Below are 72089 nucleotides of genomic sequence, written 5' to 3'. Positions count from 1 at the left end.
TGGTTTATCTTCTTCTCATAAATCAATGCAAAATTTTTGAATATTTCATTAACGAAACACATGACTTGATTTTTCTCATTTCCGAGAAGCTTATAAATATTTGAATATTCAAATTTGTATGCGAAGAAGAAGAAAAACACAAACATGTTAAGGCTACATTCGAACTGCATCGGAAAATGTATTTTGTGGATAACTAACTACATACGGAAGGAGGGAAAGAAAAATATGAGGAACAGAATTTATAATACTCTCCATTACATTGGATATGTGCAGTAGTTATTCCTAGAATTTCTATTAGATCTAAATTTTACACACACCATTCTAGGAACAAGATTTTGTGGCGGTGGCAACTACCATTGTTGAAGAAATCTTGGTGAGTATATGTATACCCCAGATGGACAAATTAGCCATTGGTCAAAGTTTGGAGACAGAGTATGATCATTTTTTTTTTATACCCTTCACCACACTATGGTACAGGGTATTATGTCTTTGTGTATATGTTTGTAACAGGCAAAAGGAAACGTGATAGACACATGGTTCCTTTTTAGAATATGCATAGAATCACTTTTTAAGGGGACCCCCCCCCCATTGTCGGGGTCAAAAAGTCTATAGCTATCGTATGAACGATAAAGTCAATCGGTGAAGATCTTCCTTATTTTTTAACTTGGTTTTTGGCCAAAAATCGGCGATTTTCCAAAAATATTTTTTCAATGGTCCGCCATTTTGTTAATTTTAGAGCGAAGTCAATAATCCTAGTTCATACAAGAGCCAGACATGTACTCTTTCTAACACCGTTGGAATTTTCGGATTCCGATGTTCCAGTGAGGAGTTATCATGCCCGCCATCAAAAATAATGACTTTCTTTAATAACAAAAAACAACAACAAGACAACAACAATTTTTTTTTGTAAATTATTTTTCTTCTTTTTTAAATCTTCAAATATATATGTGCAAAGTTACAAACCTTAACAATCATTGGTATTGATTAGCCAGCCCATTGAAAATCGTGAAAAATTAAAATAGAGAATGGGGGTTCCCTTAAGTCGATTTATACATGTCCGTCCGTGCGTCCGTCCGTCTTTCTGTCTGTCCATGTTAAATTGTAAACAAAATACAGGTCGCATTTATGATTGGATGAAATTTGGCATAGGTGGTCCAGATTTAGATATAGCTCCCATATATATTTTCGTCCGATTTAAGGTAAATGGTGTACCAATGTCCCTATATATCGTTCGATTTGCACGAAATTTGGCATAGCAAAATGAATTATGTTTAAAATGATATGTGTTAAATTTCCTGGAAATCGGTTCAGATTTAGATATAGCTCCCATATATATTTTCATCCGATTTAAGGTAATTGGTGCACCAAAGACCCTATATATCTTTAGATTTGCACGAAATTTGGCATAGCGTAATGAATTATGCCTAGAATTATGTGTATTAAGTTTCCTGAAAATCGGTTCAGATTTAGATATAGCTCCCATATATATTTTTGTCCGATTTTATGTAAATGGTGCACCAAAGTCTCTATATATCCTTCGATTTGCACGAAATTTGACATAGCGTACTCAATTAATACTAGAATGATCTGTGCAAAGTTTCGTGACATTCGGTTCAGATTTAGACATAGCTCCCATATATATTTTCATCCGATTTAAGGTAATTGGTGTACCAATGACCCTATCCATCTATTTGCACGAAATTTGGCATAGCGTACTGAATTACGTCTATAATAATGTGTGCAAAGTTTCGTGAAAATCGGTTCAGATTTAGATATAGCTCCCATATATATTTTCATCCGATTTTATGTAATTGGTGCACCAAAATCTCTGAAAATAATTCGATTTGCACGAAATTTGTCATAGCGTACTGAATAAAGGCTAGAATGACGTGTGCTAAGTTTCGTGAAAATTGGTTCAGATTTAGATATAGCTCCCATATATCACTTTCTGAGTCGATTTATGCATGTCCGCCCGTCCGCCTGTCTGTTTGTCCATGTTGAATTGTAAATAAAGTACAGGTCACATTTATAATCCGAATTGGATGAAACTTGGCACGGCTCATTTATTTGGCCCAAGGACGAACCCTATTGAAATTGGTAAAAATCGGTTCAGATTTAGATATAGCTCCCATATATAGTTTCGTCCGATTTTCAGTAAATGGTAGACTAAAGCTCTAAATTATGGCCGTGTTACACAAAATTTTGCACAACATACTGAAGTTGGGATAGACTAAAGTGTGCCAAGTTTTACTGAAATCGGTTCAGATTTAGATATAGCTTCCCCAATTAGAGTCGTCTGATTTTAAGTAAATGGTGCACCAAAGCTCCAAATTGTGGCCGATTTTCCCAACATTTTGCACAGCGTAATGAAATTGGTATAATCTGCTATGTGGAAAGTTTCGCTGTAATCGGTTCAAATTTAGATATAGCTCCCATATATAGTTTCGTCCGATTTTCAGTAAATGGTGCACCAATGCTCCAAAATATTTCCGATTGGCACAACATTTTTCGTACTGAAGTTAGTATGACGTACTGAAGTTAGTATAAACTACGGTGTAGAAAGTTTTGCTGAAATCCGTTCAGATTTTGATATAAGTCCCAGGTATAGTTTCGTCAGATTTTATGTAAATGGTACACCAAAGACCCTATGTTAGTCCGATTGTGTGTCTATTTTTTTTGAAATCGGCTTAGATTTAGATTAGCTATCATATCGTCCGATTGACACAATTTGACGTAATTGTATTTTTTAGCTAAGCGGATATAGCCCACATATACTTTAGATATCCAATTGAAATTTCCTATAAATCGATTTATATAATTTTTCCCCATTGTATACAAATGACCTTGTATCTGTCCAAATAAAAAATTTAATCTAGGTTGCAGAATGACATGTTTATGGATTGATCTAATTCGGTTCACATTTACATCTTTTTTCATCTAATTTCGTGTTAATGGTTCTTCAAAAATGCGAAGTCTGAAAATTTTAATCTGCTGAATATACCCAAAGTGGTGAAGGGTATCATATAGTCGGCCCCGTTCGACTTTACTACTTTCCTTACTGGTTTTATATTAAAGTAGTTATATGATTTGTTCCGTATTTGGGTTTGGTTCTAAGACTCTGTTGTAATCATTTCATCTGCGGAAGATACGAAAAAAACTAGAACATAAGGTTCGATAATTAACCTTATATATATGAACTGTAACCCGCATTTAGACATAGCGCCTATGTAGGAGGTACCAGAAGTAGTGGGCCGATATTCCCCATGTTCGAACTTGAACTAATTTTGGAAGAAATAATAAGATGGACAAAGTTTTGATGAAACCTAATTTAAAAAAAAAAAAAATTTGATCCAAAGAAACATGGGGTCTAGGACCGATATCTACAACCATAATCGGTTTGTACAAATGTCGGTATAGGCACACTTCTCGGCCCGGTCGAACTTAACGCTTTTTCACTTGTTATTTCTAAACCAGTGAGCGGAACACTATAGTCGGACGGGGACCACAATATGTTACCCTACACAACTACCAATGAGCGCTCGGATTTATATCCAAGACTGGGTAACATTTCGCGATTTGACTGATTGTTATTGGCCTTCATTATCATAACAGTCATTCCAATTAGTTGGTCAGAACGTCCTCCCCATGAAATGTTTGTGATATTCGACTTATATAAATATTTCTTCGTGGCCTTTATGCTGTTTACAAGTTACAATGGACAGACGGATGGACACACATGTCTAGATCAACACCAAAAGGTGGGTCAAGGAACAATATTTTTTCGCGGCTTTACTGTTCGTATGAAAAACGATAGAATGTTCCTCTAAACCATCTGTTGTTCCCCTCCCCTTAAAGATGGTCTCTGGCGTCATGAGGGGACACATGGCGGCATTCTATTTTCCTTGTCAGACCCCAAGTACCGCCGGCCACCGACTTGAGGATCTTATTCCTATGTCTTAGCTTATCACAAATAGCAGGGACTTGCGCCGGCGTCTTAAAAGGGCTGTCGAACGTTACACCCAATATCATAAAGTCGGTGGTTGGTAGTTGATAACTACAATCTGCTCTCCATCCACAATTATGTCCAGCGGGTGCTTCATTTCAGTCGTCTAAGTGGTGAACAATGTGGTTGTGGGTTTGACGATTAACAATACCAGCTATATAGACGTTTAATCTCTCACATATTTCATCAAATATAGGATCCGACGCTATGATCGTACTATCATTCGCATACATTACGATCTTTACGCCTTACGGTGTTTTTGGATCTCCTTCTTTTATTCTGCAGGTCTTGTTCAAATTCTTGTTTCTGATTTCCACATATGACTGGCTTCCACGCAGATATTTGGTTTCCTCGATTTTCTGGTCTTCTTGATATCCTCAAAAAGTTTGGCATAGTTACAGTATCGAAGGCCTTCGATAGGTCTAGAGCCATTATGACCGTTCTACGGTATGTTCTGGCGTGGCAAAACTGTTGTTGTTCTGTGTATTTAACGGAATCCATTTTGGTGTTTCCGGTTTTGGCTTAAATGAGCCCTAAACCAAACAGCAATTGTCCTTTAAGATCTTCAAAGATTAGCCAAATCCAACCAATGTTGTTTTTGAGGGAAGCATTTCAAAGAAAATGTTCGACAGTTTCTTTGTCAGAAATTGTCATTGGTGACTGTTCGCTTAAGCAAGATCGGCCGGTCAATTCAGATCGGTACCCACAATGTGTATGGCTGAAGTCTTCGGAGAAATAACAAGTGAAAAAGCGTTAAGTTCGGCCGGGCCGAACTTTGGATACCCTCCACCATAGTTATACTGACAGATACATGCAATGAAAATATAGGAAACAAACCAAAGAGTAGGCATATACCGATAATTCTACAAACCGATTTATGTAAACCATTATGTACACGAAATACAAACATGAGAAATTTTTAATGGGAATTTTTCCTAAAATCTGTAAGATCCAAAAAGTGGACTGATACTGATAACGCATGGTAGAGTATAAAATCCTCAAACTACTATAATTTATATTACAAAGTTATATGAGGCTATGCCTAAAGGGGGACCAATATTGATTATATAGTGTAGGAAATAGTGAATATTTGGGATATCATTATATGACGGCTATGCATAATTAATGACCGGTATTTGCCAATTTTGAACCCAATATTTTAAATTTTTTATCTCAATTCTTTCCTTCAGGAGGTATCACTATATTGGGGAGATGCCTAAATGTCTGCCAATATATATTTCATTATCGTCATGTTTGAGTTTTTTTTTATCACAATATCTTTAGAAGGCGGAATGCTTACCACAGATGGCTAAATAGTCTTTGTAGGCTAAAAATTGGCTATTCCCTGCAACGACTACCCTACCGCAACACACGGAACAAATCAGATAACTATTTTAATATAAAGAGGGGGTTATATGGGGACTACCCCAAAAAGTGGGCAAATATTAATACTTTTTGGAAGGGAGTTTTGTTACCATATACGACTACAAAATACCAAATTTCAGCGAATTCGGTCGAAAAACGCACTCAAAACCCCCAAAATACTGAACATTAGGAGGTACCGTTATATGGGGGCTACCAGAAAAAGTGGACCTATATTCATATTTTTGTGTGGAGACATTTAGTACCCAATGAGAACCCAATGTAGCAAATTGCAGCAAATTCGGTTGAAAAACGCGCTCAAGAACCCAAAAATACTGAAAATATGGGGGTACCCTTATATGGGAGCTATGCCTAAACATGGACCAATATAGCCCATCTTCGAACTTGACCTGCCTGCAGACAAAAGACAACTCTATGCTAAATTTTGGCGTTCTATCTTAATTCATTTAGACGCTAGAGCGATTACAACAGACAGACGGACATGCCTAGATCGCCATAGAATTTTACGCTGATCAAGAATATAAATACTTTATGAGGTCGGAAATGATTATTTCCATGCGTTACAAACGGAAAAACAAAACTAATATACCCTTTATACTATTGTGGAGGGTATAAAAAATCGAGTAGGAGAAGACATCTCTTATACATCGACTGAAGTAGGTGCATTTTTAATTGACCATGGAAAAAAAATGCGGCATCAATCGCAGTGGAGAAAGTTCTTTGAAAATTAGTTTGAGCGCATAAAAAACTGTATAAAAACCAGTAAGGAAAGTAGTAAAGTCAGACGGGGCCGACTATATGATACCCTTCACCACTATGGGTATATTAAACAGGACTATAACATAAAATTGGAAGAAAAAAAATGTGATATTTATCTAAATGTGAATCTACCTAGATTTATCCATAAAGTATGTCAATCGACTTCAAACAAATATAAATAGGTCATCCGTTGGGCTATGTCTGCACTTCTAGAAAACGCAACTAATTCTATGCTCAATTTTGTAAGTTGTGCAAAATTTGATGTCAATCTGACTAACATGAGGAGTTTGATGCCCAATTTATTTGAAATCGGGCGAAAATATATATGGAAGCTCTATCCAAATATTTAGGTTATACTAATTTCAGAACGTTTTGTTCCTATTGATTCCTTAGTACGTCAATTACTTAAAATCAATCTATAATAAAAGGGAGCTATATCTAAATCTGGACCGATTTTCACGAAACTTGGCAGACATCATTCTAGGCTCAATTAAGTACGTTATGCCAAATTTCGTGCAAATCGAAGGATATATAGGGACTTTGGTGCGTTATGCCAAATTTCGTGCCAATCAAAAGATTTTTCCCAATTTCAATAGGGTTCGTCCTTGGGCCGAATAAGTGACCTATGCCAAATTTCATCCAATTCGGATCATAAATGCGACCTGTACTTTGTTTACAATTTAACATGGACAGACGGACGGACGGACATGCATAAATCGACTTAGAAAGTGATTCTATGCATATTTCTGCAAAAGGAACCATGTGTATATAAGGTTTCCTTTTGTCTGTTACAAACATATGCACAATATATATATATATATATATAATGATTTACATGTGCTAGATCCTCAGATCGCATGTGTCGAATGAGTGGCCCGCCGGACTGACAAAGGCCTTCAAAGTACCGAGAATAGGCAGTATTGAAGGCTAACGTGGAGCTAAATTGAACATTGTTGTATGTAATTTTTGGAATAATAGTTTTTTTACAGACATAAATTCATTAACAGATTTCCTGTATAAGCTTTACTATATTGAACTCATCTGTAGATAAACATCCAAGACAATTCACGTACAATATCCTCAAAATTTCGAAAGTGTGAAGAAGGGAGAAGAGTCGTATGGGGAATATATTTTATGGTTTGGAGAATTGTCATTCCATTAGAACCTAAAATGTAAAATTTCAATCCAATCTTTCTAAATCTAAAATCTTAAATATACCAGAAATCGGAAGATGATATGCCTAAATGGGGACCTGTATGATCCATCTTCGGAATTACTTCCATACAAAAGAAATACACTTTATGTTTAGATTCAGTCGGAATTTAGCATCATAAAAATATATGCACGATAAATCATATTGGAATTTTCTTCTGATCAAGTATATATATATATATAGTTTCTAAATCGATTATTTCCCAGTCACAGACAGTCACATACAATATTTTATTGCCAATTTATAGCCCTTTAAAATTGACAATATTTTATCACATTTTAAATACTTGCTCATGCAATATTTTCCAACGTACATAAATGCATTCGAATACACACACACACATACACAGCACTTACATATCCTGCTAATGATGTTTAGCTTCTGCCAACAACCATCTCTATTTATTTGCCATAATCATTAATGTTCTCCATTTCCGTTTCCTGTCGCCCATTTATCCATTTTGTAATTGTTGTTGTTATTGTTTTTTTTTCATTTTATAGGTGAAGAACCAGCTGCCATGCAGCATGCATCAGGGTCGACAGTGTCGCCCATACTCTCGGTTGTGTTATTTACAGTAATTGCAGCATCATTGTTTGCAGAAATGCTATGTCAACGATGACGACGATACTAAAAAAATGTAAAGCATGAAGAAGAAGAACAGATGAAAAAAAAACTAAAATACTGGCATCATCATTTCATCGTAACCATGGTTAAACAGCAAGCGAGCGGCCCAGCCAGTCAACCATTCAACCAAACCCATAGGGCATGACGGATGTATGCTGGCTGGTGGACGGATGCGGATATCCTCTCCATTACACCATGTATGCCATGCGATGAAACCAATAGCAGCCGCAACAACAACAACAGCATAGCATATATACTAAACATTCCATTCCATACCTACTTAACTAATATATAAGTACTACAACAACAACACGATGAAGAAGAAGCAGAAGCATCAAAAAAATACAACAAACTGGCATACAGAGATAAATAACCGATGTGTCTATTAGATAATTAACATTAGGGCTTTTTTGTTGTTGTTGTTCTTATTTATTATTATCATGCGTTTTTTATTTCCATATACATACATATATTAAGTTCCGGATATATAAGCCAACATCAAATGACAACTACTTGCTCGTGGTAATCAGATGTGTAACTAACCAAGCAACCAGTCACCTAGTCAGTCATCCAGCAAAGTCAACTGGCACATAGTTAGCGAACAGTGCGAACATTGAAGAGTGCAAAGGTTCATGGGTTAACAATGTATGTGTGTATGTATGTATTCTACATGTGCGTGTGTGTTATGCTCTTTATTATGAACTAATACATAAACATTAACATTTCATTAAAATATTAAGATATGTGTGTGTGCAAGTATCTATGTATATATAGAGTGTTTAATTAAAGAAAAACTTTTTCCCGCACTGACATTGCAACAACAACAAGAGCAACAAAAAACCATTTGCATTTTTTGTTCCCGACAGAGGCCATATCCGTTTTCAGTGATGCCCTTGAGTCAAGTTTGTCTCTATTACGAAGTGGATAGTTGTTTTTTTTTTTCATTTGTGCTCTTGAAGATATTACCATCGCAGGCAATGAAAACCACTGCCCTGACCCCCAACAATGATAATCTGTAAAAGATGAAAACTAATCTGGAATAATAAAAATGACTGCGTCTTTTTTTTTTTTTTTTTTTTTTTTTTTTTTGTCGACCATTATGTTTCTTTTGAATGGTAGGAATTATTACATTTCGTAAGAACTTGATTTTATAAGGACATCGAAGGACAATGCGATGTAAATGTGCAGAACACGTGAAGCGATATTAGGTTGGATAAGAAAGATTTATTTGTTCTACTGCTGAAGTTCCTTTATTGATTTTTCATAGTTCTTTTGTAGATGAAATATGTTTTTGGACTTCTACAGCCTCCTTCAGGTGTTATGTGGATAGAAAACATAACAAATCGATTTTTATATGAGACCGAGCTTCTTGAAAAATGAAGGCTCTATATGTTTTCATAGATTGAATATATATACAGGGTTGCCCATATTCGACGGACCCATCTGGCAACGCCATACCTTTTGACAGAGATGTCACATCGCTTAATGACATACCGCGTTTGAAGCGTCAGTCCAAGCAGTTTTTACCATGAGCGCCACGCGAGCGCTCTGAAATAGTTGAAATTTAAATTTATAGTTGAAACGTGCTTTTAAAACATTAAAAAATGTGAGAAGTGCTCATCGTTTATACGAAAAATTTTCGAGGTAAGGCTGAAAGGCCATATAAAAGTACCATGGCGATCGCCGAGAACGCTGCCGTACGAGCCAGAGAGGTCCCCAAGAACGTCAGCAGTTGAGCATGGCTCGGTCCACTTTACAACGGATTATTCGCATTGATTTGCATTTGTTCCCGTAAAAATTCAAAAAAATGTTGCCTGCGGACAAGCCTCGTCGATTGGAACGGGTCCAAAGAGTCATCGAAATGGCCGAAGATGACGAGCAATTTTGGAACAAAATTATCTTGTCCGATGAATCCCATTTCACATTGAATGGGACCGTAAGCAAGCAAAATTGCCGTTTTTACGCCACTGAAAATCCTCAGCAGATTCAAGAAGTGCCTCTTCATGACGAAAAAGTCACAGTTTGGTGCGGCGTTAGTGCGAAAACGGTCACTGCCGTTTTTCTTCCAAAATGAAAATGGCCATGCTGTTACCATCAATCAGGAGCGTTATCGCGACATGATGACCAATTTTATGATGCCAATTATTCGTCGAAAGCGTATGAGGCAGTTCTGGTTTCAACAAGACGGCGCTCCACCGCACACAAGTCGCATAACAATCGATTTTCTGAAGAATTTGTTTCCGGGCCGTTTGATGTCGAAAAGTGGTGATTTGAACTGGCCACCGCGTTCGCCCGATTTGACGCCGCCTGATTTCTTCTTGTGGGGATATTTGAAGTCAAAGGTTTACGTTAACAAGCCAAGGATTAACATTACCAACCGCCAAATTTTTATTTTTTCTTTGATTTTTATAAAAAACATGGGTCCGTCGAATATGGGCAACCCTGTATATGTAGATAGAATCCTTCAAAGTTAATTCTGAATGTAAAATAACAAACTAGTAAGGAATGGACAAAAAAGGGCCCTGTTCTAGCCCACACGATGGCTATGTACAAATTACGCTCCTAATATTCTTATTGAATTCTCAAACAATATACCGATTTAAATCTTAACAGATATTCCTCTGTGATGATATCCTCGGAGGACCATTGAAATGAAATCGGACAAAATTAAATATGTGGTAAATATCTATATATGTCCTCCGACAATCTATACACCTTCATTCCTCGGTCCTTCGATCTACCATTTGTAAGAAATCAAAGGAAATTGTAAATGCCAATCTGGACCGATTTAAAACAAAGTTTATACACGCAATTGGGTACGCTGCATTACAGCACGCTATGTAAGATTTTATTTAAATCAAAGAATTTTAGAGATTTTGGTATAACATTTACATGAATACGAAAGAAACTACATATGAGAGCTCGTTTCCACGACAGAGGGGTCTACGATCCGAAAAGAGCCGAGTCTTACTCTGCCAACGTCTGTCACCTCAGCTCATGGTATAAAAGCAATAGGGCTGCTACAACAACAACATATAAGAGCTATATCTAATTCGGAAACGAATTCAAAAGAACTAAATTTTCCGAATTTTGTGCACTATTTACATGAAGTCGAACAATACTATATAGCTCATTTGCTGCAAGACCGACATAAATCAAAAATCGAGATTTTTGAATTAATAATGCAAAATTGTTCCCCATATCAGACTTCATATCTACAACCCCTTCTATAATACTTGAAGTTTATTAAATTACGTACAGCTACTTTTAATCGAAACTCATGTTCCAATGTGTTCATCCTGAAAAGTACCCGAAAAGAACAAGATAGATGACAAGATAGAGAATGGGAAGTGGGAAGTGGGAGAAATTCAATTACAGATTTTTGGCAAAAATATATATTTTAATGACATCTATTCCGGGGAAGAATGTTAGAGTATCAATATCGTATATACCGAACAGTGGTAGTAGATGTTCGATAGTTTCCATAGATCTTCCTATCCTCTCACAAACGTCAGATTTTACTTTATTAATGTTCCAATTGAATGTGGGAGATCTAGCCCTGTAGTGATCTGTTATGAACCCTACCGTAAGTGTTTGTTCTCAACATCGTGACAATTTCAGCCAAATGGATTTTGATATACCGAACTCAGACTCCCCAAACCCTCTGCCACCAGCTTTCTCGGACTAGATATTGTGGATTTTGCGAATATTAAACAATAGGTAAATTTACAGATTCCTCAATCTGTAGATCGGACAACTGTCACGACATCTGGCGAGCTCATCAGTTTTTGTTTTACACCTTTTTATACCCTCCACCATAGTATGGAGGGTATATTAATTTGTACTTCCGTTTGTAACTCATCGAAATATTCATTTCCGACCCTATAAAGTATATATATTCTTGACCACGGTAAGATGATCTAGCCATGTCCGTCCGTCCGAAATAGATAGAATTGAGATAGGTATTTTGCCTGCAGACAGGTCAAATTCGAAGATGGGCTATATCGATTCGCGTTTAGGCATAGTCCCTATGTAAGTGTACCGCCCAATTTTCGATATTTTGGGGTTCTTGAGCACGCTTTCCTACCGACTTCGCTGAAATTTGGTATATTGGGTTCCTTTTGGGTTCCAAATGCATCTACTAATAAAAATTATAAATACCAGCCTACTTTTTTTGGTAGCCCCCATATAACGGTACCCCCCAATTTACGATATATTTTTTTTTTTTTGGGGGGTGGTTTTAAGCGCTCTTATTGGGTACCTAATTTCTCCACCAAAAAAATTAAATATAGGCGTATTTTTTCGGGTAGGCCCCATATAAAGGCACTTCCAATTTTCGGTATTTTGGAGTTCTTGAGCTCGATTTTCACCCCAATTCGCTGAAATTTGGTACATTGGGTTATTTTTGGGTACCACATGTCTCCACTAAAAATTATAAATTTCAGTCCACTTTCTTGTAGCCCCCACATTACGGAACCCCCAATTTACGGTATTTTGGGGAATTTTTTCGCGTAGCCCCCATATAATTTCGGTATTTTGGGGTTCTTGAGCGTGTTTTTCAACCGAATTCGTTGTACTTTGGTTATTATTTATATTCGCCCCCTTTTAGCGGTAGGGGATAGTAGTTACTCGAAATAGTCAGTTTTACACTACAAATTAAGGTTTCCGCTTTCTAAGGAAATCGTGATAAAAATTCAAACCTGACGATAATGAAATATATCGGCCAGCATTTAGGCATCTCCACCATATAATTATACCTGCCGAAGGAAAGAATTGAGACACATAACGAAAATATTGGGTTCGAAAATGACATATGTCGGTCATTAATTAGGCATAGCCCTCATATCAGTCCACGCTTTGGGTTCACTTTTGGTATGTTCCCTACATTTTCATTTCAAGTCTGTCAGTATACCTATGGTGGTCTGTCAGTATACCTATGGTGGAGGGTATCCAAAGTTCGGTCCGACCGAACTTACCACTTTTTCACTTGTTATTTTTTTATTTTTTTTTTTTTTTTTGGTTATGGTAATTAACTACTCATCGTAAGTCATGCAGAGCAATTTAATAGTCATGAATCGCTTTTGAATTTATAGTACGCGACTCGATTGCCTCAAGGACCGGTAATTTGTATTAAGTCCTTTGACTAATTCAGCCACTTTCGTGATTGCTAAAATGTTTGCCTGAAAAACGCTACAAAGTTCGTCAGATTTATATGAGTTATTTATGACCAGTTCCTCAAAGTAAACACCTGTACCTTCTACGATGGTAGAAGGCTCTGGTACAGGTTTTCTCTTTGGTATAATTATATTGAAATCGAAGAAGTGACTCAAGAAAATATCAATCTCCAATCATGTAAAATACACTAACACATTTTCAGGGTCTACATTTCATTTCCACGTTATTTTTTGTGGTCAAGAACTATTCCGACGCATTTTGCTCCTAATGAGAGCTCCAAAGCCACCAGACTAATGATTGTGATTTTCCGTTCCCAAATCATTCCCATTTCAAAGCTTTAATTTAAATATGTCAGTTCCAATTTTATTTTTATACCCTACACAACTATGTTGTCAGGGTATTATAGCTTTGTGCAGCCCCAAAAGTTTGTAACGCCGCGAAATATTGGTCCTAGACCCACCTTTAAGTATACCACCTTTATACCGATCGTCATATCTCGACTAGTTGAGTCGATCTAGACATGTGTGTCCGTCCGTCCGTCTGTCCATTATAATTTGTAAACACGATACAGGCCACAGTTATGGACCAATCTTCACGAAATTTTGCATGTAGGATGGGTTCTGGACAATGAAGACCCCTATTGTGTTTGGAAAAGATCGGTTAATATTTAGGGGATGAAATGGACCAAATACTTAATTTTTGTCGGTTTTTCTGGTCGCTCTACAGGTCGCAATTATGGCCCAAACATCGCAAATTTTTACATGGAGAAGGGGATCGGGTCAAAGAATAAGCATGCCTATTTTGACCCTGACTTTTGTGTGGCATAGCCCTCATATCAGTGACAAAAATTGTATTCTATGACGTATATGTGGCTAGTCTGTCCATTATATTTTGTAAACATGATACAGGCCACAGTTATGGTCCAATCTTCCCGAAATTTTGCATGTAGGACAGGTTCTGGCCAATGAAGGCCTCTATTGTTTTGGTAAAGATCGGTTAATATTTAGGGGATGAAATGGACCAAATACTTAATTTTTGTCGGTTTTTCTGGTCGCTCAACAGGTCGCAATTATGACCCAAACATCGCAAATTTTTACATGGAGAAGGGGATCGGGTCAAAGAATAAGCATGCCTATTTTGACCCTGACTTTTGTGTGAAAAATTACAAAAATTGTATTCTAAGACGTATATGTGGCAGAGGGCAGAAATATAGCGCTGAACGTTTTGAAATGTATCCTCATGGAACATTTCAAAGTTATGGTCAAGGACAACGCCTGTAATTTTGGGACGAAGTGGACCGGAAACTTAATTTTTGTGTGTTTTTTTATTCGAGTCAACCTATAGGCCATAATTATAAGCCAAACATCATACCACAACCCAAGGTGAAGGGAATATAGACAAGTCTTCTAATTACTTGTTCATATTCCCTGTACTGCATATAAGTAAAATTCGGAATATATGTCAATGTAAGGAAGAGGTGCTATTGCCCAGGCTCGGAATAAACATCTACAAAAAATTAGAGTTCCGTGGTAGTTGTGTAGGGTGTCGTATGGTCGGCCCCGTCCGACTATACTACTCCGCTTTCTAGAATAAATTTCTAGTGGGAATTATAAATATTTATGTTTTTTCATCCTACCCTAATATAATGTACATACATCGTATGCATATTACAATGCTGTTCATATTTCAACATTTTGTAATTGTTATACCGAACGACTCCGAAATCTAATCTAAAGAAAATTGTGAAACGTGTATGGCATTCTACTGTGGTTATTAATCAACTTGATTGGCCATTTTGTTGGGTTTGTCTTATGAATACTGAATATTTTTCTCAAACGTGGTTAGAGCTGACAAACGTGTTCGGGAAGAGATTTTCAAAATTAAGAAAAGGTAACAATTTGCATAATCAAAGGATAGCAGATTACGGTACTTTAAAGTGGGAATCTTTAATGGAAATTTATAAAATAGGATAATAAAATCTTATTTTGATAAAGATTTTTCACGAATATATAACCCAATATAGAGTTTTCATTATGATTAGTTCCAACATCGGAACTATATTCACTGTCCTTATTAACCTTACGCATAACCCTATTTTCTGAGCTGTCTTTGAAGTAAATGTATATTCACTGTCCTACTACTATTTTTTTATATAAATATTTGCATAATAGAAACCACACATATATATATATATATATACATAACTTCCCATTATATACATATGCCTGTATTTTTAATACAACAAATGGTCACGCAATGGTCATTTGGTGTATAATATGTTATATGTGTCATATATATATATACATACATATATAGTAATATGTGTAGAAGTATGTGTCACACAGAGAATGTGACATTTGACAGGAAGTATCCAAAACATTGTTTCCGTTCCATCTGTGTGCGTGCCTGCATGCATTCGACTGTGGTATCCGTTAACTAACAAATAGGAAACATCTTGATTAGACATATTTCGAGATGATTATAACACATTTATATATACACCCTTACATACATACATATGTACATACAATGTATGTGTATGGTAATAATTTAATAATCTGTCGGGTGTTGTTTCACATTTTTTTTTGTTCCATGCCATCATTATAATAATAGGCAACGGACATGACAACATTTAATGTGACTATTTAATAAGCGACAGCAGCAACGGCAGTAACAACTACAACAACTAGTAGTAGCAGGGTGACTGGCCACAATTAAATGTCATAATGATAATGGAAAATCATTTGTCTAAATTCTAATTAATCCAGTTATCTCTGACCAATGTCTATGTAATCTGGGCATGCATATTATGTATGCATGTATGTATATATGTATGTAATTATGGGCATTATATAATTAAGTGTCTAAATTGATATTGAAATGAGAAAATTAGCCCTCGGGGAAGTTTATGCGAATAAAAATGTATAAATGAAATAAAATTTTGATTGGAAAATCAAATCAGTGTAAGTTAGGAAATTTATTCTGAACATGGATATAAAATTAATTTTTTTAAGTACCACAGAATTTTAAATATAATATTACAAAAATTCCAGCAACAATGTAGCGTTGGAAAATGTAGGGAATGAAAGCATTTTAAAGGTAGAAAAGAGAGATAGAATATTAAATCTACGAAGAATTTGCTGATTGTACGTCAATAAATATAGGAAGTGAAAATGGTGTTAAGTTAGGACAGTCATAGCTTCTTACACCATCCACCATATTGTGGGCAAAAAAAAAAAAAAATTCGGAAGCGGTCTGCCAAAATCTTGGCTTAACTCAAGTTTAGTAAAAACGATCAGATTTTTCTGAAATTTTTTCCAGAGGAAGGCATTTTTATCCTAATTATGGGGATAACTTCTTGGGGGACGTACCCGGTTACCCGGTTATTTGACCCGGAAGTTCCGGTACGGGTACCCGGTTATATCCGGTTCTACGGATCCGGTTAATATAAAATGGGTATAATTTTTAAGGTTATAAAAATACCGTTTTTGAGATACAGACAAAAAACTGGGTATTGGACCTCGATTATATTGAAAAACCCCCTAAAAGTCGAGGTTGGGTCCATTATATATTGGTTCTAGACGCAATGTTTCTTTGGACCAAATATGTTTCAGAAATTTTTTAGTTGAAGTTCAAAGTTAGGGAATATCGGTCCACACAAGGGGCTAGGCCTAAATGCGAGTTCATATATAGTTCATTTCCGAACCTTACGTTCTAGTTTTTTTATAACGATATCCTCTGCAGGTGAAATGATTACAACAGAGTCTTAAAACCAATCCCAAAAGCCGGAAAAAATTATATAACTATTTTAATATAAACCAGTAAGGAAAGTAGTAAAGTCGGGCGGGGTCGACTATATGATACCCTTCACCACTTTGGGTATATTCAACAGATGAATCATATACAGACATCGAATTTTTGAAGGACCATTAACATGAAAATGGATCCATAAACATGTCATTCTGAAAGCTACACTAAATTTTTCATTTGGTCAGATATAGGGTTGCTTCTTTATATATATATATATATATGGGCAATATTGCCAATTTTTTAATATTCCATTTTCAAAAAATCAGCTTTTTTGTTTTTGTGGCACATCAATGATTTTTGGTACATATATAGAGAAAAATGTTCTGACTCCGAAACCGTTCGCGATCAAATTTTTGGTTGATGCGCGCAAAAGTTATCGAGGTTTTAATTTTGGGCATAAGAAAAAAATCTTAAAATTACGCCGTTTATTATATTGACCAAAAACGCTGATATATATCTTCCTCCGTAAAATAAGAATATGAATATATTATAATAATCACGATAAAGTTGCACATCTTCGCGAAATATGAGAAAAATAATAAAAATATAGCAGATTACATCAATATTTTCATTATATTAATGACATACACACATCTACAAATCAATTTAAAAATATCTACATAATCTAAACACCATGATGAATCAAATGATATCAAAATCACACAAGTCCGTGTAGCGGTTTCTAAATCACAGCGGTAACAAAACAAGATATTGAGGAAAAATATTTGTTTTTGGTTCGAAAAAATAATGTCATCATATTTATTTTTTTAATTGAACCTTATGATTACAACAGGGTCATAGAACACGGAACAAATACATGAAATTTCAGAAAAAAATGTTGGGGTTATTCTGCTATTTTACCCGAATTTCGCCGAAAAATTTACACATATATTATAATAATAACTTTTTGTGTATAAGTATACGCCTTGCGGATTATATCAAGACCCTTCCGATAAATCTTAGTATTCTATAAATAGGAATAAATCTTAAAATAAAATAATATTATGAAATATACATTTTAAATTGCGTGTAAATCGCGTAATTCTCAAAATCATTTGATGCGCATGCGGTTTCCAGGATGTACTGAAGTTTATCTTCCATTTCATGTATATTTTGCGAAATTTCATTTGACGGCTAAGATGTGCCACACGTTGCATTGAAGTACCTAAAAAATCGTAAAACGCGAATAATTTCCGAAAACTCCATATGCCATTAACGCGCATCCGATTTCGGTGTGCACCCTAAAAAAATACATCGATCTATACCGATTTCAATGTGGTCCATTAAGAACCATGGATGTGCCAGCTCACACTATTTTTGAGATAAATTGAGTCTAAATCGCGTAATTCTCAAAATCATTTGATGCGCATGCGGTTTCCAGGAAGTACTGAAGTTTATCTTCCAATCCATATATATTTTGCGAAATTTCATTTGACGGCTAAGATGTGCCGCACGTTACATTGAAGTACCCAAAAAATCGTAAAACGCGAATAATTTCCGAAAACTCCATATGCCATTAACGCGCATCCGATTTCGGTGTGCACCCTAAAAAAATACATCGATCTATACGATTTCAATGTGGTCCATTAAGAACCATGGATGTGCCAGCAAAATCTATTTTTGAGATAAATTGCGTACATCTCTCTTTCGGCTGAAGTTTTTAAAGTTATCTTTTCGAAAAAGATCAAAATCCGTATGAGGTCATTTATTGAAGCGGAAATGATACACAGAAAACGCAAATAAATCCGCGATATTTTCAAAAACATTTTTTGCCAAATTTCGTGTTTTTGGAAGGCCAGTTCCCGCCGTTCTAGTAGATGGATTTTCACGAAGAAGATTTTATATCATCCGAAACGTAAAAAACCTTATTGATCGCGGGTACACATGTCATTCAGTTGACAGATCTAAAAATTTGGCCCGAAAAATAGGTTTTTTAGAAATTTGATCGCACAAAATTCGCACCTTCGGATGAGTATTACTCTGAAGCTGTGCATACTACATACACAAAATACATATCAAATAACGCAGATTCGCGACTACAATAATCTTATAATCGATTTTTATAAATTCCTGTTTGCGTATTAAAGCTAGAAGTAAAATTAAAAAAACACTCAAAATCGAGCTTCAAAATGTCAGCATCATTTAAAGGTAGATGCAGTGAAAATTTTGAAAAATGATATATAAGGGGCGTAGTCTCCATTTTGTTGGCTTTTAGTTTTATTTTGACACGAAGACCGTGCAATGAGTGGCTTAGTCACAAATCGATAGAGAACATAAAAAAACTGGTTCGCCTCAACGTGTTTTTACACATTTTTTTACATTAAAGTAGACACAGCTTCCACCAAAATAAAGTTTGGAGGTCAATATCATGAAAAGTTTGCAACGACAGTTCAATTTACCCAAAACTATTCACTTTTTTTCATATACTTAAGTAATTCCCGAGTTATTAAAGGGTGAACCTCCGCTTCAGCTATGTTAAAAAATTGGCAATATTGCCCATATATATATTGTACATTGTGCAAAAGTTTGTAGAAAACGGCGCAACTTTTGGCTCTTTGGTTCGCCTTTTACTTAAAATCAGACGAAACAATATATAGGAGCTATATCTAAATCTAAACCGATTTCAACTAAACTTGCCACAAGTTATGTTATAGTAACTTCTGTACGTAGTGAAAAATTTTGTGCCGATTGGATCCACCTTGAGGAAGCATTTATATCCAACTTCTAGGTTATACTAACTTCAGTACGTTGTGAAAAATGTATGTCAATTTTGTGTAAAATCGGACGAAAATTTTAATGTAGAAGATATATCTAACTCTGAACCGATTTCAACAAGACTTGCCAGAGATTAACTTATATTAACTACTGTTCATTGTACCAAATTGTGTGGCAATCAGACAAACTTTGGGTCTTTAGTGCACAATTTACATACATTCGGAAGAATAAAATATATGGGAGCTATACCTAAATCTGGGCCGATTTTCAGGAAACTTAACACACATCATTCTATACCTAATTCATTACGATATGCCAAATTTCGTGGAAATCGAAAGATATATAGGGTCTTCGGTACACCATTTAAATTAAATCGGACGAAAATATATATGGGAGCTATATCTAAATCTGAACCGATTTTTCCCAATTTCAATAGGGTTCGTCCTTGGGCCAAATAAGTGAGCTATGCCAAATTTCATCCAAATCGGATAATAAATGCGACCTGTACTTTGTTTACAATTTAACATGGGCAGACAGACGGACGGACGGACATAAATCGACTTAAAAAGTGATTCTATGCATATTCTCAAAAGGAACCGTGTGTCTATCTCGTTTCCTTTCGCCTGTTACAAACATATGCACCCTGTACCACAGTGGGTTGAAGGGTATAAAAAGGGGTTTTTTGTCTTTTTTTAGATTTGTTAGCTTCATAATTCATAATTTTTTTTTTGTAGAGAGATTTGGTACCTATTAAGAACCCAAAATGCTAAATTACAGCCAATTCGGTGGAAAATACGATCAAAACCCCTAAAATACTGAAAATAAGGATCGATCGAAAATCACCCACGTGACGTGCAATGAACAAAATCCACCATTCAGTCATATACTGTGCAAAATGACACCAAAAATGCAAAGCCCAAACATTAAAATCTTGCGTCACACCAACATTGCCACCTCGAAAGGTTCATTCACTGCAGCATCCACTATAATCTCTTGTTACAACCAAATTCCCAACGAAAAACTTCTCCAGCTAGAGTAACAAAATACCAGGGAAATATCATCCTACTAATTATACATTTAATGAATTTCCTTTCCACAGTTTTTGATTTCCAAAAATCACAACCCATATTCTGACGACTGTGTTGGCACCTCTCTGGGCTTCCTTGACATGTTGATACCACTCAGACAACAATTTGTGGCATAACATATACATATTATATACAATACACATTGTAAAAAATGTAATTAATTTCGACTCAACATTTATGACTTTTAATGTTTTCTAAACCATTAGCTGTGACATAACTAAACGATTTGCCAAAATATGGTATTTCAATTTGTTTTCCTGTCGTTGTTGTTGTTGCTTGAGATTTGGCCTAAATATAGCAATTTCAATTTGTTGGCTGGTTTTGGTTTTTTTTTCGATTTGTGGTTTAACCACAAATATTATATTTTATAATTGTTAATAAATGGCCACACATACATGTAATCTGGCACACACATACAAATGTTGTTCATCGCATTACACGATTGCATATGTATTTACATTATTTTCCGTTTTTTTGTTCATTCATTTGATAATAAATTTAAAACTGAAAAATTACAAAAAAAAAAACTTAAAACGTAAATTTAAATAGGCATGTACGTGAATGTGACTAAACTAAAAAAAATAATGAAATCTAAGGAACAAATTTATTATACTCATGTGTACAACAACAAATAAATAAAATAAAAAAATAATTAATTATTAATTAATTTAAAAGAGAAACAAAAAACACGATATTTATAATATAATTAATTAAAAGAATGATATGAACAAAACAAAAACAAAACACATTTAAATTAATTAATATATATTTTGTAATTAAAATTAAATAAGTAAAAACAACAAAACTAAAAAAATAAATAAATATTCTAAGAAAGAAGAAGAAGAAGATGAAAATCCCCCAATGCTAAAATAGATTTGAGTGACAAACCCCTAAACAAATATGTAACGTACCAAAACAAATGTTCGTAGAACATGAAATACACAAAAATGAAATACATTAACTTAATTTTATATTATTATTTTTTGTACAATAAAAATCATGGTTTACAATTACATACACACATAAATTTTATTTAGTTTTTTTTTCAATTTCCCATTTGATTAGATTATTTCCCCCAACTATAATTAATGATGTAATAAATAAAATCGGAACTTATTGGAATTGTAAATTGTTACACTGCAATGTTTGTAATTAATTACGGAGGTTTCTCTGTTCGAAGATATGATTATGACCGCAGGCTTAATTCGATAAAATTTAAATGTTAGAGAATTCGGAAATGCCATAACTATATACTTCACCACACTGTGGTACAGGGTATTATGTCTTTGTGCATATGTTTGTAACAGGCAAAAATAATCGAGATAGACCCATGGTTCCTTTTGAGAATATGCACAGAATCACTTTTTGAGTCGATTTATGCATGTCCGTCCGTCCTTGTATTTTTGTTAACAAAGTGCACGTCGCATTTATGATCCAATTTGGATGAAATTTGGCACAGGTCACTTAATTGGCCCAAGGCATAGCTCCCATATTTTCGCTATTTTGGAGGTTCTTGAGCGCGTTTTTTGACTGAATTCGCTAAAATTTGGTACTTTGAGATCTTATTGGGTAGCAAATCTCTCCACTAAAAATTATAAATATGGATCCATATTTTCGGATAGCCCCCATATAAGGGTATCCCCAATTTTGCGGTTTTTTGGGGTTTTGATTGCAGTTTTCGACCAAATTCGCTGAAATTTGGTACATTGAGTTCTTATTGAGTAGCAAATCTCCCTAGTAAAAATTATAAATATAGGTCCATTTTTTCGGATAGCCCCCATATAAGGGTACCACCAATTTTCGGTATTTTGGGGTTCTTGGACTCGTTTTATAGCTGAATTCTCTCAAACTTTGTACATTGGGTTATTATTGGGTACCAAATTATTCCACTGAAAATTATTAATATAGGTCCAGTTTTTCTGGTAGTCCCCATATAACGTTACCCCCAAATTTTTGGTATTTTGGGGGTTCTGATCGTATTTTTCGACCGAATTGACTGTAATTTAGTACGTTTTTATTGGGTAGCAAATCTCTACAAAATAAATTATAAATATAGGTCAATTTTTTCGGGTAGACCCCATATAAGGGTACCCCCAATTTTTCAAATTCTAACAAACCTCCCTCCCAAAAATTATTAATATTCGATCCCTTTTAGGGGTAGTTCCCATATAACCCTCTTTTTATACACTCCACCACACTGTGGTACCGGGTATTGTCTTTGTATATATGTTTGTAGCAGATTTAGATGAAATTTGGCCACTTATTTGGCTCAAGGACGAACCCTATTGAAATTGGTGAAAATCGGTTCGGATTTAGATATAACTCCCATATATATTTTCGTATAGGCACCAAAGTCCCTATATATCTCTCGATTTGCACGAAATTTAACACAGACTATTGAATTAGGTCCAGAACAATGTGTGCTTAGTTTCATGAAAATCGTTTCAGATTTAGATATAGCTCCCATATATAGTTTTGTCCGATTTTATGTAAATGGTGCACCATCGTCCCTATATATCTCTCGATTTGTACGAAATTTGGCATAGAGTACTGAATTAAGCCTAGAATGATGTGTGTAAAGTTTAGAGAAAATCGGGTCAGATTTAGATATATCTCCCATATATATTTTCGTCCAATTTAATGTAAATGGAGTACCAAAATCCCTATATATCTTTCGATTTCCATCATATTTGGCATAGCGTATTAAATTGAGGTGTGTTAAGTTTCGAGAATATCGGTTAGGATTTAGATATAGGTCCAACATACATATTTTAGTCCGATTTTAGGTAAATGGTGCACCAAACTCCTAATGTTTGTCAGATTGACACGAAATTTTGCACAACGTACCATATATATTTCGAACGGGTGTCTGATTGAGATTATATTTTTAACAGTGCCGCATACTGAATCGCGTGTATCATGTTTGCTATAAATCGATTTCCTTAACAGGATACATACACATCATAGGATACATATAGTGGTGAAGGGTATCATATAGTCGGCCCTGTCCGACTTTACTACTTTCCTTACTGGTTTTATTTTGTCATTGAACAAGTTATATTATTTTTATGTAAACATCGAATAATGAGAATGTTTTATGTTTAATAATTTGTTTTGGTCATTCCTTGGAGTATGATGTTGTGGCAAAACATCAGAGAATGGTATTACCTGAAATTTTGTTTTGAAATCAATATGCAAAGTAAGGAAAGTACATAAATCAGACGGGTCGAACATGAGAACCAGTTTGTGACGTAGCATAAAATAAAACTGGAAGCCAACAAAATCTACGCCCCTTATGTATCATTATTCAAAATTTTAACTGCATCTACCTTTAAATGATGCTGACATTTTGAAGCTCGATTTTGAGTGTTTTTTTAATTCGTCCCTTTGGGTATATATAAAAGATGGTCCTAAGATTTGTATATTAACAGACGTAGCATGTTAAAAATGCCATTGACATGAAATTCGACGAAATTCGACGAAATTAGATATTCAATCTGTATCTATAGGTGCACCGACTACATTAATGAGACACCGAATGAGGACAAAATTTTGCACAGCGTACTAAATTATGTCCAGACTGGTGTATATTTATTTTTTGAAATCGTTTCAGATTTAGATATAGCTTCCACATATTGTTTCGTCCGATTTTATGTCAATGGTGCACCAAACTCCCAATATTTATCCGATTGAGATTAAATTTTTCACAACGTACTGAACTAGGTCCAGGCTGATGTATGCAAAGTTTCGCTGAAATCGGTTCAGGACTAGATATAGCTCCCATATATAGTTTCGTCCGATTTTATGTGAATAGTGCTCCAAACTCCCAATATTTGTCCGATTGAGATAGAAATTTGCACAGATCGGTTTAGAATTATATATATATATAACTCCCATACATTATAAAACGTACAAAATGGTACTAAATTTAGTACTATTTGAGTTTAAATGAGTGTATAAAGATGGAAGACTGAAAATCGGAATTAGGACTACTATTGCAGTACAGGATTGAGATAGCTTTACAAAATCGTACTTATGTGTAGGAAAAGAACTAATTGGTACTAAATTTGGTGCAAGTTGGATTTAGGTGAACAGATAGGGCTGATGTCTTTAAATTGGGAATTAAAATGACTGTTGGCGTGTAGGATTGAAGTAGTTTAGGAATAGGAACAGATCTATAGAGACATCTTTGGAAATTCATATTTGTGTGTACAAAAAGTACTAAACGGCACTAGATTTCGTACAATTTGGATTTGGATGAACGGAGAGAGCTGGAAACCTAAAATTTGGTTGCTGTTGGAATATAGAATTGAGATATGGAAGCATAGTACTAATGTGTACTAAATGGTACTATATTTGGTACAACTTTATTATGTGTGAATGGATAGGACTGGACTCCAGAATTTTGGAATATTATACATCTAAGAATAATGTCGTCAGCCCACAAAAACCTAGAGTGTCAATTGGACGGTACTGTTGTACCGTGACGATAGTGATTTCAAGAGACTACTTAATTCGGATAACAATGAATATGAATGAATGAATATTTCGACGTATTGCTATTATTCATTTCTAGGTCTGTTCATGCCGGATATTTGTTAACTTTCATTTACATGTATGGAGGGTATATTAATTTTGTTTTTCCGTTTTTAACTCATCGAAATAATCATTTCACTTGTTTTTATACCCTTCACCACACTTTGGTACAGGGTATTATGTCTTTGTGCATAGTGTATAGCTATCGTATGAACTAGGATAAAGCCAATCAGTGAAGAGCTTCTTTATTTTTTAACATAGTTTGTGGTTAAAAATAGTAGAATTTCCCAAAAAAAAATTTTGAGCGAGTTAATAATCCTAGTTCATACGAGAGCCAGTCATGTACTCTTTCTAATGTTCCAGTGATAAGTTATCATGCACGCCATCAGAAATATGGACTTTTCTTTAATCACCAAAAAAACAACAACAACCAAATTTTGCAAACTATTTTTCTTCTTTTATAAATCTTCAATTACATATGTGTAAAGTTACAAAACCATAACATACATTGGAAAATTTAAAATCGAGAATGGGGTAGGTCCCCTTAAAGTCCGAGTTTAAGTAGTTGAGTCTCCAATATAGACCCAATTCTTAGATTGGGATATATAATATATATATATATACTGTGGCTCCATCGAATAATCGGACAAGTGGCTGTCAGATATAATAATGCTATACATTCCAAAAAAATTGTCTAAATGTGTAGTTTTTTCGCTTTTTTTTACACATTACTTACTTATGTTTCTTAACAATACAAAAAACAACAACTTTCCTAGTGATAACAGCAAATTTCGTCAGAAAAAAAATTAACTCAATTTATTGTGTTCAACGCAAAATCGGACAAAGCAATGTATCAATGTTAAAAAATGCAAAAAAAAAATCGAGAAATTAATATTTATTTGCATATCCTTTGTTGTCCAGAACGGCCTGTAAACGCTTCGGTATTGATTTGACCAAATTCTGGCATACCCCCGGCTCTATGGAATTCCACGATTCCAATAAAGCCTTCTTTAAGCTGTACTAAGGAGTTAAATTTTTTTCATACACTCTCCTAGCTAATTCTTCCCAAAGATGCTCAATTACGTTAAGGTCTGGGCTCTGTGCAGGTGTTTGTAAAAGTTTGGAGCAGTTATGGATCAACCAAAGCAACAGTGTCCACCGATATTTACCCTTGCTGGGTAACCGTGCTCGCTTAATTACCTTCCACGGATAATTACTCAAAAATCTTGAAATTTTCACTGAGGTAATTAAGCGGGGTTTACTGTATATACGTTTTGAAATTAAAGCACTTTTAAATTTTGCTTAGTCCTGATTTATATTAGGCGAGTTTACTTGCGGCAATTTTTATCGTTCTCTTTTGAACTTGCTCCGTGCGTCTATACAAGGCAATTAGGTTTCCAAAATAATTTTTTATTTGTTTTTTTTTTTCACATTTAAATATATGTATATAAAATGTCAACAAATACGAAATACACAAAACGAATTGCCAGAAAGTTGTCGGTACGAGCAATTTTTTTCATTTCTATACCCCCTGCCCCTCTCTCCTACAAACAAAGACTTGCCGCAAGTAAACTCGCCTAATCTAAATTTGGACTTACAATCGGAGTATATCTACAACTCACTACTCGACTCCGTATGTTTTACAGTTCAGACTCTTATTGGCCAAAAATAACCACAACATGGCGACTCTGATCCATTCGATTTTAATCATAAATTATATAACTTCAATTTAAATAATTAATATTTTGTACATATTTGCTGCAACATCATAACATTTTCTATTGAATGACAAGCCTGCATTAAGGCCATAGGTGCATTTAAAAAATAAAACTTTACATCTTTCACCCTGAAAAAAAAACAATATATTGTGCTATTCATGTAATATCATATGTACATGTCTGTGCCATATGACAGATACACATACAAAACTAGTATGAATTAAATGAATAACCCAATATGAGAATATGATTTATTAAATATTACAAATATTGACAGAAGATTAAAACAAAAGCAGCAACATTTTATTTTAGAAAACAAATTATGTACAGTTGAACTAGGTTACAATGACCACATGCTATTTGAAACTATAGCAAATGAATCCGGTTTGGTTTAAAAATGCCAACCATAACGAACAAATAGCATAGCCCTTTTCCACTGTACATGATTTGACACTTGAGTCCAATTACAAATATTTCTAAAATCCCCCAAAAAAAATCAAAAAACTAGAAAACTAAATTCATAGTCACAAAAAATACCCAACTGATAAACAAATATACATAAAGTCCGCATTTAAAACCCCAAAAACAAAAAACCAACAAAATATAAATTTAAAAAAATAAGAACACAACAAAAAATATTTTTTAAGTTACCTTTTTTGACAAAATGTGTGAGTGAGATAACAAAACAATACTTATAGTGAAACAAACAAACCAAAAAAATACAAAAAAATCAAATCTAGATATTAACACAAAATACATACATATAAATAAAACTACTGAAAATAAATAGCATAAAATAACTAACGGCTAGTTTGTTAAGCAAATTCAAATTAAAAAATAAAAAACGATAAACTTAAAATCCCAAAATATACAAAAATCGCCATAAACAATATGAAATAAAACCCATTAAAATATGCAGATACACAATACATACTATACAAACAAACAACTAATTTTAGTTTTAGTAATTTCAGTATGTGTGTGTATATATTTACAGAGATTCATAAATTCAGGTTCATATATTTCGTTCGTTCATGTAATTAAAACAAAGCAATAAAGAATATGTTTTTCATATTTGCATTCATTCTGTATTCCTTCAGCGCTGGGGATACTGCATCAGTATGAATGCTATTTAGATCAGCTCGATAGGCAACTTGATCTAGAGGCTCCATTTTATAACGCTGGACCTCTCTCTCTCTAGATCATGCAGATGCCTCCTGACTCCTGGGCATTATTGAGGTCTTATTCACCATATGATGGTTGGGATGATTTTCCTTGAAGAACTCGAACAGGTATTGCAACGAAAGCTTATTGCTATGCTGACTTAAGGGAATGATTTTCGTCTTCTCATGAAGATGGTCCATTGGCAGCCTGTTGTAGTCTTCAGCATGGCGTTCTGACAGGATTGAATATTTCTCCTTAGAGTAACATTAGTATTCGCCGACCACAGACCACATATCGCTTTGTAAGAGGTCAGCAAGGTTTATTATCTGTGTCCCAAGTGCTGCCGGCATGCGACTTGAGGACCTTGTTTCTACTTTTCAACTTATGACATATGGTTGTATATGTCCTCAACAATAGGACCCGACGCCATGATCGTACAATCATCTGCATATGTAACGATCTCTCTCAGGGCGTGGAATACCGGAAAGATAGAGGTTAAACAGTTCTGCAGATATCACTCCAACCTGGGGAACTCTTTGCTCACTCTACGGCCTTTGACCTCTTGTTTCGGAACTCCATGTACGACTGGCGTCCACACATATAGTTGATTATCTAACTTTTCAAACTCAGCCGGAAGGAAGTGCTCTTGACGTTTTCAAATTGCTTGGCATCACTGACATTATCAAAGGCTTTTGATAGGTCAAGCGCTACCAACACTGTACTATCGCACGGTCGGTTCTGGTTATGGCCTCGACTTATATGTGCGAAGATGGCGTGCAACGCTTTTGTTGTGCTGTGTTACTTACAGAACCCATGTTGATGATTAGCAACTGGATAGCTTTCCCTAATGCTGGGGAGGAGTAATGCCTTAACTGTCTTCGCTATTGGCGACAAAAGATAAATTGGCCTGTAAAATTCACCCTGCCTATTGTCCAGACTTCGCGAACGACGTGGGCTGCTATCGGCAAAATGAGGACTTTGGTCAAGTACTCGACTCCTTGCTCTCCCAGCTGTTTCAGCATATACATGGATATTCCGTCAGGGCACAACGCTTTGAATGACTTCGCGTTACGGATGACACATTGTAAACTGTGGTGTTACCTCCTCGGCGGGAAGAGATCTTATACGACGTAGTACTCTTCGCTTCGCCTTGTCGCTATCGGGATGCTCGACAAACTGTCGGTTAAAATAACTCGCGCATCTCTTCGAATCAGTCACAGTTTCGTCATTAAATGTGACTGAGGTCATATCTTACTTTTCACAATGGTTCGAGATCAACTTAACCGTTGCCCTGGGATCTGCTGGGTTAGATCTGCGGGCATTCTTGCCTGGCTTCAGTAACAGGACCACCCTGCCCATTGTCCAGGCTTCGGGAGCGACGTGGGCTACTATCGGCAAAATGAGGACTTTAGTCAAGTACTCGACTCCTTGCTCGCCCAGCTGTTTTAGCATATACATGGATATTTCATCAGGGCCCAACGCTTTGGATGCCTTCGCGTTACGGATGACACATTATGAACTGCGGTGTTACCACCTCGGCGGGAAGAGATCTTATACGACGCAGTACTCTTCGCTTCGCCTTGTCGCTCTGGGGATGCTCGACAAACTGTCGTTTAAAATAACTCGCGCATCTCTTCGAAACAGTCACAGTTAAATGTGACTGAGGTCATATCTTACTTTTCACCATGGTTCGAGATCAACTTAACCCGTTGCCTTGGGATCTGCTGGCATTCTTATCTGGCTTCAGTACCTGGACCACCCTGCCTATTGTCCAGACTTCGCGAACGACGTGGGCTGCTATCGGCAAAATGAGGACTTTGGTCAAGTACTCGACTCCTTGCTCTCCCAGCTGTTTCAGCATATACATGGATATTCCGTCAGGGCCCAACGCTTTGAATGACTTCGCGTTACGGATGACACATTGTAAACTGTGGTGTTACCTCCTCGGCGGGAAGAGATCTTATTCGACGTAGTACTCTTCGCTTCGCCTTGTCGCTATCGGGATGCTCGACAAACTGTCGGTTAAAATAACTCGCGCATCTCTTCGAATCAGTCACAGTTTCGTCGTTAAATGTGACTGAGGTCCTATCTTACTTCTTTTCAGGGTTTGAGATCAACTTAACCCGTTGCCTTGGGATCTGCTGGGTTAGATCGACGGAATTTATCACTCTTATTGGTGAACTCTCTGAATCCTTGGCTTTCCTATGGTTAAGGAAATTGTGGCGTTCAGAGATTATGAAATCGGGCGGTCTGTTTATGGGGACGATTATGGGGAGGTAGTCTGAGCCGAGTGAAATGACGAGTTGCCAGGTTACGACATTTATCAGACGCGGTGCTACAATGATTGATGTCTGGCGAGCAGTGCAAAATGTTGAGTTATCATTTTGCTCGGCCAGCGCTGTACCCCTCTGGTCATTACCTAGGACGAAATGCCACAACTCATGGTGGGCATTGAAATTCCCTAGTCGCAGGCAGTTATTACCTTCTAAAAGCGGACTGATATCCGGTAAATAACGCGGACGACTGACGAATCAGACGACGACTCCTGAGACACATTGGGAGACGTGCTAGCGTAGCATGAAGCGACGTTACTCCTTTCGCAGGACTTCTCGATCCGGTTCCGGTAACCCATTTCAATCCCGGTACGGAACATTAGGGTTCGGAGCAGGAAATTAAATTGTTGTTGGTATAAATAAAACGCCTCTGTACGCCATATACACACATTTTCGAATTTTTAACTTCAACATTGAAAACATTTAGTTGGAAACGGTTATTTAATATTTTTATTTCAATCACTCACTATACTTATAACATACATACATCTCTCTCATTCCCTTTTCTCATCATACATACGCATAAAAGAAATATTTATTCAATATTTGATGTCCAATTTTTTACATAACATATAAGTGACAACAAAAACAACAAAAACTCTTCTAGAACAAAAACCCCCTCCTTCTCTCTTTATGTAAGGAAAACTAATGTCTATTTTGATTCTGAACAAAATTATTAATATAAAAAAAATTATTAAAATAAAATAAAACTATGTATTTAATTAGAATAGACTTATACATATATATGTACTAAAATAAAAAAATAAACAAACAAATATTTATATATATTTTTGTTTATACAATAGGCAAATAAACCAAAAAAAACGATGAATGAATAAAAAAAGTTTAGATTAAGATTTAAAACATTGTTATTTAGTTAAACTAAATTTTTGTACATTTAAAACTGATTGTTTCCAAACTACCAAATCCCCACACTCAAAAAAAAGAGAAACTCTATTATTTTTATTTCTATTTATAAAAATATATATACATTTAACCAACTAAATTATAAACCCTGTCCTTTTTGATTGATTATACCAAATTTTTGTGATAACAAAACCAAACTGCTTTTTATATCCAACAAAAACAAAAAAAATAATTGCTCATATCATCGAATATTAACAGAGAAAAAAAAGAAGAACTAAAACCCAACCAAATTCTATAATTAAATAAAGTGTCCAATTAAAATAAAAATGAAAATATTGCGTTTTTTTCCATTGTTGTTTGTTATTTTTTTATTAATTCGTTTAAGTTGTATTTACATTATTCCAGTGTAAATATTAAAAAAAATAATAATATTTATATACAGTGAGTGTAATAAGTATTTTGCCTCAATAAAAATATGAACATTTTACAATATATACGCCTAAAGCCAGCAAACTAAAGATGTAAAATGAATTATATATGATTGAGTACGTTTGTGGACATATTTAGATCGTATTTCTGCAAGAATCACAGCGAAAGACCTATTGGTCTCGAAGATATCGGCTGAAATATATAACAACCCAAAAATGTTTATCACAAAAAAGTATTTTGCTTTTTATTATTATTTTAGAAAAAAAAATTATATAGGACACGTTTGGTCTTTTTATAGTTACCATTGCGGGTAACGACATACTATAAGTGATTTGGCAACGATTCTAATAAACCACGGCATATTTTCGCGAGTATTTTCTTATATTTACGTTCAATACATTCTCCAGCAATATTTCATTTAATATTTGGTAATTTATCGTCCTAATCTCAAAAACATATAGTCGTCGCGGCTTCAAAACATTCCAAATATGTTAAGAATAATAAAAAGGAGGTTTTACAAAATATATTGCGAGGACAGGACCTTAAAAAATATTAAAACCAAAATCCGACAAACAAATTATCTAAAAAAATATCGCGAAACCCCATTTTTCTAACTTCGAAAACTTTATAGTTCATTTTTACTGATCTAGGAACCAAAATATACGATGAAAATAGCAATAAGGTGGTCAGATTCAAATATATGGACGGTTTTCTGGCAATAGAAATACATCTTATTTCGAAAATGAATACATCGACCCGTTTATTCCCTACTGCATTTTATTCGCAACTGATGGTGTTAATCGGAGATAAAATATAGAATGTGTATTCGCCACCAGCAACCACAGTTTTTCAAAAGACAATAGGATTTGACGAATAATGATGTTTTCTCCCAACTTCATGTATTGTTGTTTATTACTATTGTTTTAGAACTGTCCATATCTTTGAATCTGACCCCCTTATTGGTATTTCTATTGCATATATTGGTTCCTAGATCAATATTACTGGACCATACAAATTTCGAAGTCAGAAAAATTGGGTTTCGCGAATTTTTTTAAATAATTTGTTTGTCGGATTTTGGTTTTTATAGTTTTTAAGGTTCTGTCCTCGCGTTATATTTGGCAAAACCTCTTCTTTATTATTCTAAACATATTTGGGATGTTTTGAAGCCGCAATGACTATGTTTAATACTCTCATCTTAAGATTAGGACGAGAAAATACCAAATATTAAATGAAATACTGATGGAGAGTGTATTGAATGTAAATGTGAGAAAATACCCACGAAAAAATGCCGTGATGTAATGGAATCGTGGTCAAATCGCTTATAGTATGTGGTTAACTGCAATTGTAACTATAAAAAGACCAAACGCGTTCAATGTAACAATTTTTTCTAAAATTATAATAAAAAGCAAAATACTTTTTTGTGATAAACATTTTTGGGTTATTATATATTTCGGCCGATATCTTCGAGACCAATAGGTCTTTCGCTGTGATTCTTGCAGAAATGCGATCTAAATATGTCCACAAATATACCCCATCATACATAAGTCATTTTACATCTTTAGTTTGTTGGCTTCAGACGTATATATTGGAATTTTTTCAAATTTTTATTGAGGCAAAATACTTTTTAAACTCACTGTATGTATTTTGATTTCCTATCAATATTAAATTAATTCCTTGCAAGCCATTATTCTTGCATATAGCCTACATCTTGATCTGTGTACATTTCAACTGGCTCCGCGCCCAATTTGTCATCAGCTTCCATCATTTCGACGTCACGGCATGTAGCAGCCTGTAATTCTCTTCGAATTTCTGGTGTCAGTTTTGGATGATATTGTTTTCTGAAAAAAATAGAGAGAACATTTTATTAATAAAGAAATTAAAACAACCAAAAATTTTATTATTTTGAAAATTTGTTTCAAGTAGCCATTGGGTGGGATTTTTTATATAATATTTTTTACATATAGCCTACAACGATTGGATTTCTTAAAGCATATTTTTCCAAGTAACAAAGGCGATGATTTCTTAAAATGCGTTTTCCAAGTAGCCAACAAGGCGTGGATTTCTTAAAAAAAAAATTCCCAAGTAGCCAAAAAAACATTTTTCAAAGTAGCCAAGAAGGCGTGGATTTCTTAAAAAAAATCCCAAGTAGCCAAAAAAACATTTTTCAAAGTAGCCAAGAAGGCGTGGATTTCTTAGAAAAAATTCCCAAGTAGCTAAAAAAAAACATTTTTCAAAGTAGCCAAGAAGGCGTGGATTTCTTTAAAAAAAATATTTTCCCAAGTAGCCGAAATTTTTTTTTCAAGAAGGCGTGGATTTCTTAAAAAAAATATTTTCCCAAATAGTTGAAATTTTTTTTCAAGAAGGCGTGGATTTCTTAAAAAATATTTTTTTAAAAGGCGTGGATTTCTTCTTAAAAAATATTTATTAAAAAATATTTTTCAAGAAGGCATGGTTTTCTTAAAAATTATTTTTCAAGAAGGCGTGGATTTATTAAAAAAAATTTTTTCAAGAAGTCATGGTTTTCTTAAAAAATATTTTTCAAGAAGGCGTGGATTTATTAAAAAATATTTTTCAAGAAGTCATGGTTTTCTTAAAAAATATTTTTCAAGAAGGCGTGGATTTATTAAAAAATATTTTTCAAGAAGTCATGGTTTTCTTAAAAAATATTTTTCAAGAAGGCGTGGATTTATTAAAAAATATTTTTGAAGTAAGTGTATTTATATCACATATTCAATATTTAGTAATAAACAGCATTGTATAAAATATAAGAATTTAAATTTGTATATTATAAAAAAAAGATGACACACTTTAATTTACATAGAAAAATTGAGAACTACCCCAAAAACATTAGTTAATAATATTATAATTTGTTTATATATTTTATATATAAATTAAGGCATACTCGATTTTCCGTTTCGAAGGTATTGCGGAAAGGGTTCATTATAAATTATATTTATAGAGTACAGATAAATAAATGGATGGATATTTTTCAATGTTTGGATTTATTAAAAAATATTTTTCAAGAATGCATTGATTTCTTAAAAAAATATTTTTCAAGAAGGCGTGGATTTCTTAAAAAATATTTTTTTCAAGTACGCAACAAGGCATGGATTTCTTAAAAAATATTTCTTTTCAAGTACGCAACAAGGCGTGGATTTCTTAAAAAATATTTTTTTTCAAGTAGTCAACAAGGGGTGAATGAAACGAAAATATTTTCCAAGTAGTCAACAAGGGGTGAATGAAACGAAAATATTTTCCAAGTAGCGAACAGCCTCGATAAAAGGAAATTGTTTTTGAAATTATGTTGCATAGTTTTCTTTTTTGAATCCCATGTTTGGGAATCAAAATATCTTGTTTCAATATCGGAAATTTGTTCAATTCCTCTATAAATGGGATGTTTATTAATAATCTGAAAACCCTTTAAAGGACTGGTGTTACTGTCCATAGCCAAATGGGTATATATATTTTTTAAACAAATATTGCCATAAACAGTATGAGTAGACAGAGGAAAAGTTGGGTATTTTGTTGTGGGACCGATTATGAAGTCAATATTGACTTCATGGATTACAGAATATGTATGCGGGTGATATCAGGGATGTTCGCTTTTTGATACGACATAATGCATAAAGTTTCTTTTAGAGTGCTGGAAACCCGTTTTAACTTTCGGTCACACAATTCATTGGGATCTAATATATTATGTGAATTGTTACTTTAGATTTTCATCTACCACAAGGGATGGACAGTGGGGATAAATCTAATGAATCCTCAATTTATTTCTCTTACCTTAATAATCCAAGTAAAGCTTCTTTTTGTTCGGATGAAATATCATTCTTGTAACGTTGAACAAATGTTAATAAACTTTGATGCCATAAAACTGGCATTTCACGTTTGTCATTTTCAAATCTAAAAGAAAAACAATCGAAATATTAGCACAATCATAAAATACAATTTAACATTACGAAATATGTACAAACCTCAAGAAATGGAAAACAGCAGCATCGACAACACGATATGGCAAAGCATAACGTTTATCAAGGAAATAACGAATGAAGATAGAATTGGCACCAGTATAGCCCATTTCACAGATTTTCAGCAGGCATGCCGAAGAATGTAAGACAGGTATTGAACTGCGGGCAATAACACTGCCAAAAATAATCGCTTCTCTCAATGTACAATCGCCGGCTTCCAACAATGGCAAAATTATACCCTTCATAAAGGCGGCAGGTTTGAACAGGGCACGTTTCAATGCATTATACAAATGCATATTTAATTTTTTATATTCCGCCAAATCATCACGAATACGGGGCAATAATACCAAATTATAGAAACGTTGAGCCATAGCTTGAGACAAAACCGATGAGAAGATTCTAAAATGGAAGATGAAAAACCAAATCAATGCAATTTAAACAATTTTTCTTCGTGTCATTCGCGCTTTACCTTGCCCCCTGGAACATAGCCGCAGCACTCCAATTATGTGGTTCTGTGATAAATAAAATCTGTTCCCAATTCCTAAGCTTGGGTATAATCTTAAAAGCTTTAGGAACTTTGCCGCTACGATAACGTTTCATGACATCACGAACGCCTTCGTACATTTCCTTAACACGAGGATCAAGTTCCTCAATCTTAAGAGAACCCTCATCAGAGAGTTTTGTTTGAATATCAGCCTGTTTCTCTTGGATTTTATCCATAATAATTTGCGACAGCTTCAGAGTACGTTTACCACCCTGTGGATTTTGGAAACGTTCAAAGGCTTTGGCATCTTCTTCATCGATTTGGAGATCATCCATAAAATCATTTTCATTGACATCAATATTTTCATCTTCTTCATTGATATCATCACCTATTGAATTAAAACAAAATTAAATAAATTTATTATAAAAAACTGACTGTAAATCAATCGTGTATGGAATATCACAACTTACCCAAATTAAAGTTAACCGATTTCTTGGGAGTCAAACTGGGGAAGTTCTCTTCATTGAATTCCAATTGTTGTTGTTTGGCAACAGCCAAAATTTTCTTACTAGTTTTACTGTCCAATACCTAAAGATATTGAAACAACCATAAAATAATTTTGAATTAGTTTGGAACTACGTCTTTTCCTTAAATGTGTGCAATAGTTGTCTTACCGACGATTCTTCAGCTCTGAAATTAATTTTTTTCCTATCCTTTTGTTTAGCCACTTTGCCATCCATAATCTGTTCATCTAAGGGGACTTTCCTCACGGAGGCAACATTCGCTTTTTTAGGTTTACCCATGTTTTTGTGGCTAACTTTTCTAATTAAATTCCTTACAAATCGGAAAAAATATGCTACAACTTCCCCACGTGTTGTTGTTTTGCTTTATTTGACAACAATCTCAGGGATGGCAATTTCAATGATTGTTCAACTATTTATCGATAACAACTGTCAAATACACGTAAAAATGTGTTTACACGCTAGCAATGTAATGGTTGTTGTTGTTGTAGCAGCCCTATTGCTTTTACACAATGGGCTGAGGTGACAGACGTTGGCCGAGTAAGACTCGGGTCGTTTCGGATCGTAGACCCCTCTGTCGAGGAAACGAGCAATGTAATGGTCGATACCGGCACTGCAAGAATCCTTTAAATTTTAATATTTCTTCGATATCCAAAAGGAGAAATTATTATCGTAGTAATAAATTCTAGTTTCTTGCAGTACGGTAACAGGGCATAAATTATAAAAAAAGGTACACTAGACAGTGGACTTGATTTTTTTTTAAATAATTTTGACATATCATTATGCTACAACAGTTGTTCGTTGTAATCAAGTGGTAAGTAAATGCATGCACAATTCTGCATCATTTGTCATACATACAAAAATAAATGACGATTCCAAAACAAGGCACGAAAACACAATTGGTCTGTTCCCGTACTCTACTATTTTTTACTCCGATAACACTTTGTTCCTTTATGATATCGAAAAAAATAGTAAAATCGAGTAGATTCTTGCAGTACGGGAACAGACCAAATACTATTTTGTACTCTATGCCCAATTTCGTGCAAATCGAAAGATATTCAGGGACTTTGGTACACCATTTACATTAAATCGGACGAAAATATATATGGGAGCTATACATTCTAGACTTAATTCAGTACAATGTGCCAAATTTCTTGCAAATCGAAAGAGGAAACCGATTTTCAGGAAACTTAACACACATCATTCTAGACCTTATTCATTACGCTGTGCCAAATTTCTTGCAAATTTAAAGATATATAGGGACTTTGGTGCACCATTTACAATAAATTGGACGAAAAAATATATGGGAGCTATATCTAAATCTGAACCGATTTTCAGAAAACTTAACACACATCATTCTAGACCTTATTCTTTACGCTGTGCCAAATTTCGTACAAATAAAAAGATATATAGGAACTTTGGTGTACCATTTACAATAAATCGGACGAAAATATACATATATGGGAGCTATATCTAAATTTGAGCTATATCTAAATCTGAGCTATATCTAAATCTGAACCGAGGGGCAAAAAAAAAGGAATTTAAACGGCATATACATTAGAACTTTTTACCGGGTTAGCCTACTTTATGAGGATTTATTTGACATATATGCAAAGCAATTGACAATTGAAACCCACTGGGTTAACGAATTTCGGTTAAATGTAAACGTACTGTAATGCCAAATTTCATCCATTTCGGATCATCAATGCAACCTGTACATTGTTTACAATATTCTCTAAATTAATCATGTGTATATCTCGTTTTCTTTTGCCTTTTACGAACATATGCACAAAAACATAGGAGTATAAAAATATTGCCTAATGCGGTGTAGACACTAACGAAATCCGATTGGACAAATGTAGCAAGACATTGTCTTCATGGAATGTCATGGTTTTTTTCAGAATTGGAAATAAAATTTTTGATATGGATTTATACCCCAAATCTTAAATTTCTTCCCCTCGAAAGACATATTTTAAGCGTCATAAATTGAAAATAGAGTGTTGAGGAAAATAGGAAAACTCAACTCTGCATGTCTCACTATAAACGTGAAAAAAATGATTTATTCACAAAATCGAGTGGGAAATATAGTTTCCATTAGACCCAGTAGATCTTAACTGTCAATTCCATTGTATATATGTCATAAAAATCTTCATCGAGGAGGTTAACCCGAATAAAGCGAGTTTAATTCGAATAAATTTATTATTCCTTTCTCAATTTAATTGTTTAAATAATTTAGGACAGTATTGAAAATAATATCCATACACTGCTATGAGAGCTTAAGTTGTATTAATTATGCCACCCATAATTATATATATTATTTTTTTTCTTAATTTATAATACATAATTAATTTATTTTTCATTTAAATTAATGGTAGAAATAAATTTTAGCGTTTTTCTTTTTCTTCTTCAAAATACAACCATGTCTGCAATCACGCCCTGAAATGTCAAAATTCGGCGCGTTGTGTAAAAACGGCCGGCCGCCATCTATCATCTGTCTCTTTTGACATCTTGCCTACTCCTTTCAATTTGGTGTTCCTCCAAATCAGACATTAAAAATGAAGGTGTGTAATTTTTTCGAAAAAATAAGTGAATTTTTGTAATAAATCAACAAAATACACCGAAAATATGCTATAATATGTGACTGGTCATTGAAATTCGCAGGAATTGTGTGTATTGAATGTGTGATTGAAGTTATAAACATTGATTGAAATAATTTGTCTTGCTCCGCCGATAATCGGCGGTGTTGTTTTGTGTATTTTTTGTCTGATCGAGTTGAAATGTGTGTAAACTTATTGTGTTTTCTTTTTTCATCATTATTACAGCTCAACGTTTCTTTTCCCGCTACGGGATGCCAAAAGCTTTTCGAAGTTGTTGATGAACACAAATTGCGTGTGTTCTATGAGAAGCGTATGGGCCAAGTTGTCGAAGCCGATATCCTCGGTGATGAATGGAAAGGCTATATGCTCCGTATTGCCGGTGGTAACGACAAGCAAGGTTTCCCCATGAAACAGGGTGTCCTCAGCCATGGTAATTATACTTTTAAAAATAGTGTAACAAACCAAGTTGTTTACTAATGAATCCTTTCTGTTTTTCAGGTCGTGTTCGTTTGTTGTTGAAGAAGGGACACTCCTGCTACCGTCCCCGCCGTACTGGTGAACGTAAACGTAAATCAGTCCGTGGTTGCATCGTTGATGCCAACATGTCTGTCTTGGCTTTGGTCATCGTCAAGAAGGGTGAAAAAGACATCGCTGGTCTTACCGATACCACCGTTCCCCGTCGCTTGGGTCCCAAGAGAGCCAGCAAGATCCGCAAGTTGTACAACTTGAGCAAGGAAGATGATGTCCGTCGTTTCGTTGTACGTCGTCCCCTCCCCGCCAAGGACAACAAGAAGGCCACCTCCAAGGCCCCCAAGATCCAACGTCTCATCACTCCCGTTGTCTTGCAAAGGAAGCGCAGACGTGTTGCTTTGAAGAAGAAACGTCAAGCCGCCTCCAAGGAAGCTGCCGCTGATTACGCTAAATTGTTGGCCCAAAGAAAGAAGGAAAACAAGGCCAAGCGTGAAGAAGCCAAGAGACGTCGTTCCGCCTCGATGCGCGAATCCAAGAGCTCCATCTCCAGCGACAAGAAGTAAACAAAGCATATTGTTTTTTTGTATAACTTAAGTAAACAATCTAATACGTTTCGTACAGAATGAATGTATGAACGACAAAGATGAAAACAACAAATAAAAAAAGATATGGAAGGAAACTTGTTTTTTAAGAAACCTTTAAAAAAATTCTAAAATTGATTTTTGTGTTTTTTTGTGAAATTTAGGTGAATATTTAATTAAAATTGAAAATTTGTTATACAATGTAATTAGATGGGGGTAATATATACACCAGAATAAAATAAGCACTACAATGTAAATCGCGAGCTAGAATTAATCTGGACTTACATCGTACTTACAATAAAATAAAAAAACGAATGGGTTGCCGAATTTAACAGCTGTGGGGAATTAGAAATTACCAACAAAATGGGGAACGGTTATACGTAAATGATTTTAAATACCTCTGTTCGAGAATCCAAAGTAACACAAATCTAAATGTAAATTTAAACATTTTCACGATAGATTGGACTTAATTCGTTATACATGTTAAGAGTGACAAAAAATCCGATATTTGGAGGAAAATATATATTCATAGAATGATAATAAGTTTGAAAATTTTAAAATATCGGTAGTATACCCCGTTTAAATTCATATTCGATGTTACCTTAAATTTAAATAGCCTTCGGTCAGAAAAAAAACGATTGAATACAGAAATAGAAATAATTCATCAATCAAATGGGGGCTGTTCCAAAGTTTACTACATATTGACAATTTTTGTTAGGAAGATGTGACTCGCAATGATTACCCAAAATAAGCAAAATAACGAATAAAGAGGATGCCATTATATGGGAGCTATCCTGCAACTAAGTATTGATAATTTTTCAGTATGTGAATTCAAAATATAAAATTACAGCCATTTTTTATACCCTTCACCACACTGTGGATGTGGTATTGTCTTTGTGCATATGTTTGTAACAGGAAAAGAGAAACGAGATAGACATATGGTTCCTTTTGAGAATATGCATAGAATCACTTTTTAATTCGATTTATGTATGTCCGTACGTCTGTCTGTCTATGTTAAATTGTAAACAAAGTACAGGTCGCATTTATAATCCGAATTGGATGAAATTAGGCACAGCATATATATTTAGCCCTATTGAAATTGGGAAAAATCGGTTCAGATTTAGATATAACATCCATATATATTTCCGTCCGATTTAAGCTAAATGGTGCACCAAAGCCCCTATATAACCTTTGATTTGTACGAAATTTGGCACAGCGTACTAAATTAAGTCTAGAATGATGAGTATTGAGTTTCGGGAAACTCGGTTCAAATGTCGATATAGCTCCCATATATAGTTTCGTCCGATTTTATGTAAATGGTGCACCAAAGTCCCTATATATCTTTCGATTTGCACAAAATTTGACACAGCGTACTGAATTAAGTTTAGAATGATGAGTAGTGAGTTTAAGGAAAATCGGTTCAGATTTCGATATAGCTCCCATATATATTTTCGTCCGATTTTACAAAAATGGTGCACCATAGTCCCTATATATCCTTCGATTTGCACGAAATTTGGCATAGCATACTGAATCAAGTCTAAAACGATGTGGGTTAAATTTCGTGAAATTGTAAACAAAGTACAGGTCGCATTTATAATCCGAATTGGATGAAATTAGGCACAGCTCATATATTTAGCCCTATTGAAATTGGGAAAAATCGGTTCAGATTTAGATATAACATCCATATATATTTCCGTCCGATTTAAGCTAAATGGTGCACCAAAGCCCCTATATAACCTTTGATTTGTACGAAATTTGGCACAGCGTACTAAATTAAGTCTAGAATGATGAGTATTGAGTTTCGGGAAACTCGGTTCAAATGTCGATATAGCTCCCATATATAGTTTCGTCCGATTTTATGTAAATGGTGCACCAAAGTCCCTATATATCTTTCGATTTGCACAAAATTTGACACAGCGTACTGAATTAAGTTTAGAATGATGAGTAGTGAGTTTAAGGAAAATCGGTTCAGATTTCGATATAGCTCCCATATATATTTTCGTCCGATTTTACAAAAATGGTGCACCATAGTCCCTATATATCCTTCGATTTGCACGAAATTTGGCATAGCATACTGAATCAAGTCTAAAACGATGTGGGTTAAATTTCGTGAAAATCGGTTCAGGGTTAGATATAGCTCCCATATACATTTTCGTCCGATTTTAGGTAAAAAGTACACCAAAGTCCCTTTATATCCTTCGATTTCCACGGAATTTGGCATTGCGTACTGAATAGAGTCTAGAATGATGAGTGGTAAGTTTTGGGAAATGTTCCTTCGAGGGAACATTGACATGCAATTGTAAGTCCGACTTTACTTACTGGTTTAAACGTTGCCAAACTCCCTAAAATACCGAAATTTGAGGGTTACTATCCTACAAGAGGACCAATATTGATAATGTTTGGTAAGAAGATTTGATCCCAAAATACAGCCAAATCGAAAGGAAAACATTCCCAAATTGTTAAATTGTAGGTTTCCGTATTCAGAAAGTGGTAAAACTTTTCAAATTCTTGTTCATTCCACATGTGTGTAAAGGCCCAGTTTAAAAATGATTTTAAAACCAATCCAAAGACCCCCCACTAAATAACAATTCCCATACTTTTTCGCAAAACATATACGTACATATATTTATTTTTTTGTAGAAATTAAATACAAATCAGTTATAACATTATTTTAACATAGAGATTATCTTAAATTATAGAATATTTTTTTAATGTATATTTCGTCATTAACATGGATTGTGAATTCATTAGATGTTTGGAATAGAAACTAAATTGGCAATGTTAGCTACAAACAGACTTTTATGTATCCGCCGCTAACCGTTTAAGGAAAGAAGCATACAAATCGGAAATTTTCATATTTTCATTGTCTCTCGACAGGTCACCTTTTAGGGTATAATAGTACCTAGGGTCATTTAGAAATTGATTTAAATATTTTGTGTTACCGTATGCTGTGGGCTAGCATTTTCTATGGAATTTGTCAGAGAACTTGAAGGATTTGAAGATACAATATTTTCATCGCTATTACTATTGTCCTCGGCATCTTCTTCCTCTTCAACGGGTAGACCGGCTGCCCTCATTTGTTGTTCATAACGTTGTATTTTATTTTCTTGATCGGTTAGCAGCTCCAATAGATCTTCTTGGTCCTTTTGTAACTTTTGATAATTCTCATTGGCAGTGTTTGCCGTTGTTGTAGCTTCCTGCAAACGTTTGCGCAAATTTTCCAATTCTTGTTGTAGGCGTAAGTTTTCAGTATAATATAGATTTGTTTGAAACTGGGCTGCATTTAAGGCTTCCAATGTGGCATGATTGGTGGGTGAGGAATTATTGTCATTATTGGGCGTTGAAGAATTGGTCGAATTAGAGGAGTCATTATTTTTACGAGCTCCCAACTGGGCTTTCAACAATGTATTTTGATCGGTTAATTGATGATTTAATGATTGCAGTTCTGTTAGCTTTTTCTCTTGTTCCGAGTTTTTACTTTCCAATTGTTTAACGGTCTCTTGTAGAGATGTAATTTGTGTATCCAAACCACGTATAATTCCTTTATATTGGGCAACCAATGCTGAAGCCTCTGAACTAAGGGTGAGTTCTGTTAGCTCAATGCCATTTACATCGAAACCTGTTACCATTTTGACTACCAGTGCTTCCAGTCCTTTGAAGAGTTTACAATATTCATAGTCCAATAACAGTTCAATGGCTGATTTGGCCCGAATTTGGGGTTGTTTGCATGCACGGCTATATGCCTCATGCCTAGAGACTTCGTTCAGTTTATTGCAGAAATTCTCCTGGCCAATACGCTTGATTATCAGCTGGCAGATATCATCACGCTTCTGTCCGGCCAATGAATTGTCATTGAACTGTATGCATAGACCCATCAGAAAGGCACACAGACCTTGGACCAGATATTCATTTTCATCATGTTCATTGCCACTAATTTGGGCAGTCAAGTAACCCATGGTTCCTTGTGTTTGGAGTAACGTTTTCACCGCAGTGGGGCAATGGGCCACCCACATACTCAACAACATAAGTAGACCAACTTTACTTTGCAGCTTGTAAGAATCCTGTTGTAACAAATTGGTACATTGTTCCATTAGTGTTATGGGCTTGTGGCCACCAGCAGAGGTTGCCAGAAGAACACGCAATAACTCCTCCTTTTGATTGGTATTGTCGACTAAGGTATGCATGAGAGCAACTGCTGAGAACCAATTGGCCAATGAATCTGTCGAAAATAATCCCGTACACAATAATTGACCAGTAGAAAGGCTTGAAACATCGGCTGCCGACGAAGGCAATAGTGTTGAGACCACCGCCTGTTGACCGGCAGGATTGCGATACAAATAACACTGGAATGAATAGAGCACAGAGCAACGTAGAGCCAACATTTGCTTCTCGTTAATCATTGACATTAGCAATACAACTATGACCGGACGAGGTGGTGTACTGGGTGCCATAACTTTACTCAATAGCTCCTGATTATCTGGATCGCCTCGGGCAACTTCTGCCACTGCATTTATTGTCTCCGTTAAAATATCAGCGGGAACACCACTTCCCATTAGAATTTCACAAAGGGCCTCCAGTAGTTTAGATTGTTTCATGGCTTTTTGGCACGATGAAACTACTTGCTGTTGATTGCTGGGCGTGACTAATGACCTTACCACCTGTAACATACAATGGACATTTGACATTTTCTGTGGTGCCCATCCTTGTTCTTCCACACCTTCAGGGCCAGACAATTCAAACATTGGGGCCAAACGCTGTATATATGAACCCTCCTTAAAGAATTGCTGATTACTGGAATTGTTCTTCAACAGATTCAATAGCAATATTAAACAATCCTCCACCACAATGCCACCATCGGCACAGCCTTCATCGCGTATTATATCGAAAATCTTATCAAAAGCATTTTCGAATGCCACAATTTTCTGGATATTGGAATTGCCCTTCGTCAGCTGTATCAACAGCAAGAGGGCATCGTTGCGAATGACCTCACGACTATCCGACAATAGATCCATAAGTTTAGACACACCCATTGGACTTACCAAGATATGCTCTTGCAGATCTCGCGTCTTATTCTGTATTAATGTCGTCAGTAATTGTATGGCTGCTCGACGTACTCTAAAATCGTACTCTTCCAGATAGTTCATGACACATGAAACATGTTCCGGATTTTTAATAAACATTTCCGTAAATTGTTCACCCACATTTACCGATACTGTGGGGTTGTCAGCCTCCTCATCAAATTCCTCCGTAGCCACAATATTGCACAGTGTGTCCAAGGCATAGGAGATAATTTCACAGTCTTGACAGTCATTTTGAAGAACTTGTATTAAAGCAGGCATACCCTGGGCACCCACTTCAATGCGATATTTCCTCGAGAGAGCCTTAAGGGCACGACAGGCATCACGACGATCTTCCAAAAGGGTGGACGATGACGCTCTATCAACTAATTTTTCAACGGTTTCAGCAGCACTGGGCGGTTGACCTGGTTCTGTAGCACCAAGCACAGTTTTGAATCCACTTTTTAGGAAATCCATTGAGACACGTATTAAACGTTCCTATTTTATTGCACAAATGTGTAATGTCGAATCGATTTGTTGTGTTGTTTCGGAAAATTACATGTAAAACAAATAAATATATGCCAACCAACCAACAAATATAATTTTTTTCTTCCTCCTCCCAAGTTAGTTTTGACACGTCTTGTTCTACAAAAAACAGGCATTTGAAAAGCGTTCCACGTACAGTATTGCGAAAACAAACAGAGAGAATGTGAATTTTAATGGATTGTTTACATCATGGTGGATTTGTTACCATAAATACAATAAATATTAACTCGGGTGAAAAATTCGCCCATAATCCCAAAAATACCAACAATGTTGTAACGTTATGCCAATGGGATCTACCCCGATACCACATCATTTAAAAAATCTCCACGATAGCTGCTGTAAAAATTGTTGTTATAGGTCGTTTTCGATCACTTTTAACTCATATTAATTGGTATATCGGCCATAACATGGCGAATGTCGGTTTTTAAGTTCTCAAGAGTTGAAGTTTTCCTGCACAAACATCGTTTTTCGCGTAGCCCTAAAAAAGTATAATGGTGCAACGACGAAAAAAATATGCCTCTAAGAATTGTCTCTTGTAATAAAGGTGAGGCATGTGGCACCGTCTTTTTTAAGCCATTGCACCTACCTTGTATAATTATACCATGTAAAGTTCCATTCCTGAATCTAAAAGAATCTACTAATTTTACAAATTTTGCAACTTTGTACTCGAAATCCGTTCCTGAACGCACAAAACTGGTAAAATATTGAACCAAATTAAAAGAACACAAAGCAAAAGAACATTTTCTCTGTAAACTTTTTACTCAACAAATTTGTTTGAGTAAAAATGGAAAACAGGAATGCGAACTCCTGATTGGCTTTTATATTGATTTTAAAGTATTGTCATCTAATTTTGACATATATACTAGATTTGCGTTCCAAAAATTTTCAAATAATTTTTTATTCTGAGAGCGATTTTGAAATGTTTCCTTTTTACTATCTTTACTATTTAAAAAGGTACATTCTAAAAAAGACAATAAATATTAAAATATTTGGGTTTTAAATTTAATTTTTAGACGTTGAAGTAAAAAATTTCGTGTTATCTGTGCATGTAAGGAAGAGTAGCTTTATCTGCAAATTCTTACTGAGTAAATGTTACTGGGAAGGTAAACGATTGAAGCTAATAGCTGCTTTTCGCTTTCGGATGACTTCACTTAAAGGCTTTGAATACTTTGTGAAAGCCCATGATCCAATAAACAGGTCGTGTCAGAGGCGAATATTATCGGCCATTTTGGTAGAAAATCCCTCAAACTGTCAAATTTTGTATTTACGTTTCACACGATTAAGTCAAATTTTAACAGTTCGGGAGAAACCATTTCGCCTCTAACACGACCTGTTAATTTAATATATTAACAGCTGATTATCAAATCCGTCATGCTTTACACTCACATATAAACAATGGTCTTTTCGTTTGCTTTGTCTTGAGTTAGTTTTTTATCAGCCCCTCTCTCCCATCTCTTGCATTTCGTAGCATGTGGAACGTTTTTAATTCGGCCGGTTAATTCGGTTAATGGTTACACGATAAGTGAAAATATTTTATTATTGTAGAAAACAAAACAATAAAAGTGAAAATATTTTTGCATACAGTGTAAATAAAATTAAATATGGAAATGGAAAATATGGATAAGAATAAATATATTGTCACAGAAAATAAGCAACAGCCACATATTTCAAAACTACAGACGCATGAAATTAATAGCGACCGCTTAGAGAATAATACAGGCGAAACAAAATCTGGGTTTCCTGAAAAGACGACGACGACAACAACAACAGCAGCAGATTGGTCCACTCTTTCGCAATGGATTCAATGCATGTGTATTGTAACATTTGACCTGAATTTGGGCCAAGCACTTGAATTTATTTATCCCAAAGAATTTACGCCCACCGAACAGGAGGTTACCAACATTTGTTATATGGCATTTCCAGACTCCAATTCTGGCTGTATGGGCGACACAAAGTTTCATATGCGTCTTCGAATGTCACCAGATACGAGTCGCATGAAGAAGTCACAACAATTTCGTTCTTACAACAGTGACTGTCCACCTGTTTTGAAGGTCGATCAGTCTCACTATTGGGGTTTTGTGTATTTTCGTCAAAAACGGGATGCCAATCTGCCGCGAGGTTACTTCCAAAAGAGTTTTATTATTATCACCAGATTACCATTTTTTAATTTATTTTATGAAATGTTGACACAATTGGCTCAAAAATATTTTAACGAAGGTGAAGAGGTCCTTATCAAGGCGTGTCAACAGATTAATAATGATTGGCCACCACTACAGGTTGGCGGAACCTTTAATTTACCGTTATTCGATCAATGTTATCAAATTCTGGTACCCAGAGCAAGTAGTCGAAAAGCTGTTCAACAAAATGATAGCTTAGAAAGTATAGAAAAATTGGAAAAGTTAGAACGGCCGATATCGGTGAAAATAATAGCGTCGGTAAATGAAGTTGAACTATTCCATAGTCTAAGTTTTATTGTTGATCATATGTATACGCTGTGGGAATTGGTGTTAACGGCAGAACCTATTGTTGTGGTGGGTACATCGCCGGCCGATTGTTCACATATGGTTCAGACACTGGTAGCTTTAATAGCTCCTTTGGAATATTGTGCTGAGGCAAGACCTTATTTTACAATACACGACAGTGAATTCAAAGAGTTTACCAGGGAGTGTGGTAAAGTACCGCCTCCTCTGATATTGGGTGTAACAAATCCATTTTTCATAAAACTATTGAAAGATTGGCCACATATGTTGAGATTGGTTGATAATCAGGTGGGTATAACATTTTTTATTTAAAACTTGAAAATAATTTACGATTTTCTTACGCTACAGATCAACATGCAAAAGCAGCAACAGTTGGCCCTCAAAAACTCCCGCAACACTTCTTCCGTGACATCTTTAAACAGTGTTGGTGTTTTAAAATCGGGAAATGGCAATTCCACATCTCTAAATGGCAGCAATGGTGAGGGTTCTGCACCCGGTCTCTATACCAAATATAAACCGTTTTTGAAAAAAGACAAATCGCTGATTAAAAAAGTCCTGCTTGGTCTGAAAACCAAGAGACCAGAACATGTACAAACTGCCCTGCTTCGTAGGCATCTATTAGAATTAACACAAAGCTTTATGATACCCCTGGAACGTTATATGGCCTCATTGATGCCATTACAAAAGGATATAAGTCCGTTTAAATCCGCCCCAAATGCCAATGCCTTCAAACTAGATGATTTTCTTGCCACACTGGAATTATCTGGTCCACATTTAACCTCACCACTGAAAGGCGATTGGAAGGGTCTATATCGGCGTTTTTATAATTCGCCCAATTTTCGTGGTTGGTATGAATCACGACACAAAGAACTACAACTTACCCTACAAGATTTACAACTGCAAGCATTATCCGAGGCTAATTTGGAACAATGGGCTCGCGATAAGCAGGAAGTTGAAATAATCGATATGATATTAAAATTGAAACAAAAATTGAATCTCTATAATGATAAGTTATCAAACGAATCTAGTTCCTGGATTGGCAGCAATGGTAATACAGCAACAACGACCCGCGATCAAATTCGAGCTCAGATAAATTGTATGAAAGAATTGTTACCGAATGATTTGAAAAATGTCGTAAATATATGATAAATAATGAAAATGTAACACGGCGAATTGTTCTAACCTAGAGGAATTATATTGGATTTTATAATATGTGTGTGTTTTTTGGGGATTTGATATAAAATTATATTCTTAAGATGAGATTTTAAATTGTAAAAAAAAATTGGTTAACGACATCCTCTCTTCCGATCAGATTTCTTTCTTTAAGAACTAACAAAAATGTTGATATTTGCCAACATTGTTGATATTTTAAGAACGAATTTATAACTTCAACAATTTAAAATCCTTTCAGTTAGGTTTTTATTTCAAACCTCACTTTAATGCTCAGCTTAGGAACTTAACAAGAAATTAATCCAATAATTTAAATTTGTTAGATAAATGTGTGCATGTTTTTTATTTTATGAATGTAGGAATATTTTAATTCGTAAGCAAAAAATGGACAAAAACAAACCAGTTATCAATCAGTTAGATAAATTTGAAAAATGTTTAATGTAAGTTGTATATATCATAAAATAATTAACTATAATTACTATTTTATTGTAAAATTTTAAGAATGAAAAAAGACAAGAATAGTCCAATAAATATCAAAATAATTTGTGTTAAATTATTTGCTATGATTTCAATAAAGCTGGAAATCACAGAGACAGTCTATCCAACGTGTTCCAGACCGCCAAAGGAGGAACACCCTAGGATTATGTCCTCCAACCTACGCTATGTCTTTTAGTGATGATAGAAATACACTAGAATCGCACAAATTATAACACTATATAACGTTAGTCGGGAGTTCTTCCTTTACCACTGCCAGGTTATGCATGTCTGTTGATGTTAAATTGTGAAAAAGTACAATCCGATTTGAATAAAATTTTGTACAGCTCAGTTATTTGGCCCAAGGACGAATATTTAGATATGCCTCTCATATATATTTTCTTCTGAAAAAAGACAAATCGCTGATTAAAAAAGTCCTGCTTGGTCTGAAAACCAAGAGACCAGAACATGTACAAACTGCCCTGCTTCGTAGGCATCTATTAGAATTAACACAAAGCTTTATGATACCCCTGGAACGTTATATGGCCTCATTGATGCCATTACAAAAGGATATAAGTCCGTTTAAATCCGCCCCAAATGCCAATGCCTTCAAACTAGATGATTTTCTTGCCACACTGGAATTATCTGGTCCACATTTAACCTCACCACTGAAAGGCGATTGGAAGGGTCTATATCGGCGTTTTTATAATTCGCCCAATTTTCGTGGTTGGTATGAATCACGACACAAAGAACTACAACTTACCCTACAAGATTTACAACTGCAAGCATTATCCGAGGCTAATTTGGAACAATGGGCTCGCGATAAGCAGGAAGTTGAAATAATCGATATGATATTAAAATTGAAACAAAAATTGAATCTCTATAATGATAAGTTATCAAACGAATCTAGTTCCTGGATTGGCAGCAATGGTAATACAGCAACAACGACCCGCGATCAAATTCGAGCTCAGATAAATTGTATGAAAGAATTGTTACCGAATGATTTGAAAAATGTCGTAAATATATGATAAATAATGAAAATGTAACACGGCGAATTGTTCTAACCTAGAGGAATTATATTGGATTTTATAATATGTGTGTGTTTTTTGGGGATTTGATATAAAATTATATTCTTAAGATGAGATTTTAAATTGTAAAAAAAAATTGGTTAACGACATCCTCTCTTCCGATCAGATTTCTTTCTTTAAGAACTAACAAAAATGTTGATATTTGCCAACATTGTTGATATTTTAAGAACGAATTTATAACTTCAACAATTTAAAATCCTTTCAGTTAGGTTTTTATTTCAAACCTCACTTTAATGCTCAGCTTAGGAACTTAACAAGAAATTAATCCAATAATTTAAATTTGTTAGATAAATGTGTGCATGTTTTTTATTTTATGAATGTAGGAATATTTTAATTCGTAAGCAAAAAATGGACAAAAACAAACCAGTTATCAATCAGTTAGATAAATTTTAAAAATGTTTAATGTAAGTTGTATATATCATAAAATAATTAACTATAATTACTATTTTATTGTCAAATTTTAAGAATGAAAAAAGACAAGAATAGTCCAATAAATATCAAAATAATTTGTGTTAAATTATTTGCTATGATTTCAATAAAGCTGGAAATCACAGAGACAGTCTATCCAACGTGTTCCAGACCGCCAAAGGAGGAACACCCTAGGATTATGTCCTCCAACCTACGCTATGTCTTTTAGTGATGATAGAAATACACTAGAATCGCACAAATTATAACACTATATAACGTTAGTCGGGAGTTCTTCCTTTACCACTGCCAGGTTATGCATGTCTGTTGATGTTAAATTGTGAAAAAGTACAATCCGATTTGAATAAAATTTTGTACAGCTCAGTTATTTGGCCCAAGGACGAATATTTAGATATGCCTCTCATATATATTTTCTTCTGAAAAAAGACAAATCGCTGATTAAAAAAGTCCTGCTTGGTCTGAAAACCAAGAGACCAGAACATGTACAAACTGCCCTGCTTCGTAGGCATCTATTAGAATTAACACAAAGCTTTATGATACCCCTGGAACGTTATATGGCCTCATTGATGCCATTACAAAAGGATATAAGTCCGTTTAAATCCGCCCCAAATGCCAATGCCTTCAAACTAGATGATTTTCTTGCCACACTGGAATTATCTGGTCCACATTTAACCTCACCACTGAAAGGCGATTGGAAGGGTCTATATCGGCGTTTTTATAATTCGCCCAATTTTCGTGGTTGGTATGAATCACGACACAAAGAACTACAACTTACCCTACAAGATTTACAACTGCAAGCATTATCCGAGGCTAATTTGGAACAATGGGCTCGCGATAAGCAGGAAGTTGAAATAATCGATATGATATTAAAATTGAAACAAAAATTGAATCTCTATAATGATAAGTTATCAAACGAATCTAGTTCCTGGATTGGCAGCAATGGTAATACAGCAACAACGACCCGCGATCAAATTCGAGCTCAGATAAATTGTATGAAAGAATTGTTACCGAATGATTTGAAAAATGTCGTAAATATATGATAAATAATGAAAATGTAACACGGCGAATTGTTCTAACCTAGAGGAATTATATTGGATTTTATAATATGTGTGTGTTTTTTGGGGATTTGATATAAAATTATATTCTTAAGATGAGATTTTAAATTGTAAAAAAAAAATTGGTTAACGACATCCTCTCTTCCGATCAGATTTCTTTCTTTAAGAACTAACAAAAATGTTGATATTTGCCAACATTGTTGATATTTTAAGAACGAATTTATAACTTCAACAATTTAAAATCCTTTCAGTTAGGTTTTTATTTCAAACCTCACTTTAATGCTCAGCTTAGGAACTTAACAAGAAATTAATCCAATAATTTAAATTTGTTAGATAAATGTGTGCATGTTTTTTATTTTATGAATGTAGGAATATTTTAATTCGTAAGCAAAAAATGGACAAAAACAAACCAGTTATCAATCAGTTAGATAAATTTGAAAAATGTTTAATGTAAGTTGTATATATCATAAAATAATTAACTATAATTACTATTTTATTGTAAAATTTTAAGAATGAAAAAAGACAAGAATAGTCCAATAAATATCAAAATAATTTGTGTTAAATTATTTGCTATGATTTCAATAAAGCTGGAAATCACAGAGACAGTCTATCCAACGTGTTCCAGACCGCCAAAGGAGGAACACCCTAGGATTATGTCCTCCAACCTACGCTATGTCTTTTAGTGATGATAGAAATACACTAGAATCGCACAAATTATAACACTATATAACGTTAGTCGGGAGTTCTTCCTTTACCACTGCCAGGTTATGCATGTCTGTTGATGTTAAATTGTGAAAAAGTACAATCCGATTTGAATAAAATTTTGTACAGCTCAGTTATTTGGCCCAAGGACGAATATTTAGATATGCCTCTCATATATATTTTCTTCTGATTTTATGTAAGTGGTGCTCTAAAGCCCCCTATATTTCTTCTAATTTACACGACCGCCAAAGGGAGAACACCCTAGGATTATGTACTCTAACCTACGCTATGTCTTTTAGTGATGATAGAAATACACTAGAATCGCACAAATTAGAACACTATATAACGTTAGCCGGGATTTCTTCCTTTACCACTGCCAGGTTATGCATGTCTGTTGATGTTCAATTGTAAAAAAGTACAATCCGATTTGAATGAAATTTAGTACAGCTCAGTTATTTGGCCCAAGAACGAATATTTAGATATGCCTCTTCCGATTATGTAAAGCCCCCTATATTTCTTCTAATTTACACGAAATTTGGCTTAGCGTATTGTATTGAGTCTAGAATGATGTGTTTCGTAAAAATCGATTCAGATTTAGATATAGCTCTCATATATATTTTCGTCCGATTTTAGGAAAATGGTGCACTAAAGCCCCTATATTTCTTTTGATTGTAACGTTCAGGGGCGTGTGTGAAACCGTAGATTGGTTTGGCCATGATGACAGGAGACCTACTCTTTTATTGTGTACCGGCTATACTCAGTCGTCCACACACGGCTACGTACAAAAAAATTCATATGTCACAAAGAAAATACCATCGATTAAGTTTGACGTTGTTGCGGACTCAAAATATTGTTGTTGTTGTGGTTGGTACCCCTAGATGACAATGGGTACCTCTTATCCCTCCCATGGGTTCTGTAAGAACCCCCATATGGGCTTCAAAACATTTGAAGACCCCCAAATTCTGTCGGCTGTACCCTGTTTACATATCCTTTTTTTAAATTAATTAACTAGAACACATTTTATTTTCTTTTAAATTCATTATTCAAATTCATATTCATTTTAAGAATAAACATTTTCTACTTAAAGATTATACTTAGATTTACTTAAATCTAATTATATCCATAAGTGGAATCAAAATCTATACAATCAAAGAAAAAATCAAAGAAAAAAGGCACAATTTAATCAGCAGGATACATACAAAAATTATTAATTTAAATTTTTGTTTGTCAATCCCATTTCGGTGCCAATATGCACTAAATTAATAATCCAAATCATACCTAACACCTATTGATCTCAAAGGGGTTATTATATAGTCCTTTTAATTAATAAGGGCTGATTTTGTTTTTCTCAACTAATGGGATTAACAACTAACAATATTGACTCTAAATGATGATAAAAAAAATGAAATATTTGTATATTTATATTGATTTATATATATACATATGTATATGTTCATATATATATATATATATATATATACTCATATATATGTATGCCTATATATGTATATATGTTCTTATATATAATGTTCTTATACCTATAGACGTATTTTTAAAGAAATAAAAAAGGAATTATGTACATATGAATAGATTTTTAAATTTGTACATTGGTACAGGCTCATATAATTTTTAAAAACAATTTAAAATTATTTGAATTGCAACAAAAAAACAAGAATTTTGGAATTTGTCCAAAAGAAACAACAAAATAATTGAGAAATATCTCGGCTGACCGTCGAGGAACTTTAAAAAAACTGGGTCCACACCATCCCGTCTGTGACTGGAGGTGATGGCTACCCTTGCTCTGATTTTATCAGCTTCAAATATTCACGGGCTCTTGTTGACGTACTTACTCCGTTTCTTCTTTATAGCACGTTGGATTTGAAGCTTACGATTTTGTTGAACGCCGGCACTAACAGCTTTAAATGTTCAATGCGGTATTGTTGAAAATTGAAAGAATTTTGGTGATCAATAATTTTGGGTACTGTGTTGAACAATGGTCTTAATAGTCGCTTCCAAAAGATTCACTATTGGCCAAAATGTTGAAAATTGATAGCAATGAGATGTTGGGGTTATATGCCCGGAGTACTGGAAGCCTGATATAATTTGCCTTAATATCCACAAAAGCACACGAAAAATCCAGACGATTAGCAAAGCCAGCAATCCGGCTCTGGAACGTTGTGCCGTGTAAAGGAATTGTAAAAAAAACAAACAGAATTGTTGATGGAGTAATCCTTAGGGTTCAATATCGCCAATGGAATATCACCAAGCACGTGTTGTTCACGTTGGTAACGTGTACCCAGCATACGTATATTGCTGTGCGGTACCGTTAACCAACGGGACTTCTAGAAAAAGAACCAAAAATTTGGTGTGAATTTTTTGTTTAAAATTTTCACAATTCTTTTTAAAAGCTCACCTTAATAGAAAAATTTCCTTAAGAAATTGAACGTGTTTTGAACACTTCACAATAAAACTTTATGATAAGCAATTCACAATTTCGATTGTGCAAAATTGTCTTTATGCACTTTTTACTATTGCAATGACTGCAATCACTATATACTTTTTTACTTTTCTCTGACTGGTGTTCGTGTTGCTCCTTCGGATATTTTTTTGCAATGAAGCAATTTTGAAGGTGGCTGCAATGCGCCAATTACGAATTGTCAAAAATGACAAACAAAGAAAATGACAAATGCTGCCAGGGCTACCAACGTCTGCGCTCAATAACGACGTTTTTACGCCGTCGCTTGCGCCGTCGGGTTATGGTAGGTTAACACAACAAACCCGAACAGTCTACGAAGACCAGTCGGAGTAACGCTGATTCGGGACGTTAACCTTTCTTAAAATCTGAAGTGGGGAAGAACCGCGACCCTAATACAATTCAACAACAGCCGGGCAACTATTTCAAGGGAACTATATGTTGGAGGTCTTTCGAGTGATAGACCCCTATGTTACGTCCTTGTAGATCCTCGATTTCATAAAGTGAGGTCCCTACCTTTTTGACAACCCTACATTTGACAAACTTCCGACAAAGCTTAGAATTAAGATGGCGGGCTGCGTCACTTAAAACAAAGTTGCGTCGAAGTATTTCCTGTCCGGGCTTGAAGCTAACTTCACGTGATCTAGTGTTATAACGTGCCGCTGACCTTTCGTAAGAATCGTGGAGTTTCTCTTTAATCGTGTTTCGGATTAAATCGTGTACATTGTGTTTGGGAATAATTTCGACCGATCCGTCTTCTAAAGTGCCTAGTTTACTCGCTAAGGTATACGCGCTACCGTGTGTGATCATGTGTGTTCCGAAAAGTGAAAAATACGGTGAACATCCTATGGATGTATGGATTGTGGATCGAAGTGAACACTCAATCGCAGATAAATAACGGTCCCAATCCTTCTGATCTTCGGATACATAAGTTCGAATCGCCGCAACAATTGTTCGGTTGACTCTCTCCGACGCATTCGCCTGTGGAGAATACACCGCGTTTCGGATCTGAGTACATCCGTACCGATCTAAAAATGAAGTGAATTCGGAAGAAATGAACTGTTTTCCGTTGTCAGAATGGACGGTTTGTGGTACTCCAAATTTATGGAAAACTTCACTTTCCAAAAATCGAATGACGTTTCGAGAGTTTGCTTTCGCTAAAGGCTTTAAAAGAACGAACTTTGTTAAGTGATCTAATACGATAAAGACGTATGCGTTACCCAACTTAGACCTCGGGAAGGGTCCTATAAAATCAATGAAAATTTTCTGAAAAGGTCTATCAGTGACGGTCTCGTTTCCCATTTTCGGTCGTAACACCTTGTTTGGAGCTTTCGTTTCTTTACACAAAACACATGAGTTTATATAATCGCGAATTTGCTTTGCCATTTTCGGCCAATAAAAATATTGTCGAAGTGCCGCTATAGTTCTACCAATACCACAGTGACTTTTAACTATTGATTTGTGAGCATTTTCTATCAGTGATTCGGTCAATTCGGATGGAACCCAAAGTTTCCAAATGAAATTTTCATGCACCGGTGTGCCATCAGACGGAAGTGTCTTTTTATAAACGAATGAATCTGAAATTTTTAAATCGGGAAGACTGTCTTGGTTCTCACGCACCATTTCAACCAACTGTGTATATTCTTCATTCTTGAATTCGGGCGAGTCTAAATCAATCAAAGGTTTTTCATCAGTGAACATGTTGATTTCATCCATGTGTAAGCGGGATAAAGTGTCAGCAACTACATTTTGCGACCCCTTACGATGCTGAATATCGAAATTAAAAGCCTGTAGTTTTAAACTCCACCTCGCTAAACGACCGCTGAGATCTTTCTGTCCCATCAGCCATTTCAACGCACTATGATCAGTAACAACAGTAAACGGCATCATCTCAATATATGGACGGAATTTCTTTATTGCACTGATCACGGCTAAGCACTCTCGCTCAGTGACACTATAGTTTCTTTCGGCTTTTGTCAACTGGGCGGAATGAAAGGCGATGGGACGTTCCAAGCCTTCAGCGTCTAGTTGGAACAACACTGCGCCTAACCCTAAATTGGAGGCGTCACACTGGACATAAAATCTTTTGTCGAAAACTGGATGATTCAATACGGGACTTGTAGTCAAAGCTACTTTTAATTTGTTAAAAGCCTCGATAGCATTTTGATCGAAAGAAAAAACTTTGCCCTTTTTCAAGGTGCTGGTTAAGGCAGCTGTAATCTCAGCATAATCTTTAATAAATCGCCTGAACCAAGAAGCCATCCCTAGAAACCTACGAACGTCTCTAGTGGACTTCGGAATCGGAATGTCAGTGATTGAGTTAATTTTGGATGGATCTGGCTTTAATTTGCCTTCGCCAACTATATACCCCAAATATTTAAGTTCTCTGCGGCAAAATTTAGACTTTTTCAAATTGATGGTCAGGTTCGCTCTGGACAACATTTCACCTACCTTACGAAGCAGTTCGATATGTGAATCAAAATCTGGGGAGACTGCTAGCAAGTCATCGAGGTATACGAAAACTTTGTTCTTCAGTTCCGGTGAGATCACTCTATCCATTAACCGACATAACCGTTGGGCTGCATTGCATAACCCAAACGGCATGACAGTAAATTGATAGTGTGGTCTCCCCGGCACTGTGAACGCAGTCTTCGGGCGGCTTTCTGCTGCCAGAGGGACCTGCCAGAATGCATCCTTCAGATCTATGCTCGATATATAATATGTGTCTTGAAGTCGACCTAACAAAGCATCTATAAATGGTAGCGGGTATGCATCTTTCACTGTGACTTCATTCAACTTACGGGCGTCTAAACATAGTCGATTTTTTTCGCCTCTACGCACTAAGGTGACTGGAGAATTCCATGGGCTTGTACCTGGTTCAATAACACCTAGACTCAACATGCGATCAAGTTCCTGATATATAAGAGTTTCGACAGCTGGAGAAACAGGATAATGTCGCTGCTTTATTGGGACAGCATCCCCTGTATCAATCACATGCTCCTCCAGATTTGTCTTTCCGAGACCATGCTTATCGAAATCAAGGAAACTGTCTTTGGCTTTCTCAAGCAAAGCTGATTCATCATCGGACAATATATGCATATCTGAATCTACTTCTTTAGAACTGATCTCCAAGCTGCTAATAAGTTTTGGTGCTACACCGAATTCTTTCCAAAAGTCTATACCACAATACATTGAATTCTCTAAGCCAGGTACAAGATAAACCTCCATGGTTTTCGTTTTACCATCGTACGAGAGCTCAACACTAACTTTTCCACAACAAGAAACTCGTTGACCATTCGCTGTACCAACACTACACTTATATAACGGCTTAATATTCAATTTTAAATCATCAATCAACGAAAAACAATTTTTGCCTAAGCAAGTTACAGTGGCTCCACTGTCAAAAAGAGCTAACACTGGTATGCCGTTAACAAGAACTTCTCGAAAAGGTCGAGGATCATTGGATTTAAAATCAGAGAATGTGGCAGAAGAAATCGATATTCTTTTGAAACGTCTAAGCCTATATCGTTCACGTGCCTTCAAGATACGTTTGGAAACAAAAACACCAGTATTTACAGAAATTTCGGCATTAAAAATTCGTTCTCGGGTCTTTAAATAATTTGCCATACGCACGTGAAATGGTAACGTCAAATCAGGTTTGGATATAATTAGAGGTTCGGAATGTTTTGGAGTTACTAAGTTGTCAACAATGGGTGGATTTATAAAAATATGGTCTGAATCTAGTCAGTCTACGGTCTGTGTAGAAACTGATTCGGATTTAAAAGGATTGGATGGCCGAATATTTTTCTTGCAATTATTGCATTGAGGAGCTGTTATTCCTGGTGAGCCGCATTTAAAACAAAACAAAGATCGTTGTGAACTAGTGCACTGTTTGAAAACATGACCGTTGTCACCACAGTTCCAGCAACGAGAAGTTTCAGCTCTGGGGAAACTAGTTACCTTCGGTCGCAGCTTCAACTCATCAACTTCCTTAGTAATTTCTTCATAATCGGAATCGAAAATTTCATTAACCATGCGAGGTGGTGCATTCGTTCTAATCCTAGCAACTGACTCTCTGTCTAGAAACTCTTCAGCCTTCCTACATTCATTGCGGAGCTGTTCCACAGAATAAATATCGGCACTAAACAACAGATGAGCGATTCTGGGTTTTAAACCTGCCTTGATAATATCGATAACCTCATAGTCTTGGAGTGATTGCCTTAATTGAGTGCGCAAAATAGTGATGGCATCTATGTACTGAGTCACAGTTTCATCGCGACCTTGTTTCCTATCCATCATCTGCCTCAATACATCTAAGTTTGATTGGTACCGCTGAAATTCGCGAGTCATATTCAATTTTAAATTGTTCCAATTCATGTCTGGATATTGCCGAGTTTGAGCCCAGTACCACTGGTTAGCACGGCCTTCTAACAACAAATGAAAACCTTCTAATAATTCACGCTCTGAAAAACCATAACTCTTCCGCAGTCTCTCAACTCTGAATAAAAAATCCTCAATCTGTGGAGTTTTTGTAGTACCGTCAAATTTTATACCCCATTTGCTGATGTATGGGTATTTGGGTCTACTGAAACAATTCCTATTCTCAACATTAAGAAAATCGTCATTTGGAATATTCGAAGCGGTTGGTGCATTAGTATGAACAGGTGCGTTTAGCATTGATGGCAATTCATGCGGCCAATCAACGATTTGGGCTACAGGATTGGATGAAGGACCTGCATGTGGACTCGATGTTTGCGAAAGGGCGGTCTTAACAGCTATGGATACAGCTTTCTGCATCTCCTTCCTCATCATCTCAAGCATCGATGCTTGCGTCGCTTCCAATGCAGACTCAACTACCTCAACAATTCCTGTACTATTCATTCTTTCAACCTGCTCACCACTGTTACCTCGAATAGTCAGGGGACTAAACGATGGCGTAGTGATCGTACTACCATCTTCAGTTAAATTATTTGGATTTGGCGAATCTTCAACTTCATTAGATACTGTTTGATTATTAGCTTCGACACTGGCAGTATTACCCGAGGGTACATCATCTTGCGTTTGGATTGCCTGTCCTGTTCGGCTATTGGACCTGGTACTAATACCATAAGTTTTTGGCTTTGCTCCAGTGCTTTGTTGCATGATGTCCAAACAAAAAACAAATAAAGAATTTTGAAAATCTAAACTATGTAATTATTTACTTGATCCGAAAAATAGAACTTTAATAAAAAAAAATCAAAAGAGAAAAAAAAAATTGAAAACCAAAACTACTAGGTGCGTTACTGTAAGTCCGTAGCAGAAGCTTAAAAAAATAAAAAATTAGAGTCAAAACTGATTACCGATTCACAAAAATCGAAAGCTCTCAAATAAATTCAAAACCACAAACAAATCTAAACTTGAAAATCAAATATGATCAAAATGTTTCATTAACATTTAGTTTCTTTTCTTCTTCAGAAAATCAACTCATACAAAATCAAAAGGATATTATAAACAGTTTTGGTATCAGCCATAAAAATCAACAACAACAATAAAATGAGTATATAACTATGATTAGTTATTTGCAACACAATTATTTTCCTTCCAGGAAATGAAAAAAAATAAGTGAATATCTTCAATATGTCATACAATCACAAACCAAATGTAATATCGCAAATTGTCTTTGTCCATACATGACAATGACTAATGACCATATATCTTCAATGACTTGTATTTAGATATAGTACTTTGATATAATATTTTATCGCAAATTGGATATTATCATATATATAATACTCCAATGACATATAAAATATCTTTCTATAAGATGAAATTCTAGAAAACCATTATAATTAATTTCGTTGAATCGCTATTGAGTGTTGTCATCTAACAACAACTCAAGACAGATACAAAGAAATCAATAAAAATCAAAAATAAAAAAAAACATATTATGATAAACCAGGATTAAACCTGGCTTCGACGTTGGGCGCCATTTTGTAACGTTCAGGGGCGTGTGTGAAACCGTAGATTGGTTTGGCCATGATGACAGGAGACCTACTCTTTTATTGTGTACCGGCTATACTCAGTCGTCCACACACGGCTACGTACAAAAAAATTCATATGTCACAAAGAAAATACCATCGATTAAGTTTGTTGTTGTTGCGGACTCAAAATATTGTTGTTGTTGTAGTTGGTACCCCTAGATGACAATGGGTACCCCTTATCCCTCCCATGGGTTCTGTAAGAACCCCCATATGGGCTTCAAAACATTTGAAGACCCCCAAATTCTGTCGGCTGTACCTTAATCCTGTTTACATATCCTTTTTTTTAAATTAATTTACAGTAATCAAATTCATATTTATTTCAATGTGAATAATTTTACTTAAAGAGTATACTTAGATTTACTTAAATCTAATTATATCCATAAGTGGAATCAAAATCTATACAATTAAAGAAAATCAAAGAAAAAGGCACAATTTAATCACCAGGATACATACAAAAATTATTAATTTAAATTTTTGTTTGTCAATCCCATTTCGGTGCCAATATGCACTAAATTAATAATCCAAATAATACCTAACACCTATTGAGCTCAAAGGGGTTATTATATAGTCCTTTTAATTAATAAGGGCTGATTTTGTTTTTCTCAACTAATGGGATTAACAATTAACAATATTGACTCTAAATGATGATAAAAAAAATGAAATATTTGTATATTTATATAAATTTATATTGATTTATATATACATATGTATATGCTCATATATATATGTATATAGATATATATATGTATGCCTATATATGTATATATGTTCTTATATCTATAGACGTATTTGAAAGAAATAAAAAAAAGGAAATTATGTACATATGAATAGATTTTTAAATTTGTACATTGGTACAGGATCATATAATTTTTAAAAACAATTTAAAATTATTTGAATTGCAACAAAAAAAAACAAGAATTTTGGAATTTGTCCAAAAGAAACAACAAAATAATTGAGAAATATCTCGGCTGACCGTCGAGGAACTTTAAAAAAACTGGGTCCACACCATCCCGTCTGTGACTGGAGGTGATGGTTACCCTTGCTCTGATTTTATCAGCTTCAAATATTCACGGGCTCTTGTTGACGTACTTACTCCGTTTCTTCTTTATAGCACGTTGGATTTGAAGCTTACGATTTTGTTGAACGCTGACACTAACAGCTTTAAATGTTCAATGCGGTATTGTTGAAAATTGAAAGAATTTTGGTGATCAATAATTTTGGGTACTGTGTTGAACAATGGTCTTAATAGTCGCTTCCAAAAGATTCACTATTGGCCGAAATGCTGAAAATTGATAGCAATGAGATGTTGGGGTTATATGCCCGGAGTACTGGAAGCCTGATAAAATTTGCCTTAATATCCACAAAAGCACACGAAAAATCCAGACTATTAGCAAAGCCAGCAATCCGGCTCTGGAACGTTGTGCCGTGTAAAGGAATTGTAAAAAAAACAAACAGAATTGTTGATGGAGTAATCCTTAGGGTTCAATATCGCCAATGGAATATCACCAAGCACGTGTTGTTCACGTTGGTAACGTGTACCCAGCATACGTATATTGCTGTGCGGTACCGTTAACCAACGGGACTTCTAGAAAAAGAACCAAAAATTTGGTGTGAATTTTTGTTTAAAATTTTCACAATTCTTTTTAAAAGCTCACCTTAATAGAAAAATTTCCTTAAGAAATTGAACGTGTTTTGAACACTTCACAATGAAACTTAATGATAAGCAATTCACAATTTCGATGGTGCAAAATTGTCTTTATGCACTTTTTACTATTGCAATGACTGCAATCACTATATACTTTTTTTACTTTTCTGACTGGTGTTCGTGTTGCTCCTTCGGATATTTTTTTGCAATGAAGCAATTTTGAAGGTGGCTGCAATGCGCCAATTACGAATTGTCAAAAAATGACAAACAAAGAAAATGACAAACGCTGTCAGGGCTACCAACGTCTGCGCTCAATAACGACGTTTTTACGCCGTCGCTTGCGCCATCGGGTTATGGTAGGTTAACACAACACATTAAATCCCATAAAGAGAAAAGAAATTAAAAAATTCTAAAAATAATTTGAATTGAAAATGAGATTTGTAATTACTTTAATTAATGATAGTTGTTGGATATTTTGTAAAATAGTTCTGGAATGTTTTATGAATCACGCAAGGATAGAGGAGAGAAATCGCAAATTAAAATGTCACTTTGTCAAATTGACACATTTTTAACAACTTCGCCGTAATATATGGTAAATGAGTGTTTTACTACACACGGTTATGATTACCTATCACTCTTTCCAGAGGTCTTAATGTAAAATAAATGTCTTGTTTTTGTTATTCCTCTAAATGACTAAACAAAATGTGGGGGTACTTTTAATGACTGGTAATAAAAATATTTTGATTTTGTCGCTTATGTACACAACACACAATGTTAATTACATTACTGGCAAAAAGGATTTATTGTTTTGAATAAATTATTCTAATAAACTATTTCTTGTGTTTGCAGTTTTCGCCGCTTAAGGGATTTTTACTTTTTAGCCTGAAATTTTAAAACTTTGTTCCTTTGGATCCGGGTTTCGAAATTTAAAATTGTTGCTTTTTATACCCTCCAACATAGTATGGAGGATATATCATTCTATGACGATTTAGCCATGTCCGTCTGTCTGCTGTAATCGCTCTAGCCTCTAAACTAATTGAGATAGATCGCCAAAATTTTGCATAGAGTCGTCTTTTGTTTGCAGGCAGGTCATTATCGAAGATGGGCTATATCGGACCCCGCAATTTTCTGTATTTTGGGGTTATTGAGCGCGGTTTTAACAGAATTAACAGAAATTCGGTACATTGGGTTCTTATTGGATACCAAATTTCCCCACTAAAAATTATAAATATAGGTCCACTTTTTCTGGTAGCCCCCATATAAGGGAATTTTTTACTTTGGAGGTGTCTCCCTTACAAATGGTCAACATTTTCAATATTTTTAAATTCAATATCAGGCGAATGGAATGTCCAAATTTTACACAGTCCGCGAAAAGCACCACATAAGCAGCATCTGTGTCTCATCATTAAGTGTCAGGCTGCATGAACAAAATCTCTATGGTGAATTTGTACCTACGGACGTGGATGTATCCTGAACGAATTCGGTATGACATATCACCAGTCCTTAGATTTGACTATGATAGATGTCGTTAATCCCCAGTAGAGACGACTGGAACCTTAGCAACCCTCCTCTGGACGGTCTGGCTTTTTATACAGACGGATCCAAGATGGAAGAAGGTAAAGGAGTTACTTTGAAAGGCTAGATCTTGAACTTACCTACAAGCTGGATAGCAACTGTAGTGTTTTCCAAGCTGAAATCTTCGCTATTTGGAAGGCAGTGGAATTAATAAAAAAGTCTGGATACAGATATCGTTGAACCGAAGACTATCTTTGTGGATAGTCAGGCGGCTTTCCTAGGTCGTCCTTGAGTGTAGAGCAGTTTTGGAAACACGGCTATCGGCTGTGTTGGGTACGTGGACACCGTGACATCACGGGTAATGAAAAAAGCAGACGAATTAGCTAGACAAGGATCTCAATCTACAGATCTAGCAGTCGATTGCTCAATCATCTTTTTCGGAACTTTGAGGCGTTCTTCGACGGACGAGCCAAACGAACCTAGAGGTGCAATGCATCATGACCTATCTGCCCGACTCTGTCAACCAAGAAAACAAACTGGTCATTGCAATAGCAGGGCCTTCACCAATGAATGGGGTATCTGATTACTGCAGACTCTGTGCTGGCGAGGAGGAGACGGAGACAATTGAGCATCTCCTGTGTCGGTGTTCATTTCTGGCTTACAGACGGCACAGACTAGCGGTTGCTCACTATTTCTGTTCAATTTCTTTAGCCATCGAAACCATTCCCACCTTCCTGCTTATAATTATAGCTTCTTATTCTTTCTTTCCACATAATTTTGAGTTCCTGCATCTAGTTCAAATCCGTATAGACTAATTGGTTAACAAGTATCAGTCGGTGTTGCCGACAGATATATATCCTCATCCTATGGATTTATAAATATAGAAAATGTTGACCCTCTGTTGGGGATGTAAGAAGGAGTGGACCATCTTCCTACATGATATAGGCTTGATAAAGATAATAGGTTGTACAAAGTTTGGTTCAAATCGGACATTCCAATCGCCTGATATTGGATTTATAAATATTGAAAATTTCGACCACTTGTGTCGGAGGTACCAAAAGTAGACCAATGGATCCCATCTTCGAACTTGATCTAGGCTTGGTAAAGATAATAGGTTGTACAAAGTTTGGTTCATATCGGACATTCCATTACCCTGATATTGGATTTATAAATATAGAAAATTTTGACCATCTGTGGGGGATGTACGAAGGAGTGGACCAATGGGTCCCATCTTTCTACTTGATCTAGGCTTGATAAAGATAATAGGTTGTACAAAGTTTCGTTAAAATTGTATAGTCCATTTGCATGTTATTATAAAGTTAATGTTTAGCACAATTTTGACCATTTTGTGGGGGAGGTACCAGAAGGAGTGGACCGATATTCCCCATCTTCGAACTTAAACTATGTTTGGAAGAAATATTAAGATGTGCACCAGCTAGCCAGACAGACGGACGGACATGTCTAAATCGACTCCAAATTTTCTGAAACGGATTTGCTACAAATAAACATAGGGTCTAAAACCAATATTTCGATGAGGCAAATTTTCACAGTATCAAAGTGTATATATCCTCATTGGCCACAAGGCTGAGAGTTTGGGACGCGGGCTGTATAAATACCCCTATTACTTCTTCTTAATGTTTGATACATCATTACGGCAATCGACCTTTTCACAAAATTATTTCAAGATGTATTATAGCCTAGACAGACGACAGCCTTAATTTGTATTAACAGCCTTAATTCAAATTAATTTGTACATATCCTCAGTTTTATGTGTTGTTAATGCACAAAATCAAACTGAATTTATACTGAATTAAGCAATTTCAGTATGGCAATGCTGTAGAAAATAAATTGATTGTTGTCAAATTTGTTTACGTTTACGAAAAAAAAATTAAAAATAAAGGCAAAATTCAACATTTCTTCAAATTTGGAGCTGTTTTATCTTCATTATAGCTGTTAGTTTTTTTTCCGGCCATGTATCAATTTCAAAAAGATGTAATCCTAAAAAATATTGTAAAGAAATGTCAATATTTTCTTCCTACACACAGAAAAACAATAGTTTTGAATCAAAAAACTGGTTCATAAATGCAGAAACTGTCGTCTGTCAGGGGTAAATTTTAATTCAAATTAAGAACTTTTTAATGCAAATTAAGGCTGTCGTCTGTCTATGGTATTAAGCTGTTCCTTTTGTTTTATGTGTTATTCCTTCGGCCTGGCGCGAAAATTGTTCATTTTTTGCAGCGTACTTTCTTCTAAAGGCATAACATAGTCGACCTCGTACGACGTTGATCATTTCCTTACTTTCGTTGTGCTTCAACTAGGCTGATGCTTTACTAATTTTCTTTCGGTTTTGAAAATAAGAAATTTTAGTTTTTTATTTGCTCTACAAATAATTGATTTTCGTTTAGAAATCAAATCGGGAATCGACAATATTTTATATAGCCTTTCGACAAAATTCTGTTCGGCTTATTATCAATTTTGAAAATCATTGATTATCAACACATTACTAAGTGCGCGGACACGTTGCGAATTTAACTTTCATGATAACTAATGTTTATTAGGTGCGATTATTTATGGTCTCCCTTTATAATGTTGTTATTATTTTTTTTTTTTTTGCTATTTTTAAATTTTATTTACTATTCTATTCAATATGCATTCAATTCCATTTGAAGCACGTGGTATTTGAACAAATTAATCCCCTGTTTCTGAGGGTCTTAGAGGAACAATATATATTTTTTTGTAATCTTTATAGCTCCAATATATGATCCGAATTAATATGTAGATATCAAAGAATGTGTACAATAACCGATTACAATTGGTTATAACAAAAATAACAAATTATTTTTATTATAGAAAACAGCTGGCCAAAAACCTGTTCTTGTCTGTTATTATTCGCATTCGTGGTTTTGGCGTGAGAGTTCTCCCAAAGCCGTTCTCTATTGTTTTGGTTGTCGTGGGGAATTTAGAAATACAAATAACAAATTGTTTATATTAAAATAAATAAATAAAAAATATTTGCTGAAACAGCCAACTTTGTGGCAACATTGATCCCCTCCTTTATTTGCAAACAACAGTTCAGTTCGATCAACTGATCGAACTCTCTTTCTCTCTTTCATTCGACATTTTCAATTTTTTCTATGTTCAAGAAGAAATCTAGGAAATAGAAAGTCAAACCAAAAACAGTTTTTTTGTTGCTTTTTATAGCCCAGATTACAAAAAAAGAAAAACACATTCTCTCTTTAGGCCAAGAAAAAAATTGCGCCAACCATCACATCAACATGGCAAGCAAAATAATTAACAACCGAAACAACAAACCAACAAAATACGATTGCTGATGATGATGATTTCATCAAGTTTGTGTTTTTATCTGTCGCGTCCCGCCACAACAAGTACATGGTAAATTATTTTCCATACCGCCGGGCACTTATGTGCTTCAGAGCCACAGCTCGCAAACACCATGAGAAGAGAATGAAATGTTTTTTTTTTTCAATAGATTCGTGCGCAACAGAGTTCAGCTGAATGCCAGTAGTTGTCGTAGTTTGTTGTTGATTTGATAGAAATTAGACGTATCGAAAGTGGTGGTATTCCGGCTTTTGAAACTATAGAAAAAACACACAATATTTTTAAAGCGTAAAATTTATTAGATAGCTGTTATATATTTAATATGGGTATTGTTTTGTCCCGTTGCCGCCCTCAATCTAAAGAAAACATTGATACAAGTAATTATTAAAAATATAGAAAAATATATATCGAATTTATTTAAAACAACAATTTATTAAATTCAAATAATTTTGTTTTGTTGTGGTGTGTCACTTCTCTCTTTTTTTTTGTAAATTAGTCATTCAAATATGAATTCTAATGATTTCATTTCGTGATGTGTTTGTTTTTTTTTAATATTCCGAGAACTTTCAAACAGGTTGTTGCTAAATCAGAAAATTCACAGATCAAAGAATGTTTATAAGCAACACAACTTGTGATAGTATATAAATATGTGTGTGTGTGCCCAAAGAGTTTGAAACACCATAAAATATTGGACCTAGACGAGTCACCTTTTTGTATACTGATCGACTAGCTGCATTAATCTATCTGTAATCCTTGTAATAAAAGAATATAACGTACCGACCCGAAATATGTCCAAAAACGATTCACGATGTGTAGGGTCCTTCAAAAAATATTCTTTAAATTCCCAAGATCATAGCTGTGGCGGCTTCTAGAAAAGTTATTCTTCAAAATTTTATTCTTCAGGGCTTGGTGGATCTTAAAAAAAATATCTTGAATTATCCTTAAAAATTTTCCCCGTTATAGCTGTTCTAGTCTTTAAATACATATTCTTAAAAATCCGTAAATCTTCAACCATCCATACATTTTGTCATCCGACCAAAAAAATCAATTTGACAATTTAGCTAATCGGTCCAATTTTGTTTTTTCTTTTCCTTTTCAGATGAATATGATTACGATTTGGTCGTAATTGGTGGTGGTTCCGGTGGTTTGGCTTGCGCCAAGGAAGCTGTTGCTAATGGCGCCAAGGTTGCCTGTTTGGATTATGTTAAGCCCACACCATTGGGTACCAAATGGGGTATCGGTGGTACTTGTGTGAATGTTGGTTGCATTCCCAAGAAATTGATGCATCAGGCCTCCTTGTTGGGTGAATCGATTCATGTAAGCTCCACAAAAGTTTATTAAACTATTATTCAAATATTAAATAATATTTTTTTTTTTTTGCCAAATTTTAGGAAGCCACTGCCTATGGCTGGGAAATTCCCAACAAAGAAGCTATCAAACCAAAATGGGAAAATTTGGTACAGGCTGTACAAAATCACATTAAATCGGTGAATTGGGTTACCCGTGTGGATTTGCGTGACAAGTATGTTGTGTAGTGATGTTTTTTTTATATTTTAAGAAAGGGAATTCAATTTTGTTTTGAATCTTTTATTATTACAGGAAAGTTGAATACATCAATGGTGCTGGTTCATTCAAGGATCCCCATACCGTTGTTGCCAAATTGAAGAACAATTCGGAACGCACTTTGACCGCTCGCAATGTTGTCATTGCTGTTGGTGGCCGTCCACGTTATCCCGATATTCCCGGTGCCGTTGAATATGGCATCACCAGTGATGATCTCTTCAGTTTGGATAAAGAACCCGGCAAGACTTTGGTTGTTGGTGCTGGATGTAAGTGAATGAAAACGAAGAAATTATCATTTTTACTACCACTTTCAGAAGAATTTGTGATGGCCTTCTAGAGGTTGAAATACTTCTAAAGGTCTTTAAATGGAAGATCTTCAACAGATCTTTTATAGATAGAAGTCAACTTTTTATAACTAGAATACCTTCCACAGATTTCCTGTAGATCGAAATTTTTTTTTCTAAAAAAAAGAAAACAAAAAATCGACGTTCAATAGATGAAATGCCTCCATCAAGTCTTCTTTGGGTATACGACCTTTTTATATATAGAAGACTATCGACAGATCTTCTATGGATAAAATACCTTTTATAGAAAAACTTTCAAAGGTCTATTTTCTATATAAAATACATTCCACAAATTTTTTATAGAAGTCCTACTAGATAAACTTCCAAAGGTATATTTTCCTTATATAAAATACTTTCCACAAACTTTCGATAGAAGTCCTTCCACTAGTCTTTTAAAAACAATAAATATTTGTTATGGATAAGCAGCAGCTTTCGTATGGTTAAAAGTCTTTTTGGAGGTCTTCTTTAGATATGACTATAAGAGGAAGTCCTTCCACAGGTCTTTTATGAACATATGGGCTTCTATAAATACAAGATAATCCAGAGAAGAACTTTTAAAAGTCTTCAAAGATATTGAAAAAACTTCGACAGATCTTCTAGAGAACTTCCAAAAATCTTCTATAGATATAAAACACAGATTTCCTTTTTTAAAAATAAGTTTTATGGTTAGAAGACTTTCTGTAGCTTTTTGTATGGATAAAAGAAAATTCCTTCTACAAGTTTTCTATGAATAGAAGACTTCCTCCGGATTTTCTATAAATAAATGACTTTCTGCATGTCTTCTATAAATTGACGACCTTCCACAGGTCTTCTACAGAACATACAAATTTCTGCAAAGGATAGACACTTCACAGGTCTTAGAGAAAACATCTTTCAAAGCGCTTCTAAAAATTTTCCACAGACCACCTTTCTTTTTCCTCATGGTCGGAAAACCTTCTGTAGCTTTCATATGGATAAATGTCCTCCTATAAATAGAAGACCTTCTAAAGGCACCCTCCGGTGGTCTTTAATGTATAAAGGATTTTACAAATATCTCATATTTTCTACACGGACTCAGAAATTAAATGCAAAAAAAAAAAAATAATATTTTTTAAAATATTTTCCTCCCCCAGACATTGGTCTCGAATGTGCCGGTTTCCTTAAGGGTTTGGGCTATGATGCCACCGTCATGGTACGTTCCATTGTTTTGCGTGGTTTCGATCAACAAATGGCCAATATGGTTGCTGATTCCATGGTTGAACGTGGCATTCCCTTCTTGCACAAAACCATTCCCAAGTCTGTGGAAAAGACCGAAGATGGTCGCCTCTTGGTGAAATACGTTAACACTGAAACCCAAGAGGAGGGCAGTGATGTCTACGATACCGTTTTGTGGGCCATCGGCCGTAAAGGCTTGGTTGATGATTTGAATTTGGGTGCTGCCGGCATCGAAGTTAAGGGTGACAAGATCGCTGTCAACGAAGCTGAACAAACCAATGTACCACACATTTATGCCGTGGGTGATATTATTCATGGTCGCCCCGAATTGACCCCCGTTGCCATACATGCTGGTCGTTTATTGGCACGTCGTCTCTTTGCTGGCTCCAAGCAAATCATGGACTATTCGGATGTGGCAACCACAGTATTCTCTCCCTTGGAATATGGTTGTGTCGGCATGGCTGAAGAAGATGCCATCAAGAAATACGGTGAAGATAATGTTGAGGTGTTCCATGGCTTCTACAAGCCCACTGAATTCTTTATCCCACAAAAGTCGGTA

The 72089-nt window shown here is 35.1% G+C and overlaps 6 protein-coding genes across 6 annotated transcripts in view; 4 read left to right on the top strand and 2 right to left on the bottom strand.

Annotated features, from left to right (window-relative positions):
• Nucleotides 1–8007, top strand: part of LOC133322983 (uncharacterized) — an 8888-nt gene extending 881 nt beyond the window's left edge. The window contains exon 2 of the mRNA XM_061531933.1: nucleotides 7859–8007. Within this exon, the coding sequence (XP_061387917.1) occupies nucleotides 7859–7977 (119 nt within the window). The 3' untranslated portion in view covers nucleotides 7978–8007. The remainder of the gene's footprint in view (nucleotides 1–7858) is intronic.
• A 25480-nt stretch (nucleotides 8008–33487) lies between these two features.
• LOC133322984 (bystin) lies at nucleotides 33488–37089 on the bottom strand. Its single transcript, XM_061531934.1, has 6 exons — nucleotides 36944–37089; nucleotides 36740–36857; nucleotides 36255–36657; nucleotides 35792–36184; nucleotides 35601–35720; nucleotides 33488–33655 (listed from the first exon to the last, which is right to left on the bottom strand). Exons 1-6 carry the CDS (start codon nucleotides 37070–37072, stop codon nucleotides 33502–33504), a joined length of 1317 nt encoding a protein of 438 aa, XP_061387918.1. The 5' UTR covers nucleotides 37073–37089; the 3' UTR covers nucleotides 33488–33501.
• A 2126-nt stretch (nucleotides 37090–39215) lies between these two features.
• LOC133322988 (small ribosomal subunit protein eS6) lies at nucleotides 39216–40435 on the top strand. Its single transcript, XM_061531939.1, has 3 exons — nucleotides 39216–39351; nucleotides 39613–39817; nucleotides 39886–40435. Exons 1-3 carry the CDS (start codon nucleotides 39346–39348, stop codon nucleotides 40419–40421), a joined length of 747 nt encoding a protein of 248 aa, XP_061387923.1. The 5' UTR covers nucleotides 39216–39345; the 3' UTR covers nucleotides 40422–40435.
• A 2928-nt stretch (nucleotides 40436–43363) lies between these two features.
• On the bottom strand, nucleotides 43364–45999 carry LOC133322986 (general vesicular transport factor p115). Its single transcript, XM_061531937.1, has one exon. It carries the CDS (start codon nucleotides 45971–45973, stop codon nucleotides 43364–43366), a length of 2610 nt encoding a protein of 869 aa, XP_061387921.1. The 5' UTR covers nucleotides 45974–45999.
• Nucleotides 46000–47643: 1644 nt separating this feature from the next.
• On the top strand, nucleotides 47644–49669 carry LOC133322985 (protein DENND6B). The gene is made up of 2 exons (XM_061531936.1): nucleotides 47644–48810; nucleotides 48871–49669. The coding sequence occupies exons 1-2, from the start codon at nucleotides 47644–47646 to the stop codon at nucleotides 49666–49668; spliced, it is 1965 nt and encodes a 654-aa protein (XP_061387920.1). The 3' UTR covers nucleotide 49669.
• A 19852-nt stretch (nucleotides 49670–69521) lies between these two features.
• LOC133322987 (thioredoxin reductase 1, mitochondrial-like) lies at nucleotides 69522–72086 on the top strand (the record flags this gene model as incomplete). Its single annotated transcript, XM_061531938.1, has 4 exons — nucleotides 69522–69746; nucleotides 69821–69951; nucleotides 70029–70258; nucleotides 71449–72086. Coding segments are annotated over 4 exons (1224 nt in total), but the record flags the coding sequence as incomplete, so codon positions are not given.
• Between the last annotated feature and the right edge of the window lie 3 nt (nucleotides 72087–72089).

Source organism: Musca vetustissima, unplaced genomic scaffold (genome assembly GCF_032173495.1).
Source record: "Musca vetustissima isolate MV318-11 ecotype Yass unplaced genomic scaffold, APGP_CSIRO_Mvet_v1 utg43215, whole genome shotgun sequence".
NCBI classification, from domain to species: domain Eukaryota; kingdom Metazoa; phylum Arthropoda; class Insecta; order Diptera; family Muscidae; genus Musca; species Musca vetustissima.
This window is presented reverse-complemented; position numbering and strand designations above follow the sequence as displayed.

What these genes read in the sequence shown, in the direction of transcription:
- LOC133322986 (XM_061531937.1), bottom strand. Translation starts at nt 45,973, where the DNA reads ATGGATTTCCTAAAAAGTGGATTCAAAACTGTGCTTGGTGCTACAGAA.
- LOC133322985 (XM_061531936.1), top strand. Translation starts at nt 47,644, where the DNA reads ATGGAAATGGAAAATATGGATAAGAATAAATATATTGTCACAGAAAAT. An exon ending in TGAGATTGGTTGATAATCAG is followed by an intron (nt 48,811 to 48,870) that starts GTGGGTATAACA and finishes CTTACGCTACAG; the next exon opens with ATCAACATGCAAAAGCAGCA.
- LOC133322988 (XM_061531939.1), top strand. An exon ending in ACAGGGTGTCCTCAGCCATG is followed by an intron (nt 39,818 to 39,885) that starts GTAATTATACTT and finishes TCTGTTTTTCAG; the next exon opens with GTCGTGTTCGTTTGTTGTTG.
- LOC133322984 (XM_061531934.1), bottom strand. Translation starts at nt 37,072, where the DNA reads ATGGGTAAACCTAAAAAAGCGAATGTTGCCTCCGTGAGGAAAGTCCCC. An exon ending in GCTGTTTTCCATTTCTTGAG is followed by an intron (nt 35,721 to 35,791) that starts GTTTGTACATAT and finishes TTTTTCTTTTAG; the next exon opens with ATTTGAAAATGACAAACGTG. An exon ending in GCTTTACTTGGATTATTAAG is followed by an intron (nt 33,656 to 35,600) that starts GTAAGAGAAATA and finishes TATTTTTTTCAG; the next exon opens with AAAACAATATCATCCAAAAC.